The 72,089-nt window shown below is 38.2% G+C and overlaps 5 protein-coding genes across 5 annotated transcripts in view; 2 read left to right on the top strand and 3 right to left on the bottom strand.

Moving 5' to 3' along the window:
- Window positions 1-7,878: 7,878 nt before the first annotated feature.
- LOC134534582 (uncharacterized) lies at window positions 7,879-9,896 on the top strand. The gene is made up of 2 exons (XM_063373064.1): window positions 7,879-8,407; window positions 9,454-9,896. Exons 1-2 carry the CDS (start codon window positions 7,879-7,881, stop codon window positions 9,894-9,896), a joined length of 972 nt encoding a protein of 323 aa, XP_063229134.1.
- Window positions 9,897-21,517: 11,621 nt separating this feature from the next.
- Window positions 21,518-24,841, top strand: LOC134534581 (uncharacterized). The gene is made up of 2 exons (XM_063373063.1): window positions 21,518-22,127; window positions 24,429-24,841. Exons 1-2 carry the CDS (start codon window positions 21,518-21,520, stop codon window positions 24,839-24,841), a joined length of 1,023 nt encoding a protein of 340 aa, XP_063229133.1.
- Window positions 24,842-30,006: 5,165 nt separating this feature from the next.
- LOC134534580 (uncharacterized) lies at window positions 30,007-35,761 on the bottom strand. The gene is made up of 3 exons (XM_063373061.1): window positions 35,302-35,761; window positions 32,091-32,334; window positions 30,007-30,082 (listed from the first exon to the last, which is right to left on the bottom strand). The coding sequence occupies exons 1-3, from the start codon at window positions 35,759-35,761 to the stop codon at window positions 30,007-30,009; spliced, it is 780 nt and encodes a 259-aa protein (XP_063229131.1).
- A 19,266-nt stretch (window positions 35,762-55,027) lies between these two features.
- On the bottom strand, window positions 55,028-60,316 carry LOC134534464 (uncharacterized). Its single transcript, XM_063372938.1, has 3 exons — window positions 59,219-60,316; window positions 57,243-57,415; window positions 55,028-56,399 (listed from the first exon to the last, which is right to left on the bottom strand). Exons 1-3 carry the CDS (start codon window positions 59,548-59,550, stop codon window positions 56,044-56,046), a joined length of 861 nt encoding a protein of 286 aa, XP_063229008.1. The 5' UTR covers window positions 59,551-60,316; the 3' UTR covers window positions 55,028-56,043.
- A 9,292-nt stretch (window positions 60,317-69,608) lies between these two features.
- LOC134534463 (uncharacterized) overlaps window positions 69,609-72,089 on the bottom strand; it is a 9,661-nt gene continuing 7,180 nt past the window's right edge. Inside the window, exon 2 of the mRNA XM_063372937.1 lies at window positions 69,609-71,073. Within this exon, the coding sequence (XP_063229007.1) occupies window positions 70,733-71,073 (341 nt within the window). The 3' untranslated portion in view covers window positions 69,609-70,732. The remainder of the gene's footprint in view (window positions 71,074-72,089) is intronic.

The raw sequence follows: 72,089 nt of genomic DNA, 5'->3' as shown, positions 1-72,089 counted from the left end.
CGACTGCGAACTCAACTCGGACCTCGACGGCGCCGACGGAAAGCAGTAAAACCTCCGAAGCAAGTCCCAGCGACGACTCGAGCACTTGGGCGAAAGACCGGCCCCCGAACCATCTCTCGGAACCCGTAGACGACGACGCGTCCGAAATGCTCCTGGGCACACTCGTTCCAAACACGTCTAGATCCAAAAGTCGTGACCTCCAAGGAGTAAAAACTTTTACTTGATTCTCTATTTGAAACAACCAGCCGTTCTGTCCGGATGATATTCACAAGTCATCGTCAATGGTTTAGAGTCGTGATCGGGTAATTCAGCCTCTGCCTGCCTGCTGCGTCACTGTCCGCCGAAAACGTCGTGTATGCTCCCTCACGTTTGTACATTCCCTTCATACACCGAAAAATTCACTTTAATTTCTCGCTTTTCCACTCGCCCGGCGACTAAAAAATTCTGTTATGTCACGGGCGAGACTTTTGGAAAATCAGGCGCTATTTATTATACGCACCTAATGTTACCCGATTCCGACGAGCGAGTTTTGCGTTCAACTCGTTGCGCGAGTTTTTAACTTTTTGGGCGAGTTGCCTTCACCGCTGGGCTCCCGGGTTACCTCGCTCCACCGCTGCACTTAAGTCCATTATGCCTGGCACTGCTTCGTCCTCCTCGATCGGGCTAGGTCCGAAGTGAAGGATAAAAGGTTCGACTTCTTACCCGATGCAGAGGCTAAGTCCAGTTTCTTCGGGCAGCGCGTGGTCAGGCAGCGTGACGTTCAAGTATCAGGTGTCGAACAGGGTCTCTCTCTCTGCTGCTCTGTTGTTTCCTGTTGCTCTGCGTTGGTCTCTGTTGCTGTCCAACCGGGCGGTCTTCATATACTGTCCAGCCCGACCTCTCCGCCTTTCCAGAACAGTGCAGAAGGGTGGGCGGAAGGATACACCCGTTGAACTACTTTCAAGACACGTGACCTGTCACATGGTCACTCTCCCACTCCCGTCCCGGTCACGTGACTGCTTCTGAACACGCGACAAGAACCGCACAAGCTTCGAAAGGTCACGCAACCTTCCCCGCTTGGATGTCTGACGGGTCGTCTGCCTTCAGGGGGACCAAAATCACGAGGGAAAGAAGAACGTTGTTGTGAACCAAAATAAAACCACAACACAGTATTGGAAAACACTCATGTTTCGCTGGTGTTACTTTTCGTCACACTGTTGCCCTTTGACGGGCTAATCAAATTGAAATATCATTTTTATTGGCAATAATGAGAAGGAGTTGAGTCTGACTTTTCCTTGGGCAAGACGTCTCCCGTGTTTGGGGCGGTCCCGATTCAAAATAGAGACAAGAAGCTTTCTCGACAGCTGCGACATTAGTTATATTGTCTTTAATGTTTCTGATACAAGATGTCAGTTCTTTTTTTTTTTGACTTGACGTCTAATAAATCGATGAACGCCGGCTGCACGCACGAAATAGTGTCCCGTTACGCACATTGTTCCGTTACGCTATGTCCCATTACGCTCATTGTACGCTTGCGCCGCATCTATCTCTCTTCCACTCGATTGGAACAACCATCGATTTGACTTTTTCGAGGCACATTAAACTTGAAACACTCCCATTCGTTTCCTACTTTTCCTATCATCGTCCTATCCTTAACAGAATAACACAGATTGGAAGAAGTTAAATACCAAACATGTAAGTTAAAATAATCTCTTCGTTAAAGTAATAAACATATTTGAATTAATGAGTGCAAATAAAAGTAAATTTATTAATTAAATTGTAGATTTAATTTCACTACTGTGTATCCATACAAAATAGTGATAATTCAATAAAAATGATTCCATTTATTCATAAAAGTATGCAATAATTTCATCAATGTTTTGTTATGACGTTGTCACGTTAAAAAATCGTCCGTAAACCGACTTTACAGACAACAAATTTTTTTCCTAACTTCAGGCGCCCGATGTAACGACGACTCAGTATTCTTCTACCGCATCGGGGGATGAGGACTTGTAGTGTGTGAGGAATTTCGGCGATAGTCGCCGAGGTAGTCCAGCTTCGCTGTTCCAGACTGACGTCGTTGGTGAGCTCTTTCCACACACAGCAGTCCACAGACACCCGGAGGATTCGCAGCCATCAAGTTACAGTTTCCATTCCTTCAGTCGTAGTTGTTAGCTTACGACTACGCTATAGCACCACTATCCTGGAGTCGCTTGGGACACACTCAGAGGAACGAAAAACAACATTTAGAATAGTTTTCTTGTATGCTTGTAAAGTCCATTTCAAACACTTTATTAGTGACTTTTTGCAACAAAATAAGTCCACGTAACTATCAAAATGTTAAATAGTTTCACTAGTCAATGTTTTCTGAACAAGACTTCACCTCATACAGTTATTTTCAAACGCCTTGTGTTGACCAAAATAAACCAAAAGCACCGAGTGCAGCCTAACATGCAACTCAGTGGCGGGAGCGGAGTTATTCAAATTCCAAGGTTTCTTATGAGGATTTTAAAATTATTCTTAATGCAATGGAAATTAACTTCGTACATTGACTTACGACCACTGCAGGTGTAAAACATAAGTGTACGCCTTGAGCCGTGTGAGACCCGTTTAACAATTTAAATGAGTGAGGAATTACTAGATGGACGAGTCAACTATTGTCTATTGTTAGTGAATCGAACTTAGCCTGTGGGAAAATAGTTTGAAAATTCTTCACTTAAATGGATAAAAAGTGTGGGCTACATATCCCAGTTTATAATTTTTTGTAATCACCACATAGTATAAAACGAAGTCGCTTGCCGCTGTCTGTCTGTTCCTATGTATGCTTAGATCTTAAAAACTACGCAACTAATTTTGATGCAGTTTTTTTTAATAGATAGAATGATTCAAGAGGAAGGTTTATATGTATAATACATGCATAATTTAGTAGAAAAACACTGATCATTTTAGAGGTTTATAATGTGATGTCGTAAATAAACACATTTTTTTGCGCTTACATTGCAAACGCTAGCTGAACCCTACGAGATAGATCAAAATAATGTACTACAGTACTGTACACCTTAAAACGTTCTACAAAAAAACTACGGATGTCTATCTATTATGGATAACCCACAATAACCATTTTTTATCCTTTACTTTTTACGAGAAATAATGGCTTATTTCGGAAGCAATTTTAAGCAATACAGCATTAATAATATTTATCCAATTAAGTACCTTAAATACATTGTGCATTTAATATAAATCAAAATGGCCCTTACAGCATATAATTTAAATGAATATTTTCTAAGATATTACAGATTTAAAATGCAGGGACCAGGGACATAGCGTTTGCGGTGGTACCGGCCGGGGTGCCGGTATATAAAGACATTCTGTAGTATATTTAGCATCAGCATTGCACCCGTGCGAAGCCGAGGTGGGTCGCTAGTGATTTATATTTATAATTGACTGGCGCGACGGGCTTTAAATATATTCATCGAAAACTTTTAAACGTTTAACCGTTAAATATGAAGAGTTTCTAGGAAGCAGTTTTATTGTAAGAATTTCCTGATCTGAACACTTGAATGACTTAAAAAGTGTAATAATGGCAATGCATTTTTTATTTTTAATAAAGGCGTGTGAAGACGTAAGTACTATACGCATTTTTAAATCCGTACAACGTAATAACAAATATTTAGTGCAAGATTTGGTGTTTTATTTCAAAATATTTAAGATGGCAGGTTTAATCAGTAATGCTCTTTTCTGGTCATAAAAGTATTTACCTTGAACCTTATCTTTAACATTGTGGTCTGTATAATTATTAATTGTGTGTGTTTTTATATTTATTTATACAGTAAATAGTCCGCATACATACCTGGATAAGACATAAGCCAAACTAAGTATAAAGTGAAATAATTCCTAATTACTAATGGTACTTCCTAATAATATTATTTTCATTGATGATTAAGTAATGTTTCGTGCATTTAACTTTAAAACAAGGAGAACATATTGAAAATCTGTTATAGTTTTGCTCGAAAAATTACTGTAAGAAACTTACATAATTTTTTTTTGAAAATAACATCCGTGTTTTAAGTGCAAGGATTATAAAAAAACTTTCTCCAGTACACAATAATTGTATGTTAATAACTATAATTTATTTAAATTTTAGGGTTAAAATCTTATATATGTAGACTTTTTTCAATAATATTCATTGCAATATGAAATAAAGTATTTTTAATTTTGTGTCTAAAGTAGTTTGTTCCATAACTTTGTAAAAACTACAATTTATCAATTTTGTGTATATATTCAATGTATTTTCAACTAAATAAAATATATTTTTCTTTCTTCTGTGCATTGAGTGACAAAGATCTTGAGGTACTTTGGGACCTGATCAACAATCCTATTCCTTACTGGCCACTAATATAATTGTTATTTTAGTTTAAAGTACTTTTTACTGTTTAAAATGTTTCACAAACTGCAAATCAGCTTATTTCATTTAAAATAGTTTACAAAATAGGTGACCAATTGTATAATTCTGTTAATCAAACAATTTTGTAACAATTTTATGTTTATTTGTATTACACATCGTAATTTGTAACTAAACAGCGATTAAAAATACAGACCTTAAGGTAGTGAAATGTTATTAGGTTTGGCTAATTGCTGCACTGAATTTGAAATAATATTTTTAACCCTCTTAATTTCGCAACTAATTTGTGTTCCGTAAATTATGTTTAATTATAGTTATATTATTTTTTACTTAAAAATTATTAACTAGCGTAAATTTAATCAGCGCATAATTTTTCTTTCAAAAAATAAAATTTTTAAAATAAAATTCGTAATTTTTAACTGACTATTTTACTAACTGAAATAAGTCCAATTAAAATTTTCAAGTACAAAACAAAGTAAAGTAGCTGCACAGAACATTAATTATGACAGTGTAAATTATAAGCGGTATAAAATAATTAAAACAGCTTTCTCGTTACGTGTTCCATATATCTGCCGCGATCCTCAGATACAGCGTCGTCGGAGCTTGAGTTGCCGGGGCCTAATTAAATTTATCGTGGCTCCATGAACATGCTATTAGCATTCACGCAATGTTATCTCAATGTGACCCTTAAATCAACACACAAATCCTTTGTTTTTTTGGCACAATTAATGTTTTATAAACTGAACTTCCCTCATCAAGATTTTGCCTGCAGATGGATTGCCGACAGGTTACCACCAATTGCCGAATATATTTTTGAGGATATGTAGAAGAAAAACTGAAAAAAAAAATAAATAAATTTCATTCACTCAATATTTATACCGGCGAAATTTAACAATTGAAAAATGTAGTGCAAAGAAAATTAAAAAAAGTTTGATTAATTGTATCCTTAGAATAATTGTTCTAGAATAATTTTTTCCTTTAATATTTCAGCTTCGCTAGTTAGTTCCAATTTTTCTTACTACAACGTGATATCCGGAAAATTAAATCAAAAGACCTGCAGCTATATATTTACACACAAAATATTTTATGTTTAAAATCACAGCCCACGCCCAATTACTTTTACCTCGCTGAGTGCTACCATCTATAACGACCGCGTTGTGTCCAAGACGGGAAACGGAAATAAAAAATATGTAATTACACTTACTTCATTCTCATTATTTATACATTTTAGCGATAGTGAATGTGCGTGGTGATGAAGAAGTGCAGAGAAAATCAAGTGAAGCATTCGAGTGTCAAAGAAGTTACTGTAGTTTTCTCTGAGAAGAAATTCCAAATGATAGAGCATGTTTAAAGAAAGAATGCATTGATGATTGGTTACGTATGTTAAATTAAAGGACACCAGGAATGAAAAAAAAACACCTTACTTGATACTAAACAACAACATTCTCTGGAAAATGTCTACTTTTAGTCTGAATAATGAACTAATCGTCATCGATAGCACATAATATTGATTTAATAAATTATTTTTATTTTACTTAACCCACTTTTTATGGTAAAACAAAATGATGTTTTACAAAATGCATGTCTGTAAATTGATAAAAAAAAAAACAAATCGTATAAAAATGCATAAAGCTAAATACAAATAAAAAAGTAAATGAACACTTTAAAAAACAATAAAATATTAATAAAATGTATGCCATCATTATAAAAATTATAAATAAATATATATACACAATTCACAACAAGATTTAATGTAGCCCATAATATAATGATAATGTAATTTAAAATAATAATAATAATATTTACAATTATTATTAAAAGATTTTAAAAGTTAAAAAATATTAGAATCTACTTAATACTATAATTTTAATCATATTGTAACATGTTTAGTGATATATAATTTAATAAAACTAACATAACATTAACTATCCCAAAATATTAATACACTAGCTATGATACCCGGCTTCGCTCGGGAGTTGATATGAGATTACGTGGTAGTTGAAATAAAAAAATTAACTATGACGTAAAAAGTAAAAAAAAAATATTGAAAACATTTTCTCATTATTTACACTACTTGTTTATAAACAACATTTTTCATTTTATTGTCTGGTATATATATATATATATATATATATATATATATATATATATATATATATGTGTGTGTGTGTGTGTGTGTGTATGTATGTATATATATATGTATATATGTATGTATGTATGTATGTATGTATGTATATATATATAAATTTTTCGAATTTCCTACTCTTGAGCAAGCTACATATAGCTGACCGTGAGAGAAGCAGGATTCTTTGAGGTTGATGCCACAATATTTTAAAGGTTGCCCTTGCGCTTTGTTAATTGTAAAACTAAAGGCTAATTTAATTGGAAACTGCAATCTTTTAAATTGAAATGGCAATTCAGAAGAGATCAGTGGTATTCTAGGTATAAATACTGTGTGTCCTTTGTTCTTTCCAGAAATAATTTCAGCTTCAATGATATTATTCGATAGCTGTTTTACGATAATCCTTGTTCCATTACATAGTTATTTATTAATTATAAATATTATTCTAGAATGTTCTCGACATTATCGTCCGCCGTAACAATAGGTTCTGCAACTGTAGCATACGTAGTACAGGCGCGAAATTTAAAAACTTAAATTTTGGAATGTTTTCAGAACTAATTTGAATAACTAAAATTATGTCGCTTTAACTCCAAAATATAATTTAGGTACTGCTGTATAAATACACAAAATTAAATAACTTTATTATAGTAACAAATATAATTTAAGACTTTATTGAAATTTGAATTTTAAATTTCGCGCCATTACTACACACGCTGCAATTGCGCGCAGCGCCTTTCGAAATGCAACCCAAATAATATTTGTTCTGAATGAAGTTCAAATACTCGACAACAGATGGCGTCACTACACTTAATTTCCAAGTTGAAGGGTTGTAAAAGACCTTATATCTTTAAAAACACGCCCTTTAGGTTAAAACGGGAACTTTCTTGTTCGAGGGGGGATAAAGGGCTATCACACTAAATACATAAGTCCCTTTATCGTGCTGGGACTCCTTTTTAAGTTTTATCGGCACGCATATTTTATCAACTTATTTTTATTATATATAATGATTTTTTTAAATAATCTACACGTATCCACACATGTTCAGTCACTCACATCACTGATTAGCTAAACCTGAGCATGGGAAATTCGTAAGTTCCTGACTAACGTTTACTTAAAATGTTGTCTCGGCTAGCCTGTGAATTTCGTAAGAATGTTCAGAAACACCCATGTGTCATGGATGAGATGAACCATGCAGTCCTCGTCTGTGTCAACGAAGCGGTAAAAGATTTCACTGCAGTCGACTCTCACGCAGATTGTTTTACGGCCCGCGAGCACTACTCCCACTTACTCGTTCTCATTTTCGTTTTCTCCACCGCGCTTCGTGGGTGCGATAATTGACGCGCCGCTGCACCGAGCGAGCCGCGGGGCTATAAAGATGCCCGGTTGCGTGGCGAGCCCCAACAGTCTTCTCCCCTGTCCACACACGCGGCAGTCCAGCGGCGTGCGAGTGTCTGAAATGAGCGCGTTGGTTGCGGTGGCGGTGGCGGCTATGGCGGTGTGCTGGCTGGCGGCGGGGGCGAGCTGCGAGCAGGCGGGCGGGGCGGGCGAGGTGGGCGACTCGCCGCTGGCCGCGGGCCTGAGGGTGGCCGCGGCCGCCTACCGCCAGTGCCGCAGCGGCGGCCACCTGCTCGCCTGCCTGCAGCTCAAGGCGCTCAAGGCCGCCGACCGGGCGCTCGCGGCGGACCGGGTGCCGCTGCTGGAAGGGGTGGAGCTGGTGAGGACGGGCGCCGGCAGGGGGCTGCAGGGCGAGGGGGCGACCCCGCTGGACGAGGAGCGGCTGTGGGGGCAGCCGGGCCCGCTGGGGGCGCTGCTGGTCGACCGCGCCGCCAGTCTCCTCGACTCGCACGCGCTCAGGATCAGCCCTCGCAAGCTCTTCGCCGAGGAAGACGTCACCGAAGAAGAAGGTACTACCTACAAAATAATAAAACGACTCAATATCGCATAATGATAATATTTATTTAATTACTATCAAAGCACCATAATAAAGTGTGGAAGGGGGAAATACATATTCTGATTCTAATCAAATAATAAAACAAAACATTTTACCGACTTTTTATGCATAAGTACTCATTCCAATACATATTTACAAATTTTTGGAAGATACTACATAAAAATTGAATAAATTATTTTTAATGTTTGGCAAGTGTTGAACAGTGGTCATATTATTATATTTATAACTGTACAAAAATGTTAAATCATTTATTGGCAATTTATTTTAAATCTATTTAATTAAGCTGCATTAAGGAAAATTTAAACCTTACATCTTTTAAGCTTAGTATAAATTCAATAGCTTTATTGATACTCATAATTATATCTTGATTGTGACCATTTTTCGATTGATGCTTAGATAATTTTCAAACTTATTAAATTAAATAATTTAAACTATTATTTTCTTTGTTCTTATTGTGAAACATTATGTCTGATATGATTGCAGTGAATTATGGACCCATAATCATAGCAAGGTAGAGTCAGTTTGAATATGTTCAGTAATGAGCATCCTAAATGTACTGAAAAAGAAAACATATCGTCCTTTTTAATTAATTATAAGGAAACAATGAAAAGACAAAAAATAAATTAAATGTTTTGTTCTTTCAGAAAACTGGGTAATAAACTATAATTATTTCCACCAGCCGTTGGTTCCTGACAGTAACTTATCCGGATTCATTATTGACAAAACAACTGATATGGTCTAAATAAGTTTAAATACCACTTGCAAGGTGTCGTTGTAATAGTCACGACACTAGGCCTTATTTACTTTGTGCAAAAGCATGCCGAAGTTTTTTTAGACATCACAGTGCATCACTAGACGAAAGATGTATGGATCATGAAAAATTAAAACTTGTACAGAGTTTAAAGAAAAATTATTTTAGAACTTATAGATAGTGAGCTTTCTTTCCAGAATATTGTCAGGGAGTATTATAGATGCGATGGTTGTGTTGCTTGTCTCCAGGCCGCAAAGGCTCCAAGAAGCTGAAGAAGTATGGCGGCATACTGCTCCTGGCGGGCATCATGAAGGCGGGCATGCTGGCGCTCGCCACCAAGGCCGTGGCGGCCCTGGCGGTGGCGGCGCTGGTGGCCGGCACCATCGCGCTCGTGCTGGCCGCCATCATAGGCTTCGGCACGCTGCTGAGCCACCAGGGCGGCGGCTCCACTACCTACGAGATCGTCAAGCACCCGCACGTCAAGCACGTCAAGACGCACTCGTCGAGCCACGAGTACGTGGGCGGCCACGAGGACCACGAGGAGGACTGGGGCGGCGGCGACCACTACGAGTCCAGGGTGGGCGGCTCGGACGGCTACCCCTACTACGGGGGTCGCGCGCCGAACCTGCGCGCCCACCCGCTGGCGTACCGCTGGCACGCCGCCGCCCTCAAGGCCGCTGCCAAGTCCTAGCGTTTAAGCCTGTGAGACTTCCTCCTCTTCATCCTTCATCGGCCCAAATAAGCCTTTGGCAGTGACTACTACAAGTCCTTGGGCGGGCTACACCAACTACGACAGCCATGTGCCGGACTTGAGCGCCCACCCGCTGGCGTACCGCTGGCACGCCGCCGCCCTCAAGGCCGCTGCCAAGTCCTAGCGTTGAAGCCTGCGAGACTTCCTCCTCTTCATCCTTCATCGGCCCAAATAAGCCTTTGGCAGTGACTACTACAAGTGCCGGACTTGAGCGCCCACCCACTGGCGTACCGCTGGCAGGCCGCTGCCCTCAAGGTCGCTGCCAAGTCCTAGCGTTGAAGCCTGTGAGACTTCCTCCTCTTCATCCTTCATCGGCCCAAATAAGCCTTTGGCAGTGACTACTACAAGTGCCGGACTTGAGCGCCCACCCACTGGCGTACCGCTGGCAGGCCGCCGCCCTCAAGGCCGCTGCCAAGTCCTAGCGTTTAAGCCTGTGAGACTTCCTCCTCTTCATCCTTCATCGGCCCAAATAAGCCTTTGGCAGTGACTACTACAAGTGCCGGACTTGAGCGCCCACCCACTGGCGTACCGCTGGCAGGCCGCCGCCCTCAAGGCCGCTGCCAAGTCCTAGCGTTGAAGCCTGCGAGACTTCCTCCTCTTCATCCTTCATCGGCCCAAATAAGCCTTTGGCAGTGACTACTACAAGTGCCGGACTTGAGCGCCCACCCACTGGCGTACCGCTGGCAGGCCGCTGCCCTCAAGGTCGCTGCCAAGTCCTAGCGTTGAAGCCTGTGAGACTTCCTCCTCTTCATCCTTCATCGGCCCAAATAAGCCTTTGGCAGTGACTACTACAAGTGCCGGACTTGAGCGCCCACCCACTGGCGTACCGCTGGCAGGCCGCTGCCCTCAAGGTCGCTGCCAAGTCCTAGCGTTGAAGCCTGTGAGACTTCCTCCTCTTCATCCGTCATCAGCCCAAATAAGCCTTTGGCAGTGACTACTACAAGTGCCGGACTTGAGCGCCCACCCACTGGCGTACCGCTGGCAGGCCGCTGCCCTCAAGGTCGCTGCCAAGTCCTAGCGTTGAAGCCTGTGAGACTTCCTCCTCTTCATCCGTCATCAGCCCAAATAAGCCTTTGGCAGTGACTACTACAAGTGCCGGACTTGAGCGCCCACCCACTGGCGTACCGCTGGCAGGCCGCCGCCCTCAAGGCCGCTGCCAAGTCCTAGCGTTGAAGCCTGTGAGACTTCCTCCTCTTCATCCGTCATCAGCCCAATTAAGCCTTTGGCAGTGACTACTACAAGTCCTTGGGTGGGCTATGCTAACTACGGCGGCCATGTGCCGGAATTGAGCGTTCACCCTCTGGCGTACCGCTGGCAGGCCGCCTCCCTCAAGGCGCTGCCAAGTCCTAGCGAGGTGGTCCATAACACTTCATTCTCCTCATCTTTCTTTGGCAAGAATAACCCTTCTGCAGTGACTACTACAAGTCGTGGTTAGTCTATGCCAACTACGACCGCCGCTCGTCAAACCTGGCAGCCCACCGGCTGGCAGCCGGAAGGCATCGAAAAGAACATTTTCCAATCTCTGGACAAATGAAGTTCTTCTGAGGTTGTGAATGTTAACATATATAGCACCCGTGCGCCATTTAGTCCTGAGCAGTGACGATCGACTTCAGGCCTCAGATACGACTCGGCATTTGTGAGCACAGAATCATTGCCGAATAAATGTTGTGTCCTTACAAAATATTTTTTTATCAAATACCAAAATGTTTTTTTAACTATGTTCATCAATCGTTAATTATTGATACATGTTTGTTAATATGCGATAAATGAAATTAGATAATATATAAAACAATTTTTTTTTTCAGTGCAAAATTGATGCCACGAAGAAGATCTGGGTGGCTATGTAAGGATACATTTGCGCTGAGGTTGTCTACAGTGATATCTAACAATTTTTAGAAGTGTATTTTTATGTTTTCTTTGAGAACTTTTTTGCTAGATCGTAGACGAATCGAATTTTAAAGAGTTTTGTCGAGGTATATAAAGTTTCGCGAGGAAATATTTATTTATTAATTTGTATTTGTTTATATAGTATTTATTAAGAGACATTAGAAAATAATTTATTGCAGAAAATGCTAACAGACCAAATATTCTTTTGCAATTGTTTTCAATTATGATGATGGAGAACATTGTAACAAAAACAATTAATACATTTATATTAAAAAAGGTAACTTTACCAATGTTTTATTGTTGTAATTTACATTTTTAAAACTAGTATTATGTCATGAGTAAATATGAACGAAACAAAATAATTACTGCAGTCAATAAGGAAAGTAATATGTTATTTTAATCCATTAATTATTAATTATACTTTGGTATTTAATTATATTTCAAAAAAAGTAAGTCCCATTTTTTAAGTTTTTTTCCTTCAGAATAATCTTAATTGTACTTGTTGCAAATTGAGATAACGTTATTTGTAACTAGTCTGTAACTGCTCAAATATTAGGTTATTATTTATTTTCTGTAATTTGTTTTATTTCCACCTATGAAGTGTACTTATGTTATACAAAAAATGTTTTTAATTTTTAAAGTTGTAATGTACAATTTTATTTCGCAAAATAAATTGTTGTATGTTGGGAAAAAAACCTAATGTTTTATTTTCTAACTGTCTAATTTTGTTTTTGTGTTGATATTTTTTTTCTAACCATGTTTTGCACTACAAAAAGGAAACGGTACATTTTCTAAAAAATTTTATAACTATAACAGGATATTTTACCAGAGTATCGGCTTATGGGAAATAAAGCGAATAGTATAATGTTAATGGTTTTAATAGACAGTTAAATGTATTTATACAAGAATTTAAATATTATAACAAGTATTTAACGTATTAAAAAATGTGTTTTTATTTTAGTTATTATTCTTTATTTTCATGCGAATGTTATTTCTAAGAAGTATAAAATAAAAACTTATCTTCATTTTCTTATCCAAAGAATATATCAATAGTAGTGGTCAGACATCAAAGATAGTTGGAACTTTATCACTCGTTTCACGCAAAAAAAAGTTACTACATGTAAGTGAACATTCGTACGCTTTCTGTGAAAACAAAACTAATGAGAGCAAAGCTAGCTGTCGACTCAAGGGCCACAGGGTTATAGCATGTACACAGCCATAGCCTTTTCAAAACTAAATAAACAATTACTACACCCAGAAAAAATGCAGCTTGTTGAATTATGAATTAAAAAAAAAACATCGTCCACGATGTCAAAATACTTATGACTAACCTATGAACTGAGCATATATGCTAGTGTTTATTTTCAAATTGATAAATTTTTCTTAAATTTTGCGTTGCAAAATATTTTTGGTTTTCCCAAACATGGAACAAATATATTTAATCTCTCCTTACCCCTAATTAATTATGCCAGTTAACACACGCAAAATGGGTTTTGATTTAATCAGGTGGAAAATAAGAGAGCGACAACCAAAAATGCTGTACATCAAAACCATAAAGGTGATTATTTTAAGAAAAACCTCGTTGTTTTACACTAGAAAATTCACTGACGAAGGATGAATGTCTTATGTAAACTACCTAACGGGGTTATTGTTTCGTTTCAAAATAAATCGTGAACCAGTGTACGACTGATCTGAAACTTCAGTGGCTGGACAGAGTAACAAAATAATATTTTGCTCGCGTGTATTGGTGGATGCTATCGATTGTGACAAAGGTTGTTTAACTAACGGACGAGACATCATATTAAAAATGCACCAGTGAGTATGTGATAATTATAAAATACGCATGTTTATCTTCAAAAAATTAGAATTTTTGGTGTTTTATTTGACCCCACATCTATCGGTTTTTGACCAGTTAATGACGTTTCATCGCGAGAGTCTCGAACACCGGGGATAGCCCCTCGCTTCGCCCAGTTAACGCAAACACGTTCCGTACTGCGCCAGCTAATTGGGGGGCGATCGCGTGTCCTCGGAGAGATTGGCTAGGAGAGGGTGCTTTCCTTTCCGCTAGAAGATCCATGACGACCCTGAAATTTCAGTTGCGAAGATGCTTTTACGTTTGAAAAAAAAAAAAAACATAACGGACAGCAGAAACTTCACAATTTAACAACACGCGATCGTTACGGCTAATGTTGGTAATTATTGGCATGGTTTCTGTACAGCTTCTTGATGAATCACGTGAATTTTTCTTGGCCAGCAGTGCACGAGTGTTTGAGAGCCACGGCTATATATATACATATATACGTATATATAGAAGAGAGAGATATATATACAGAAATTTCGGGCATTCATTTAGTCGCAAGTTAGAATGCAAAACCTTCACACACACACACACTCTCTCTCTCTCTCTCTGTGTTCATGATTGGCCCGCAATTATTTGGACACGCCCCTGTACGACCGAGAGCCAACGATGCTCATCTATGGAGAGAAGTAAGCGAATCAGGTAGTCTTAATTAACAAGGATAAAAAAAATTGTTCTCGCTAAGAAATAAAGCAACGGGAAAGCAAGCATGAGTTCAGCACACACGTGATTTTGAATATACCACCCTGAGGCCAGAAGAAACCACGAAATTTCTGGGTCTCTAGCGATATATAGTTATATGTATATTATTGCCGTTTCCTAGTGATGTTTTCTTTAAATTTAAAATAAATGAAAGAATAATATTACAAGGAAACTCCTGCTGGTTAGATAACGCCCGCTATGCTGGATGCACGGAGGCATATTCTGCCAACATGTAGGGCCTATACGTTGTATTGAAGACCCCGTTGTCCATGCAAGGCATTGGTGCATGCTACGGCATTAAGCTTATTCGTTTAATGAAAAGCCCATTGACTCAGCGTTCTAGATTAAACCAGTGATTTATAACAATTGCTCCCAATTAGCTACTTCAAAAAACAACCAAATGTCGCGTAAGTGGAAGAGATGGGAAAACAAATACCATATTAGTTTCAACAATTTATGCTATAAAAATAATTATGTTATAATATTGAAAACTTGTTTCCGTTAAATCAGAGATCATACATTAAATATCATATTTAAAAAAAAATAACAGGGCTACTGATAGAATTAGCCTATTAGAGTTTTAGACATTATAAAAAATAAATTTATTTTTTAATGCCAATGAACTCACAAAGGATAATATTTTTACAACCAGTCAGTGTAAGCTTTATTAATCTATATCCAATATTAATAAATGTATGGCCTAAAATCTGTTGAAACCAGGATGGCGTCTTTCCTTAATATATATTTTCCTTAAAAGTGAATGTTACACTTTCCGAAAGACATCGTTGCACTTAGTTCCGGTTTTGTTGTAACGTTAACCTCCACTGCCAGGCAGCTTTAGTTGAGAATTCTAATAATGTTCAGAAATTAAAGTTATTATGTGCACTCGCGTTTCAGTTACAGCTCAAATAAACAAAATGCATTTTTCTTGACTCCCTTAATTATTTCAGTAGTAATTTATTTTTTTAAAAATCTTCAGATAGTAAACTACCAACAAATTATTACAGATAATGACAGAATAAAATCGTTATTTAATGTCTGCGAACAAACTCTACAAACAAGAAATCTTTTGTGCGGTTTGTATTACTAAAATCAAAGACAAATCCAAATAATTTAACATAAACTTAAGTGACGTCCATGAACACTGGCAATGAAAAATTTCATCTAAATGCTCGAAGACAAAGTTGTAATGTAATGTAATGGAATGGAAACTCTTTTGTTACGTATATTTGTTTGTCAAACCTACTACAAAAATAAATAATGTGTACTGGTCGTGTCAGCTGTAGAGAACTTGGTAACCAGGCCAGCTCATGGTTTGCGCCATATTGGTTTGACGCCCAAAACATTGGTTGAAGAGTAGTGTCCGCGTTGTGGGAGAATTTTATGAGTAGCGACTGCGTTTTAACACCGGAGATTCTAATTCACACATCATCATATTTGGTCAAGCACCATTGTTTTGGACATGGCAACATGGCGACCGGCGTATCCTGACAATTCGTAACTCCATGGACGACCACCTGGGTTCGTCTTGCAGCTGGATGGTGAGGGGTGGAGGGGGGAGTAGAGGAGTCTTTGGAGGAAGCCTATGTATGAGGCCCTGGTTTCGCAAGCCTTAGCGGGAATGTTGCGGTCCCGAGGCTGTAGCGTGGCTCCTCCAAGCTATCTCGAGAATTCTAGGTCACCATGTTTGTCCACCAGGGTATCGGTTGGTCTGTTCCTACAATTGGTCGGGATACCGCTGGTGGAAGGAGGCTCTCTCGACCTTCTTCTCCTGTCTTATTTTCGTGATACCTCCTCCAGCTTGAGGTATAACATCGAAAAATGCTGCAAAGGCTTAACCTTCTGGATTTACTGACATGTACTCCCATGAAGGTCAGTCCACCAACACTAATTCTCTTCAGCCGGCGCAACTTGGAGATGTTTGAGGAGGCTTGGGTAACCCATCCCAGCATCACTGCAACCCAACATCTTACAACCATTCAGCTAACCTGTGGCTGACTCAGATGATACCCCATCCTGAGAGTATCACAAGGCGCTTATCCCTGGGACTCCTCAGACACCCCAGAGAGCCTGCGATGTGTCCGAGGTGCACCCACCCTCCACTAGCTGTCCAGGCCAACGGGGTGGGGACTCCTCAGGACGTGCTCCGAGCGATCAGAGCTACCAACGTCCAGTGAGAGTCCTCACAGCGTGACCCTGTGGTGGTGGATGGAACATCAGTGGGGAGTCCCAGCATCAGCAAGTGTCGCCCCCACACAGGGGGAGGCTCAGGTGATCGGCGGGTCGTCGAACAAACACCCGGGTGGAGGAGGGTTGGTGACGGGGAGAACCTCTCGGCCGAGCCGACGCGAAGAAGTGTGCCGCAGGCGCCGTCGTACACTCCAGACACGCAGGCGTCGTCGGTCCGAGACGGACTCGCCAGCATTCTCCTCCCTCGCCAAGTGGGCCTCGGTCACGGAAAACCCACCTCCGTGCTGCAGTTGGCTCCGAATACATCCAAGTTTGTCGTTCGACAGGAGCTGCGAAGGACTATGAGTAGAGACACCTGTATTTCGCGATTACATTTCATGCCAAGGTATTTCACAAAACACTGTAGCTTTTTTAAGAGTCATGGCAAATTGTGAGGGTGCAGCAGTACGGTGACCACATTCTCATTGGCCCCGTCAAGAGCGGGACGACACCTCTCACCGACCTCAGCCAATAACCACAGGAGAAAAGCTACAGTATTTTGTGAAATACCTTGACATGAAATGTTTTCGCGAAATACAGGTGTCCCTAACTATGAGTGAACTGCCCGACAGGGGAATTTTTATTCACCCGGTTTGTCACATACCCGGTTTGCCAAACAGTCAAGTGAGACTCCCACGGTTCAAAACAAATGGAAATTCCGGAAGCGTACATGGAAGAAAATAGCGGACGTCGAACCATCGACAGACCTCCATGAACGATCTCACGTTTACAAAATTGAATATGTAGACGCAGAATGTCACTGGACAATTATGATAGTTGTGAAATCCGCGATAAAGCACTTCACCGAGTCGCCAACTGTGTGTATTCTGAACCCCTTTGGGCTTGGCGTGGAAGAAAATGTTGCAAGATAACTCGCCATGGGCGTCGCAAAGGTATATTTTTTGGGGGGGACTTTAATTGATTTAGTTGTTGAGGAATATCCATCCCCTGGAAAAAAAGGCGGGGGGCCCGGGGGTCCTCTCCCGGGAAAATTTGGGGTTTGAAGGTGCAAAAAGGTGGTTTTTAGGCATTTTTCTTTCCTAAATATTTTAATTAATGTTGGTTGAAATATATAATTTATTTTTTATAAAAAATATTTTCAGAGAACAAATTTGTAAAAACACAGTTAACATATCTGCTGGTGCTATATCCACACAAAATCATTAATTTAAACATCAGGAGAAACTTGAATGTTACACTTAAATGCCGCAGAAGTATTAAGAATATTTCGCACATGTACACAAACATAAGTGATAAAGTGATTATATTCACTATTATTATAGTATCTCTCATCGGTATCGGACCTGATTTTGATTTTACACAAAGATGGAATTAAAAAGTGTTCACATTACTACGATTGGACTAAATGCACCATGCGCAACATATGGGTTGTATCACAGAAATCATATTTTTAATATAACTACGAAACTAAATATATTATTGGAGGGGACGAAATTGAAGACTTTTATTATTGGGGGGACGTGTACACCCCCGTCCCCCCCGGTTGCGACGCCCATGAACTCGCCGTCCCCATCATGACGTTGATGTAGAGAAAACACGCTTTCTTGATTTTCCCGTGTTTCCCACCATCAAAAGGAGAGCTATGGTCTGGCTAGTAATGAACTTGATTGACTTTACCGTACACACACGAACACCTTATTTATAGATACCTGTATAATTCGCGATTTTAAATCCCTATAGGATAGACTCCATGATCCTCTATGCACTCGTGCAAATTACATCTGCTGATTGGTTACCGACTCGAAACACCTGTTGACTGGAATGATCGTGATTCGCTAATTCTTCTGTTGAAGATTTTTCATTGGCCCAGAGTCCTTCAGATAAACTGTGGCCCAATCACTGAAGCAAAATAATGTCAAAAGTATTTGGACTCTATCCTATCGCGAAATGAATCCGCGAAATTTACATGTCTCTACTTATTTAGTATATTTAGTACGTGAATTTGTAGAAAATCTTCGTAGTTCACGATGGTCCATGGTCAAAAACGAAACTCTGCAACCAAAGTTTGGCTATTACCACATCTTTCAATAAAACCAAGTAATATTTATGCCCTTGTTTATGTAAAATGTAAAAAACGTGAGTTTGGGTATGCGCAACACAGGTGTCACTTTGTACATGTACCTATCATTAATAGATTTTAAAAAATCTATTAGTTATTACGTACGTAACACATTATGTTGGTTTCACGACAACTTTCTGAGCTAGGGATTCTGAGTTCGATACCCGGGCAAGGAATATGTAAACATTCCTTTTGTTTGAAACTAACATCTTTTCACACAATGCAACATTAAAAACAAATGACTATATAATTAATTGTACGTGTCCAAGACTCAACTTCGTGAAAACATTTTCTTTTTCGTTAACTCTGGCCATATTGTACTGTCGTAAATGAAGCAAAGTAAAGTAATTCTCAGTATGTCTTATATTTAACTTAGCTGTCTTTGCAAACGGCTCTTGGCATTGCCTATTCTCCCCTTTTATAAACAAAACAAAGTAATATATATATGAACGAGTCTTTCAGTACTCGCCAATGATTTTTAAAAATCTAACCTTGGTAACGAGCAAATTCATGAGTTCTCATGTTGCTAATACACATAGAGTACGAAACTCGGCACGAAATTTAACCTTGAAATGTTAAAAATAATTCCAAGAGTGATAAATATACGAAAATTATGTTTTCATTCTAGACGCGAATTACATGGAGAATCCGCACTCACCGCTTGAATTCGCTGCTGGAGCAGCTACTTTGACTGGTGAATCATTAGCAGACCGAAATTCTAAACTATGTAACTAAACAGCTCCGATAAAAGTGGAAAAGTCTTCAAAAAACACTAAACCTCGGCTTTGGGCCAGATTTTCGACACGGAATTTTATATAAATAAATGTAGAAATGATTTAATATCAGACTTACAAATTAACCGTCACTTGATTTATATATGTAAACATAAGTCATTTTTACATTATATTGTTGATTAGGAGTAATAATAATTGCTATTGTATTTTCAAACACAATTAAAATTATGTATTCAGAACTACTTAAGATATCACAATAAAATAAAACCATACTTTACATTAGAAGATATTGATATAATTTTTTTTCCGTGTAGACAGAAAAGTTATTCAAACTTACATTTGGTTTAAATAGTAATTTTCCAACAGGAAAAAAAGTTTGATATGAAATCATTTGAAAAGCACATACACAGGTTTCAATTTTATAAGCTATTCAGGGGGTGGTTTAAACATTACTTTAACTATTAGTAGTAGGTACCCGGACAAAAAAAAACGTAAATTCACGGGTAAGAATCCGAACCCATTATAAGTGCGAACACTATTTTGTAATGATACAATAGTTTTTCGTGACAATTTACAAATGTACAAATTATCTGTAATTTTACATGAATAGTTTTGTTCCATTATTACAAAAAAAACTACATGTGTCACTCGCCTACCGCCAAGATAATTCGGGTTCGATTCCCGGTGCTGGGATTAATTATGGACTTTTCGCAATTGCAAAATGTGGCGTACTCATGTACACGCGTTAGAAGTTTTACTTACCTGGCATAATAAAAGTACTAACTTTAATTTATTATTATAAATATGGTTAGTAAAGTATAAATTTTGGCAAATTCAAATATTTAAATAAATACTCAGTATTAAATATTTGTATAAATATATTAAAATAATATTAATTTGGAAAAATATTAAAGTTAAATTTTAATTATTAATGAAAATCAATAAAAATTCTGAATGTTTATTCTATTTGATTAATTTTATCTATTTTGTAAATAATAATGTCATCAGTCATAATTAAAAATGCAAATAAATTACATGCGGGAACATAACATCACTTATATAAATACATTTGAAAATACATTTGAAATATTTTAAACACAATTTATATATAATATTCATAACAAAAAAAATTGTTTTAAATAAATGGACATGTAGTCGATATCAATCACTAACGTATAAGATTAAAAAACGCATATAAATGTGTTATTTGTATGTAGACTTTTATTCATCCTGTGAAAATGGCGTTGCATGTTGCGCGCACCTCCTAAAAATTCTCTTTTAGATATTTTTTTTTTTCATAATGTGCACGAAGATGTATAACTTCAAAAATATTTTAAGAAGTTAACTTGAATGTATACACCTATAAAGTGTTAGCCATCAGCACTGGCAACCAGTTATCTGGTGTACAGCATACTTCTTAGTATGCAATTCCCAGTTTAAGATGCAGTCGTTTTTAAGCCTTAGAACATCTTCCTAATAGGTACATGTGTGTTGAGAAAGCGTCGTTGGTAAATGTGCACTGAGTCTGTTTCAGTTCATCTCACCTCACCGTACACCATGTGCGTATATACCATCTCTGCGTATGTAAATTCTACCTTGCCGTTGACGCTAGATGCTGAAATCGCAGCGCCGTACTCACTAACAATAAAAACTGTACTAATCGACCAAAGACACAGAATTTTATACGTTTGTCAGACATGTGGAGAAATTATAAAAATTTTATTTGGTAAATTAGGAACTAAATTATTTATAATCATTATCTTTACTGCGGCTTGATTAGGGATGGAATTTCGTAATGTTGAATAGCTATGTGTTAATCGCGTTCCAAATTCCATCGAAATTGGTTTAGCATAAAAGATGTAATAGAAAAGCAATTATCAAAACATATGAATTTTTACATTTAAACCTTATTAAGTTTATGTTTGTTTATATATATATATCTGTTGTTCCTTCAGTAATTATCAGTTGTTCGTACATTGTACAAGAAGTCCTTTAAAAATATCTACTGCAGTTCCTCAAAATGTGAAAGTCCTGTGGGTCATGGCTTCATGGACATGTGTAGCACTGCAGCATGTCAACAAACCATAAAATCTCTTCTACACTTCAAACAGTTACAAGGCCAGACGGAGGCGACCCAATTAAGGCTTCATACTTTCTGAGCGCGGCAGGCGAGACCAGCGCACCTCCAATTATAAAGTCGGCGCGCGCCACGGAGGAGGCATCATTCCCCGGCAACTCTCGTCCAGCCATGAAGGTCCTGGTAGCAGCGGTGTGCTGGCTGGCGGCGGGGGCGAGCTGCGAGCAGGCGGGCGGGGCGGGCGAGGTGGGCGACTCGCCGCTGGCCGCGGGCCTGAGGGTGGCCGCGGCCGCCTACCGCCAGTGCCGCAGCGGCGGCCACCTGCTCGCCTGCCTGCAGCTCAAGGCGCTCAAGGCCGCCGACCGGGCGCTCGCGGCGGACCGGGTGCCGCTGCTGGAAGGGGTGGAGCTGGTGAGGACGGGCGCCGGCAGGGGGCTGCAGGGCGAGGGGGCGACCCCGCTGGACGAGGAGCGGCTGTGGGGGCAGCCGGGCCGGCTGGGGGCGCTGCTGGTCGACCGCGCCGCCCGTCTCCTCGACTCGCACGCCCTCAGGATCAGCCCTCGCAAGCTCTTCGGCAGCGACGACGAGACCACTGTCGACAGTGGTATGTTACCCGCAAACAGCTCAAATTAATAATTATTTTTTAATACAATATAGCATTACACCAGCAGCTGACCTATGTTAACATAGTTCGTTAAAGCAATACCCTAAGTTTGGTACAAATTATCATGAATATGCCTTAAATAAGTAGGCTCTATTTCCTTACGCTATTAGTTTGAATTTCATTAATAAATTATCGGTTTCTATACAATCTTCCTCCTCCACCAATTTTCATTTGAACTTTTTCATAATGAGAAAAAAGATTAATTTTTTGAAAGATATATATTTCGTAAATTTGATTTCAATTTTTTTCTCGTGGATTTATTAATACTTATTATTTTTATTTGTTATTATATATTTTTCTTTACATACCCATACACTCAGTACCACAATAAAAAAATGTTTTAAAATTTTGGGTAGTATGTTTTGAATAAATCTTTTAAATTATCTTAAATACAATAATTTCCCATAATTCTATTCTTCCTATTGTACTAAGTTCGTAACTTCTATGTGTAGAATTGTCTGCAGCAACAGAAAGGAATTTTTTTTGACACTAGAAACAAACTAACAATAAGTATTTTAGCATTAAATAAAACTCGTTTAATACCTGGTAATTATGATATTTTTCCCAACCAAATATGCTTATATTTTTGAAACCCATTTTATCGTTTGTTAATGCCTTCTTATCTTACATATTACATTATTTAACACTGTTTACAGTAATTTTTTATAGTGAAGTCAATACAGATGGAAATAAAGACAACAGAATACAGGTGAACCGGGGAAAAATCTGTAGTAAGTCTACTTAAGGAACGATCCCAAAATTTCCTGAAGCTATCTCAGAAAATCACGGGACATCGATACCAGAATGGCTGGACATGATTAATAGTTGTATTTCTTGCCAAATGATTTTGTTGTAGTTGTAAAAATGCTAATTGTAGGCTATAATTGGCATTTTATCGTTAAATTACTTCATTTTTCTCTCAGAAATTGTTTACTTTTTTCCATTGTTTCGCAGCATTATTTTCTTTTTCTGATTGGTTAAAATTGGTTTAAGGTCTCAGTCAAAGTTATAACCAATTACTCACCTCTATTAAGAGATTCCTTCTACCCTTATGTAGATGGTTCTTATATGTTTTTTTACTATTTCCCATCAGATGAAATTTCTGTTCGCGACTTCCAGCACCTAAACTGGTCGCACTGTTTAATATCGGCAATCATATAAAAATTCATTTTAGAGTTCCCTCGGTGGATGATAATATATATTTTATAACAGCTTTAGATTATACCTTTACTTGGTGAATTTTTTAGTGGCGAACATTACCACAGCCTACACTTTCTGCTGCGCCATGCCTCCAAGCTACTTGTTAATGTGAATTTTTATAAATATGTGTTAAGGTTACATCAGTGTATGATGGAAATGTAAGTATGGCTCTGTAAAGCCCGATGTCTGTAATTTGTCTCTTAAATTTCTTGTTCATTACATCAGGTAATTCTAGCACTCATTGTGTTAAAATATGTTTTCTCCATGCCATAAACATACTGCCACAAAACAAAGCAGTATTGGGCTCGGATTTTAGAGGACACAGGCATGAAATTTAGTCCATCTTGACTTCAGTTTTCAATAGATTCTCGGCCAAAAATCCATACATATCCTTATATTAGGAAATACCGCTTACTTTCCCAGTTTCCTTTATTGTGCCCATAGTATAATGTTCGCAGTAGGAAAACCCCACTATGACTGATGGACTTTAGTCAGTAGTGTATATTTCGCACTACAATGACTTTAACTGATAATGAAGTAGATCATGTATGCAAAGTTGCGTTCCTTTGAGATAGAAATGATTGGTTGTCAATACAACAGTCTTAAATATTTCCCACATTGCCTTCAGTCAGCATATTGTTGCAGTATTTAAATCTCAGAGCTCTATCTATGTCTAAATTTCAGTGGATCATAAATGTTCACTTATTAATATAATTATTCATGGCACAAAAAAAAACATTACATTTGAACAATTTTGGGGCATCAAATTATGTTCTGCAAACAGGCGTGCTACTTGCAAAAGAAGTCTCTGGTGTCTGAGTGATGTTCCTGACATTGTTTCAGACGGGTGTGGGACTCACGTGATTTTCCATAGTCGCAAGCCAGCGGTGTTGCTAGGTCTACAATATTAGAAGTCTCTGATGTCTTGATGTTGTTGCAGACGGGTGTGGGACTCACACAAGCCAGCGGTGTTGCTAGGTCTACAGTGCCAGTATTCTGATATTCTGAGTTGTATGAGTGATGTTCCTGATGTTGTTGCAGATGGGCGCAGAAGGAAGGACAAGGGCGGCTACGGCGGCATCATGCTGATGGGCGGGCTGCTGAAGGCCAAGCTGCTGGCGCTGAGCATGGCCGGGCTGGCGGGTCTGGCCGGCACCGCCCTGCTCGTCGCGAAGGTGGCCCTCGTGCTCGCCACCGTCATCGGCCTCAGCAAGCTGCTGGGAGGCGGCGGGGGCGGCGAGAAGGTCACCACCTACGAGGTGGTGAAGCACCCGGTGCACGTGAGCGGCGGCGGGCACGAGTACGGCGGGCACGAGTACGGGGGGTACTACGGCGCCAGCGGCGGCGGCGGCGGGGGCGGCGGGCACATCGGCAGGAGCCTGGGGGACGCGCACGAGATGGCCTACAAGAAGCAGGCCCCGGTCGACGCTGCCTCTCGACCCAAGTCAGCCTAGCAAACTACCAGCACGGTAGTTCAAAATTGGACGATTCCCTGAAAAACCCTCTTGGAAGTCCCATCAAGACAATTCTCTGCCTAATGGGGCACCAGTGGTGTTCTATAAGGATGTCAAACTAGCTGAGCAGTGCTTCTAGAATATCATTCCTAGGTTGGTACTCGGAGTCGGAGGATCATTCTCCTAGACTTCACTAGACTTCAACGCCAAGATCCCATCTTCTCTTCACGGGTTCTTCGCATAATCTGGAGAAGAGCAAATCCTGAGCATCACTTCACCGTTTATTTATTTCAATAGATATATTGTTACATATTATTTAATTATCAAGCTGTATTTGTTCGACTGATACATAACTTATTTATTTATTTTATTGGTTTGTGACGATTTTATATATTTCTTGTAAGTTGACATTGTTATATGATGAAGATCTTGTCACCAGCTAATGAATCTCTGAACTTAAAAGTACTGTTTTATGTACTGGTGTAACTTATATTTTGGAATCAAAAGAAATAAACACATGTATAAAAATTAATAGAATGTATATATTTTTTTCTTTTTCCTTACTACAAATCTAGAAAAAATTACAATATTAAGATTTAACATGGATAGTTTTCGAATAAACACATTATCATAATAAAATATGCCTTCTGTTAAAAATTTTCAAAATATATCTCTTACTACTGAAATTAACTTTATTTAAAAAGCTAGAGGGACTTAAATGAATTGGATTGAGGTATCGTTGCTTCTTTGCCAGCTGTTTTAACGATTTGTGTATAAACGCAGTGAAATTCTTATTGTGTGTAGTGTATTTAACTAATAATACTAATTCATAAGCACCATTTTTGTCACTGAGAAATGCAATTTAGGGATGGTTAGCAAATTTATTCAGTATTAGCATCGAAGTTATTGTCTGAAACATTTTATACAACTTCAATCGTTGTGCCCAAATCATATCATCTAGCACATGCTGCCTACTTTATTACTTGCTTCACGAGTTTTATCATTTATCTTTTTTTCGTATTTATCTTTACTCTTCCACGTGTGCTATATTATTAACAGTAACCAAACACAACTTTGTTACTAAATATGTCTAACTCCTAGTTTTTTTTAAAACATGGAAATAGTTTAGTACATTTAATTTTGTTACTTTTTCATCCACTGAATAGCAATAACGCGTCGATAATACCTCATTTCAAGAGATTATATAGTTTTATGTAGCTAAACAAAAGTTGTTAAGTACCACTTTTCCTCTTGACAACCATGCAACCATTGCCTCTTAAGATTTGATTTTTGGTCGTGTGTGTTAAAATGGTAATTTGCCTGACGTTGCAGCCATCTTCATGATTAAGATCTGGACAAAGCTTTCGTACTAATTCTTACATTCACCAACCTTTTCGTAATGTAATCAATTTCAGCTGCCTGCGACATTTACTGGAAATTTAGTTCAAGAAACCATGATAAAAATGTGCATGGATGACTTCTATAGTATGTGTCGTGTGAATTTTCGCGAATTTTACAGTTATAAAAAGTAGTACCAGTGGTACCCGTTCCCCGACTGACCCTTGCAATGCATCACATGAAGTTTGCTTTACGAACACTGACAATTACATGAAGATGTCTACAAACACCGTTGACAGAACCACAGTGGCGGAGTGATAGGACAACTTCGTGCTGTCAAACCAAAGGATGTAGGCTATGTCCCGTTCCATACCATTATTTTATATTTACGTTCCACGCGGTAAAACTTGCTGACTTTAAGAGAGTGGCTGAACTTTCACAAAATGAAATATATATATATATTTAATCGCTTAATTTTATTTGCATAATTAGCTGGCAAAGTTGTTTTTTTGTCGTTTTTGTTTAGTATGGAACTGTTTAGGTTTAAAGTTAATTTTACTGGCTGTTATGTGATATTGTTTGATTTATTTCGGAAAAAGTAGTTAATATTATCTATCTTTTTTAATTCATAAGAATTGTAATGATTTTAAAAATTGAATAAAATTAGATAAATTGTTATGAAATAATTATGAAACCATACCAAGAAGTAGCTACCAACATTGCCTTTAAACATGACAATTTTAATTTATTTATTCCATTTGGTTATCATTATCCATACTTCAGTATAATGTTAAAAGTTACAGTTTACCAGCTAAGTATGGATTCTATATATCATTTTTCATTATGTTGTAGTTCGAGCATACAAAATGTTTAACAGTGTTAAACGTAAATACAAACGGGACATACACTTTTGAGACGATTTACATGACATAGACGATATTTAGTTAATTTGTGAAGGAGAGAATCCCGATTTTGTCTATATTTGTATTATTTGATAATTACATTTTAAATCAAATTATAAAAACCATGGATTTGTAGCATACGGAGCCCCCCAATGGATTTCTTGGTATTGTTTAGTAACATCCATGAACGTTCTTATAACCTAAAAATTTTTAGTTAATACTGCAAATGGATCTCAATCATCTGTCGTGCAACCACCATACGATAAGAGAGAGTCTTGATTGATTGTGATTTTGTGAACAAGAAGACAATGATCCCTACGTTTATGAATATTTTTGTAACAAACGTATCTTATTTTCTCATGAGAGTTAAAGAACTATGATGATTGCCTTTCGAAAACTACATCTGTCTAAGCCTTTAGTTTTAAATGGTTGAATACGCTGCCCAACAAGAAAAAATTTTTATTTTTAAATAATCACATACTTTTTCAGAGGTTTAGTTAAGAAAAGCTCTTTTTATTTCCAAAAAAAATGTACCTTTCAACACTGCGGACATTATTCTTGATATTACAAAACCGACTTTAAAAAACGGCAAGAATATTAATGTGAACGTATTTAATGTATGTAGTTAAAATATAAATTCTATTATTTTAAAATTCCGTTTTGTTTTTAAATATATTCAAACGATTTTTATAATTTATTTTCCGTAGAGCGGAAAAAAAAGACGTTTTCACTCAAAAAAATAATGTATGAAAATTGTTAAACAATAAAGGTGGATTCATACAAATTTCAACTAAGCCAAACAATTTATTTTGTTACAATAAATACAATTATTTTGCCATAAACAAAATACATTTACTTTGTTCAATCATAACAGAATTTTATCTCGACAAAATCGATCACGATATATAGATTTTTAAAACAACTTTATTCCTTAAATAACAAGTATGTACTTGTTTAGTAAAAACTCATTCCATAAAAATTTTTATAGCTTTCACCAGGTAAACAAAAAATGTAAATTTTCTAAAATTCAAAATCTTATATATAAAATTCTCGTGTCACAGTTTTCGTTGCCATACTCCTCCGAAACGGCTTGACCGATTTTGATGAAATTTTTTGTGCTTATCCGGTATCTATGAGAATCGGCCAACATCTATTTTTCATCCCCCTAAATTTTAGGGGTAGTCCACCCCTAAATTTTTTTTTTTTTAATTTTTGGAGAAAATTTTTTATTTTATTTTTTTTATAATGTGGCATTAAAAAATACACACAACCCTAAATTTTCACCCTTCTACCCCCAACCCCTAATTTTTAATAGAATTTTATATTTTTCAACCCCGGTCGATAGCTGATCAATTAACACTTGATCAACCTTCCCCGCCTACAGCGAGCTCATTACCTGGATTAACACATAGACCACATATTAATATGAAATTCCATCCCTAAGGGAGTGAAAAAGTGATAATTTCATTTTATAACAGAAAAAATCATAGGTCATAGACATACAAATAGTGAGGGAGTGTCATTTCTTTATGTCTGCCACACGATCATACACATAGTAAGGTCTGGCAAATTCATATTTTTCTCCTTGGTGAGACCAGCCCGCTTAGTGGAGCTCGCAGCGGCTAGCTAAATAAAGGCGCTCATAACCGTTTTGTTCTTAACTTCGTCAATAGATAGAGTTAGTTGCTTTGAATTTTAAACACACCATCGTTTGATGCGTTTGTCATGTCTTTAATTTTCGTTTGTTTGTGCCGTATGCGTTACTATACCATTCATCCAATTGCGATGCAATTTTGGTGAGTTGTAATGCGCATGCCCGTGAAGGTTTCTGAGACGGTATAACTATTTTGCAATAGTTGGAGCACAAATCGTTTCAAAAATGTGTTTATTTCATATTATATAGCGGTAATTCGTCTGTTTTTGTTGTATAAGTGCACACTAATGACATAATTTATTTAAATATAAAAGAGAGTCAGAGATAGAGTGATATATATAGAGTGAGATAGAGAGAGACAGAGAGATAAGTTGAGATAGAGCGAGGTGTAGAGAATGAAATGGGTTAGATAAAGAGATATATAGATGTATATAGCTATATAGAGATTTATATATAGAAGAGATAGAGATAGTGTGAGGTATATATGTAAATATGTATATATAATGAGATAAATAGCGATAGAAAGATGCATAGATATATAAAGATCTGATTTCGAAAAAGGTACCCTTCATCATGTATTCAGCCCGGGCAACGCCGGGTACTGCAGCTATAAATTCCCTAGAAATAATTTATATGGCAAAACAACGTTTGCCGGGTCAGCTAGTTTAATATATTTTTTTGTTCTTAAAAAGCAATGAATGTAAACTTTAAAAAAAAATTCTTTTTGACATAATATTTTAATAAAATTCAAAACTGAATCTAATGGATTTATATATGTAGCGTTGATCAACTGTGTTTTGCGTTAAAAAAAAAAAGTCTGCCTAAAGATCACAATCAAACGCTTGCTCGTTAAAAATTGTTGGCTCCTATGTGATGATGAAAGTAAGCAGCTAAAATTTATATTCGAGCTACGTGGTAAATAATTTTTACACTAATGCATTTGCATTGCAAATAGGATAGGCCATGTTTTGCGTTAGAACTATCTGGACCTTCCGTAACTCAACCCAACCAAAAATAATTCAGCAAGAAGTCTAACGAACGCGCCGGAATATGTGAGTGTGTGCCAGTGTTGTATACAATGTACTTCGCAATAATCCCGGCTGGCAGTGGCGTGTACAGGAATGTTTTGATGCAATTTAAAAAAAAAAAAAAGAAACAAATTAAAGTTTGAGCATGTGTTTAAAAAAAAATAACTTACACCGCCTGACCGATCAGGAAACACTCCTCCCATCAGGGGAGAGTATTTAATGGCAGGAGAATTTCCAAGAACCTCAGTAGGTATCTGCTACCCTGATGACGACTGCAAGGTCGACCGAAACTTCGGTGAAATCTTTTCCTTCGATGCGGCTACAAACCAGAAGCCAAGCAACTCCTTTTATAGCCTGCTTTAGAAGATTATCAAGAATATTTTTGTTTAAACATTTGAAGTACTTCTTGAGGAATTATGTCTCAACATTCTAACAAAGACACTTGTTTCGTTCTAAAATACAATTTAATTTCGACTCACTTGTTTAACTTACCCATCAAAAATAGTTACACACTTTACACAATTCTTGTTACAACATTTGTATGTCAACAAAAAGACATAAATGTAAAACTATTAGTAAAATAATTACTGAAACCTGGTTACGTAAAAAAATCTAACGCTTGGAACCCGAATAGTAATTACAATATAAATTTCATCTAAGTGATGTAAAAATCTTGGTAAACACTTCCGTGTATTCTATTTGTATATGCTACGTATATATTTTTTAGTTTGAGTTTAACGCTGTGTGAAAGCTAATGTTTTTTTGTATAGTTATAGCTCCAAGATAATTATCCGTATGATATATTATTTTATTTAACTAACAAAATAATAACCAAATATTGTTTACGAAACAAAAAAGGGTTCTCAAAAATTCTAACAATGATTTCAATAAACAAATTATTTCTTACAATATAAATTTTTTAGGTACATAATTTGAAAGATAATATTTAAATTTTATAATAACACATAATTAGCTCAAGTAGATTACAGTGATTTAGTAAGTATTTATTTATTGTTACGAGATAACTTGCTTGAGATATAAAATACTTAAAATCACATACAAACACCTATTTTTTGTTCTAAACTAATTAAAATGATGTCATGAAATTGTTTGCTTTCCAAAACAAATTTAACTATTTTCTTAAACTTCTAAGATTGTTTTTAAATGCTATGTCAACAGATAATTTAGTGTAGTTTATAAGTAATAATTTTAATTTTACAGCGAAAAAAGTATAAGTTTATTGTTACTTGCCATAAACTGAGATAAGGCCCGCATAATTTACACGAGAAATACACACAAAGAAGAAATATTAAACATTTTAAATCTTCAAAATTCTTTAAGGTAATTATTTGTGGTTATTTAAGGATGTCTAAGAAAAGAGGCATGAATATGGTTTGTTTAACAATTCAATTTATTCTTACAATTTACACACCATCAATTTGTTTTCAACTTAGAAGAATACAATAATTTTAATATTAGTACATTTTAAATTAAATAAATTAACATTAAATCAGTGTGGAAGTCACGTGACGATACCGATGTATTAATACATCCCAGTATTTCTTTGGTCAGTTAAGTATTTTTATTCTTATTTCGTAGTCAGTTCTTGTTAAAAAGTGTATCATTGTCATTTTGAACTGTGTGGTTCTAAGTCACGAACACTATGTTTAAGTGGTATTGTTTGTTTTGTTAGAGCTTTTGTTTTAAGTCTTCAGTGATTGCACATTAAGTTCAGTTTTAATTTCGCGTGCCGACAGTAGGATACACAAAAAAAGGTAGCGCCTACGCTGATTTTCACTTTCTTTGTTATGTAGGTACCCAACACTTTTTATGACTGTCAAAATACCGTTTGGGGGGAGGGGGGAGCTAGAGATGGAACGCAAAAGTTTGCATTAGTTTAGAAATATTAAATATAGGTAGTGGTTTTGTATTTTTTTGTTTTATATCTCAGTGAAGTGGTTGTAACTAAATGGTATGTACAAAGAAAAAAAAGGCACGTAATGTTTATGTGTTACGTGTAGTTTCATATTCAGATTCAGTATTTGACGTGGGGAATTTTTTTATGCAGTATTTACGATAGTTTGGAATAAATTTCATGCAAAGCGTTAAAAGTTTGGTTTTGACCGTTATACTGACAGCAAGCCTTTCAGTGTTGGGACCAATCAATAACTGTTTCCATCGCAGTTGTAACTCAGTCCTCTACCCAGATTCGCTTCCATGGTCGGTCGGTCGGGCGGGCTCAGTTGGACCTGGGTGCGTGGGCGTTGTAGGCGAGCTCGTGGGCCGCCCCCGCCGCCGCCGCCGCCGCGCCGCCGAGGCTGCGCCGCCCCCAGCCGCCGCCGTGGTCGCCCGAGGCGTACACCACCTGGTGGCCCTCGCCGCCGCCGCCGCCGCCGCCGCCGCCCACCAGCTTCTTGAGCCCGATGACGGCGGACAGCACGAGCGCTATCTTGGCGACGAGCAGCGCCTTGCCGGCGATGAGCGCGATCTTGCCGAGGAAGACGTGCGCCAGGAAGCCCGCCATCATGGCGCCCGCCGCCAGGATCATGCCGCCGCCCTTCTTCTTGCGACCTGCGGACAGCCGCGCCTCAGGTTAGCCGCGGCCCTTCGTCCCTTCTCGCACGATCCCGCGGCTCTGCAGTTCTCTGACCGTCGTGAGACAGGTTAGTTGGTCGTTGCCCCAGTATTCCTGCTCAGTACGAGGGGAACCGCAGGTCAGACCCCCCACATCATTCTGTGGGCCCCGTTGCTAGAAGTCATGTCCCCCCCCCCCCCCCCCCTTTTCCAATTTTTTTTCTAACAGAGATAAAAAAAATATTTTTTTTTTTCCTTTCAGTACATTGTTTTAGTTATTTTTTTTTTTTTAACCTTTTCACTATTATTTTTAAAACACATTAAAACTAGTTCTAAGTCAGTGTTTCGATTGTCAACTTAAAATTTATTTTCAATAATGGCAAATAAATGAGTGTAAGTGTTCTGCACTGTCAACATGGTGTCACGTCAATTGGTGGTGGTTTTGTTACTCACAGTTGTAGATTCAGACAATTTCATCGGTAACTGAATTTAGGCCTTACTGTTTAATTGTTTTCTATGATTTATTTAAAATTGTCTACTTTTTTGTTTTAAGTTTTTTTTTTCTTTGCTTCGCTGGACCCACGGGCCCCGTTGCCATAGCAACGGTAGCACCGGCCATGTGGGGGCCCTGCCGCAGGTACGGGCCACTGGCTCGCGCACTCGGTCGAACGACCGGTGGTGCGAAGCTACCATCCGTATGGGATTACGCCCGAACGCCTCTAAGGCCCAGTATCCCCTCTGAGAGAAAACTATGATTAAGAGTTCCTGAGCCGTAAAGCTATAATTATGACTTTACCGGTCGGTTCCGTAATGTGTTGCGGCCGCTCACTATGCCCTTGTGAGCCACCAGAGGATTCGTTCGGCACAGCGTCCCTTTGTTTCCGGTGGTCAAACCATGGGTATGAGATCTGGTGTAGGAACTCGAATCGTCTGCTGAACGGGAGTAACTACGACTATCTAAATTTGACTACTGTGCAACAGTGGTCCGTTTAGAGAGATGGGATGCAGTCAAGATGAAACGGTCCAATCACAGCGCATGTCCTCAACCTGCGCGCCGCACTCGCCTTCGTACTTTTCTGATTTTAATAAACAATTTTTACACTTATGTGTTTATTTTTCCTAAGCAGCCTTTATTTTTTAAGAATCTATGTTGAAGTTGTGAATAAAATGTATTGGTTTTATCTTTTTTTATAATTTTTAAAATTCTCGTGTAGATACAGAGAAAATACACGTTGCTGCCATCTAGGGAATTGGAGAATCTGTTTAACTCAATATTTGGCTCATCTCACTGGCTTCGACCTTTCTCAACTCCCGCTGCCTGCCCGGACGAGTCCGGCTCTCTTAATTGCTTCAGTCACGTTCGTTGTTCTAGCCGCGTGATTCGAAAGATCTGAGTGACTGGACAAAAGGACTGGATGGTGAACTTGACTCAACATAGAAGCTCAAAGGGTTTGTATAATTTTTCCAGTTACAGGTCAACCACTATTAGAATAATGAATATATTTTTTAAAGCTTAACGTTAACAGACTGAAAAAAATACTGCACACTTTTTTTGTGTAATTAGCTGCCAAAATTACATCAATTGATGTTTAACGATAAGGCGAATTACGTGGATTACCGAAATTTAAACTTTTAAGGTTTAAATTAAAATCTTCTGAATACCTCTTGATAAGATTTGAATTTCTTTCAGAAGGTGACATTTAACTTTACCAAAGTTTTTAATATTCTCAAAATTGTGAGATAACCACAAAAAACTGGAAACATTTTTCAGGAATAACTGTTGTTACAGCTCTGTAAAATTCAGTATATTCTAGAATGTATTAGAAAATTTTGGAAAAATATAGTTTTGTTTAGAATATATTTCCAAGACTTTGTGATTGTAAATATAAGATTTTTATTATTTAGACCGTTAAAATTGTTTTGAAAATTTTATACAGAGTGATTCACGATGAGTAACTTCCACTCAAATTGGCTATTCTTCACATATATAACGGTTAAATATGTTGTTTAGGATGTAATAACCTCAAAATTTACAGAGTAATTCCAAACATTAAAAAATTATGAAAACAATAAAAATATATTTAGATTAAATTTTGATATTGTATTCCATTCGAGCATCATAATTGCGCGTAACAAGCTTACAAATACGACTACTTCCATAAACTTGGCTGCGCGCTAATGTAACGCTCATATTGCTCTACGTGACAGCACAAAGCTGTCTTATAATTATTGCTGTCGCTAAATGCATGATACGTGTTTGTACAGTCCTTTGATTAAAAATATTCCCTTCGAGGTATTTCCCTTTTTCTCAAACTACTCCGCCAATATTATCAACTGAATACTCATATATTTCGCCATAATTAGTACCAAATAATGTCGGGAATAAACCCTGTGAGTGGTGGTAGCTCCTCGTGAACCGTTCTGTCAGGGCCGGATTTAGGGGAGGGCAACCGGGGCGAAAGCCCCGGGGCCTCCACAAACGGAGGGCCCCCACAAATCCTTTGATATTCTTATTTCGCTGTTTTACCTTTACCTACAGTACTTTGTACATACATGATTATATTATTGTTAAATGTTAACAGAAATATTCATTAACACTAAAATTTAATTTCATATAATTCTTCCCTCCGAATATATTTATGTATGTTTTTTTAAATACTAAGAGAATCTACTTGATTTCACAATAAATTATTTATTGAAAAACTGGACTGAAAAAAAAATTGTTCATTTTATTTGTAAAATAATTTGGGGCCAGGGGGCCTCCGCTCCTCTGTTGCCCCGAGGCCTCCAGACCTCTAAATCCAGCCCTGCGTTTCTGTATGTGGTAGGCAGAACCTTGTTTACTTCACACTGGTTCAGTTACCTATAGTTGACAAAACCTTGAAAGAATCATTTTTTTGGCTACAATAATTCAAATTCATCGTTTGACGGTAAAATAAACATAGTGGATTCCCGTCCACGTACCTTCGATCACGTCCGCGGGGACCGTGAGCTGTATGGTCCTCGTGTCGAGGAACTGGTTGACCCGCTGCTCCAGCATCCTGTCCAGGCTGCTGCTCCTCTCGCCCAGGGACCTGGGCAGGGACGCCTCCAGCTCGGCCTCCGTCGGCGCCTCCGCCGTCGTCGTCCCGTTCAGAGCTCCCTGCTCCTCGGCCTGGCGGTCCACGCCCAGCGACAGGTAGTCGGTGACCTTGAGCGGCGACCTCGCGGCCAGCGCCTTGTTCAGGAAGCCCACCGCCTTCATCTTGAGGCACAGCAGCACCTCCTGCCGGTCGCTGCAGTCCGAGATGACCTTGTAGGCCACCCGCCAGTTGCCTCCGTCGTCTGCCACCTCGTTCAGGCGCTCGTCCGCCGGCGAGTCCTGGCCCGTCGCGTCCAGCGGCAGTGAACACACCAGCAGGAAGATGCACGCCAGCGTCTTCATCTCACTTGGCTTGCAAGCGCCGCAGATTTCAATTCACCAGCACGAACGTATCCCCTGAACCGTGGAGACTTCAATTCCAGTAGGAACGTAACACGAACAGCGGAGACTTCGATTATATGTAAAGGAACGTATCCCTGAACCGTGGAGACTTCAATTCCAATAGGAACGTAACACGAAGAGCGGAGACTTCGATGAATGTGAAAGAACGTATCCCTGAACCGTGGAGACTTCAATTCCAATCGGAACGTAACACGAACAGCGGAGACTTCGATGATTTTAAAAGAACGTAACACAAATTGTGGAGATTTCAGTGTCTGTAATAAAGTATCCTCAGACGAGGAGACTTCGATATTCAGCTGCGAGGTAGCCCCCTGCGCTGCTCCCAAGCAACTGGCGCCTTTTTGCTGCGGGAGAACGTCTTTTATACAGGCGTTATACCCATGCCAACAGAAGCATAACCGCTGAGCAGGGTTTCGTGGTGAGGAAAGTGATGTAGAGCGTAGTAAGGTTTTGGAATATGGGTTAACAAGCACTGGGGGTGGAGCTGCTAAAGGCTTTTCGCTGGCCGCCGGGGAAAATAATTGTAGCCCGGCAGGAGGGGAAGGGGGAGGGGGGATAACCCTGTTAACAGCGCGGACCCCCCTTCACGCCGGAGCTTGAAAGTCTTTGTTCCGTGCCGTGAGCAAGTGTGCGTCGGGTGAGACGTTGTCACCTCGCCGGCGGCTGGGACGGACAATACCAAGAAGGTAATTAGGCTATGCAAACACTGTCGTACAGTGCGAAAACACACTGCGACACGTGAATTTCAGCAGCTCTTCAAATTATGAATATATAATATGTATAAGAATTCAACTTAGTACACGTGATAGAAATGAAACTTCTTTGGCAATGATGGATGCATTGAGTTTAAAAAACATTCAAAGTATTTTCGCTGCATGAGATATATGAGAAAAAGGTTTGATTGATCCATTTTGAATATTGGCGAACGTATTGATGTCATGTTAGGTTACATTAGGTTTTTCAAATGTTCCAGGAGTTTACAAAACAGAAGAAATAGATACTTCAAATTCTACCTACGTCTGTAGGCTGTGCCGAAAAGGGGTTTATTTTTTTCATTTTGTTATAATTCTTTACATTTAAAAAAAAAACAATCTAATTAACTTATATAATGGTTGCTATTTTAATATACGTAGAATTTAAGAATTTAATTTTTATGGTAAATAAGTTCGTGTATCATAAAGTAGTCGAGTAGCACTCACACAAGCTTGCATTTGTGACGTTTAAATGTTATGAAGAAGAAAGAGGGATTATGTGAACGGTATTCAAAAAATAGTGCATATATATAAATATAATAACAATATATATAGTTATTATATTTCTATAGGCGCATTATGTAAATATTTTGGGAGCGAATTTTTACGATAATTGCGCCCATGCCACGAAAATTTCACAGGATGTGTTAATTACTGGCATGAAAAATTAAAGTTAGTTTTTTATTACGCCAAATAAGTATATACGTGCTTTAAAAAACTTATACTTTAGTAAATTATGTTAAATACTGCTTGACATAAAAACATTTTTATTGTGTATATAAGTGATATAGATTGTGTTCATAAACTTTTATCGAGTGTATTTTCAAGTGTATTTATATACGTGATATTATGTTTCCGTATGTATCTATTTATTTATTTTCTTATTAAATTATTACCGTATTTTAATGAATAGTTTAAAATTATAAATTAGGTTATACTTTCGACACATTTATTGATTTTATTGTTAATTAAAATTTATCTTCATTATTTTACTAAATTAAATAATTAACTTTGACACATGTAGAATTTGTTTTAAATTTAATTGAATTTATGCTTTACAATCGTATTTATAATATCGCACTAGTCCTTTTATTATTATTTTTGTGTTAGTTATTTGCATGCAATATTCAAGTTAGTTTTTTTATTACGCCAAATAAGTATAGTCACATAACAATGTAAAGTACATTAACAACGCAAACTTGCCATGGGAAGTTTGTGTGTAGTAGTTGGCGGTCTGCGATGCTGGGCTGGTGTTGATCGTCGCGCGTAAGAAGCCGCAGGAGAGAGCAGCGCGGTCAGAACTGGACCGCGGCGAACAGTATCTGGAGCAGGTGCGTGTCTTATGCTCGCAACTGTACTTCCATTCGCGGGGCAACACATTACTTTATCAGCATTACATTTTGACGTGACAACGTCTAATAAATCGATGAACGCCGGCTACACGCACGAAAAATGATGACTCATTGTCCCGTTACGCTCATTGTTCCGTTACGCTTTGTCCCGTTACGCTCATTGTACGCTTGCGCCGCGTCTATCTCTCTTCCACTCGATTGGAACAACCATCGATTTGACTTTTTCTAGGCACATTAAACTGGAAACACTCCCATTCGTTTCCTACTTTTCCTAACATCGTCCTATCCTTGACAGAATAACACAGATTGGAAGAAGTTAAATAGCAAACATGTATAAATGTTATAGTTAAAATAATCTGTTAGTTTAAGTAATAAACATATTTGAATTAATGAGTGCAAATAAAAGTAAATTCATCAATAAATTGTAGATTTCATTTTACTCCTTCTTTGTATCCATACCAAATAGTGATAATTCAATAAAATTGATTCAATTTTATTCATAAAAGTATGCAATCATTTCATCAATGTTTTGTTACGACGTTGTCACGTTAAACTATCATCCGTAAACCGACTTTACAGACAACCAATTTTTTTTCTAACGAATTCGTAGTGCAAGAAATATTTTTTAAATAAATTATATATTATGAATAAAAATACATTATCAAATATATTTAAATATATTTTGTAAATTTTTACAGCGGTCCTTGAGTGGCCTGAGACATCCGGACCATGCTTGGTATTGTCCATTAAGCACGGAACGGGAGTGAGCCTTTCCCGTCCTCTATCGGCACCAGGATGCAGCCTACTATTTCAGGAAAAGTCACTTCATTAATTTTCTTTCGACTTCAAGCATCTTTTTGGCCCGAATCCTACATTTAGGACTTAAGCAAATCTATCATCGCGGCGGAAATTTAATCCATATATTTTTAATATTTTATAATACTCAAATATATTTTAATTAATTAATATTATAAATATGAATTTATTTTAATATTAATTATTTTTTCACAGAATAATTTAAAAAGTGTTAGTTTTCCAGTATTTGCCAGATGTGACCGTGTATGGTTACGAGACGTTAATTTAAGATTATATTCACAAACATTTAAGGACATGAAGAAGCTTACCTTTCATGTTAGCGGGTAGGAATAAACTGATAACTTGTGACATCACGACTCATAGATAGGCTACTGCTGTGTGCGGCAAAGACAGTGAGTGCACTTTCACCCAAAAACCATAGACTTCATTCCAACACAACATCGAATTCAGTGTTTCCAACTCCGGATTTAAGAAGAAGAAGAAAAAATCCTGGAAATTGGTTATATATATCGATTATGTGAACTGGTATGAAGATCCTTCTAGAACATTCTAGAATTTATTTACAGTGATTTATTCACAGTGATGTGTAACGTCTAACCTCGGTAACGAGCAAATTCATTTCTCATGCTAGAAATATTGTATTAATACGATACTCGGACACGAAATTGAACTTAGAATTATTATTTTTTAAACATGTAGCAACATAAATCCGTAAATAGTTCCTTTAGTAAACATCAGAAGACCTAACAATTGTAATGGTACGTATGCCAAATGAAAATTTATAATAGTAAAACTTCCCTAAAATATGCTTTGTAAACTAAAATAGTTATAGAACGAAGTATTCTCAAGTTTAAAAACGCGTAATAAAACTGCATTGCATTATTAATAACTATTAGTTCCCATTATAAAGGTCAATAGTCTTGGTATCATAGCGATTAAGCGAGCGATTGTGGAGTTCAAGTCGGCAATAATTGACTGGTTTTAAACCTCGTCACTGGTAAAACAATTTTTACTTTTTTTCTAAAATAACCTATCACTAGAGACCGGAAAAATTCGCGGATTCATTTCGTGATAGGCTGAAATTCAAACATGTGTACAATTCTGCTGGTTCTGCTATTGGCTCGCAGTTTAACTGGAGCTCTCTGGGCCAATGAGAGACTATCGACCAAAGAAACGTCGAATCACAAGCTACCCAGTGGAGACGCCTCACAATTTAGTACCCAATGAACACGCGTGTTTACTTGAGAAATGCAGAGGTCATTGAATCCGTGAATTTTTCCGGTCCCTACCTATTACTGGATTTTACACATTATGCTTCAAGCAAGTATGTATTTATTCATTTTGTCTGTCTTACTGATATAATATTTTAAATATATAGGTTATTCGAATTGTTTTATTTTTCATACTAGGTAGGTTTATATATTTTCTTTTTACTTAAAATTAAATGAAATTATATGTTCGCAAGAAATTTAAACCAAAAATTCTGTCCCCAAATAAAACACCTAAGTTTATTAGGAATCTAATATCCATTAATTATTAATTAATAAACTAAAACTTCATGAAAACCCACACCTGTTTGTCTAAATGAAAATGAGTGACACTTCCTTTACTTTAGATTTAATATTAAAGTTTATTGTACGAATCATGCGTGTTTCTTTTTCTCACTAGGTAACAAAAATTATTATATAATTTCTCAAAGTAAGTAGTAAAATAAGTTAGTAATCAAGTAACACATATAAAAGATGTGAATCCAGTGGCGGATTTACACATAGGCTATTCAAATTTTGCCGCCCTTACCAAACTCTACAATTTGATACCTTAGTTCACAATCATTTTAATTACAATTTTTTTGTCAATGAAATAGCAAATTTATGATTTGTACACTATCGTCCTAATTACACCACTTTTTCCCCGTAATTAGTATGATTGTGAACTAGGGGATCGATGTGTCAGTTCCTATATTATTTTTACAACCCAACGATTTAATTAAGATTGCACAAGAAAACGTTTTTAGGTATATTTCTGAGCTAATAAAAATTTGGTCATGGACTACTAATAAGGCGGGGTAAGATATGCCGTAATACTACTTACACAATAATAAAAATTCGTCAACATAATTAAATAATTTTTATTGAGCTTGCTTACAGTTATAAAAAAATATTGAATTATTTTGCAACAATCCGGCTGATACAATGACAAGGGAGAGTGGAAAGTCATCGGCAAAATTTGTTGCAGACTTCTATATATAAAACATCAGAAAACAGAAAACCGTCATGCATAAATCTTTTTGATTTCTATGAGGTGGAAAAAAATTGGTCCCCAAATTTTCCGCCCCAAAAATCTGCCGCCCTAGGGTAAAGCCTACTCAGTCTGCTGGTAAATTAGCCACTATGTGAATCTGTAGTATTTTTTTACTATTAAAATGAAATTACCACAATTAATACTGTGAATTAGTTAGATGAACTGTCAGATTTATGTAATATTATAAATATATCCTAAATAAACTACATTAAAGCAAACCCAATATCCCTTGTATCCTTAAAAATTGTTATTACTATATTTTGAAACTAACCTAACAATCAAAAATACAATCTCGTTTATTTCAAAATTGCTCTGTATTTGTTTTTGAATACTAAACCAACTTTGTTATGTTTTAACAAATGATATGTAAAAGATAAAATATCAAAAAATCATTCACCAGTTTACATAATTTTTCAAATAAACAGCTGCAATTTTCATATTTTTTTCCCCTTCAATATTTGGTTAAATTGACAGCAACATGTTTATCCTACCTTGATATGATTGCTATTGTCAGCAACTGCGTTGGCTGGTTTTCTGTCAGCATTGTAGGTGTCGTGTGAATGGAGCGAATTATTTATTCTCTTCGGCTGTACAAACATTTATGCCCACTTGTATAACAGAAAATGGGAACATCTTGTGGTGTGAACTTGGCAGAAAATTTGTATATAAAAAACTACTGAGAAAACTTGTATTTTGTGGGACTGGCTTTTAGCGGCCTGGGAATCCCCGCGTGGAGTGGCGCGAACGACGCGCCGCGGTTCTGGATGCTTCGAGCGTCGGGTCGGCCCGGGACGACGACGCGTCACGCCAAAACCCCTCCAGACTGTTCCAGAAAGACGGCCAGCGGGGTATAAAAGCGTTGACGCCGGTCTCCGCGGGAGTTCCAACAGGCGAGTTGGGTGAAGTGCGAGATAGGCGGGCGACGGGACCTTGAGACTGTGTGTGTGTGTGTAGGTGTGTGTGTGTGTGTGTGGACAGGTAAGGCGAGGTAAGGGACGAACCACTGTCGAGCCTGGCTCCATCGGGTAGCACGAACTGTTGACTGGGCAGATACTCTAGTGGTTTTTTGAACATGCATTAATTGTAGTGATTTAATTGGTAATGCATATATTAGTATCAAACAAAGCTGTATAAAAAAAATTGGTTGTCTGTAAAGTCGGTTTACGGACGATAGTTTAACGTGACAACGTCATAACAAAACATTTATGAAATTATTGCATACTTTTATGAATAAAATTGAATCATTTTTATTTTAATAATAAAAGAATAAATACTTGAAATTATGCTAGTAATCAGATTTTTAAAATGCAAGAATAATTAACCTTTATTGCCGAAATTGTTGTTGTAATAAGCAAATGAAAACCACATTAACTTTTCACTTCACTTTATAACCAGTCGACGAAACAGTTCACGTGTAGATGTAAGTTGTGTGCTGCCGCTGTCTTTCTTCTCCTCGGACGCATAGGCCAATCGAGTGGAAGAGAGATAGATGCGGCGCAAGCGTACAACGAGCGTAACGGGACACCACGTAACCAAACAATGTGCGTAACGGGACACTTTTTCGTGCGCGCAGCCGGCGTTCATCGATTTATTAGACTTTGTCACGTCAAAAAAATAATAATTGGGCTCTCATTACGAACCCGTTTTTTTCCCCACCCGTTACAATATGTTTGCTGGTGCATGTTGCGTGGTCTCGGGCCCACGCGGCCTGCTGCACCGTTATGTCCGAGGCGTGCCGGCCAGCCCCTGCCGAGTGGACCGCGGCGCGCTAGCTCCGCTGCAGCAGAGCGCATGCGCGGGGTCAGCGAACCACAACTCACGTGGCTGCCGGGGAAAGGCGTCAGCCGAATATTCGTGTGATTTTCCTTCTTTCAAAATGTTGCAATTGGCTTGTACAAAAAAAAACATGTCTATGCAATGCATTGTTTTTTTTTCTCGTACAAGTTAAGTGTATGGGAATGGGTATTTGCAAATAATTTTTTGCACTTAAAAATAATTTACGGTAAATTTTTATTTATTTTTTTCCTTAAATTAAAGCAAGTAAATTTTCTTGAGATTTTATAAACATTTTTTTTTTTTAACTATCTGAGAATACACAATTAGGTGATTTTATCCAGAACCAATGGTTTTTTTTCCCCTTCCAGTTTTAACTTAGTTTTGTCCGATATCATTTAATATTAATTTTTAGTGATCACCTTTTAAAGGATTATTTTTAAATGTGTAACAAAATCTTTTTCAGTTATGCAGATATATACCCTTCAAAAATTATTTATTTAAAGAAGCATTTATTCGTGTTAGTTGCGGATTTTGTCATTTCATTTATTGCAGTAAAATTAATTTAGCCGCAGGTCATATAACCACAATGGTTGAAGTCAGTACTAATATATATATATATATATATATATATATATATATATATATATATATATATACATACATACATATTACTGCACAAGAATTTTGTTTGGTCCGCATAAACAAATTTTTTTGTAGTCTCTGCAGAATATATTTTGTTTCAGTTTTATCACGCAAGGACGAAGCCTAGGGGGGGGGGGGGGGGGGGGAGGTCTCTGGACCGGCCTCCTCTATTCCAGGATTAAAAAAAATAGTGATGACAGGATAAGAAATTTAAAGCAACGTAGCTGCATAAGGTTACAGAGAGATTAATTTGGAGGGATAATTGCAATCCTTAGTGAACTGCAATAATGTGTTTCTTCCTTATACAGCCCAGCATGCCTCATCCACCGAAGCTGCAGGAATTGTGTTTCCGATCATGCCCTTTTGCATACGTGTTACTTGTGAGCATGTATTTTCATACCAACTTAACATTTGTGCTTCATGTAAAAATTAACATTAATATACGTATACATGTGTGAATTCATGACTTGTTAACTAAATAATCGAGCAATTGACTTCTGAAAAATTTATTTAAAATAATTAAAGAAAAAAATTAAAATATAAAAGTGACCTGCAGCCGATCAGATGTCCCAGAAAATTTCACCCGTCCTTCCGTCCGTCAAAACTTTGACCAGCTTTAACTTTCGACGGACGGATGAAATCATATCCACAAAAATGTCTGATAAAAAAATGCCTTTATTTTAAAAGGCTTCTTAGGTTGGTTATTTGTTTAGTTTCTTCCATATTATGTATATCTACATTGTGAAACAATGATAAAATTCCTGAAAATAAGATGAAATTATGTGAAAATATTTTCCATGAATCCATGAAATCTCTCCTATATTTGGCATACGTAAAGGTTATATGCAAAGTCATTTTACCATGTTTGCGTGTTAGACATCTCATTAAATATATAGTTTGGCAACTATAGAACATTTTTATAATGTTTTCAAAAAATATTAATTGTTTTGTCAATACATGAAGTCTAATGTAGAGATTATACTAAAAAAATCCAAAATAAGAAGGATAAATCCATATTTTTAGATTGTTAGGTGATTCATCAGTAATTGCTGTAGTTTGTAATTCGTTAGTATTTAATTTTATGTTTTAATTAAAGCTATAACTTATTACTAGAGACCTGTAAAATTCGCGGATTCATTTCGCGATAGGATAGAGTCCAAATACTTTTGACATTATTTTGCTTCAGTGATTGGGCCACAGTTTATCTGAAGGACTCCGGGCCAATGGAAAAATCTTCAACAGAAGAATTAGCGAATCACGCGATCATTCCAGTCAACAGGTGTTACGAGTCGGTAACCAATCTGCAGATGTAATTTGCACGAGTGCGTGGAGGATCACGGAGTCTATCCTTTAGGGGATTTGAAATCGCGAGTTTTACAGGTCTCTACTTATTACACGTTGTTCATGTGTCATGGTTCAGTTTATTTGTTTTTTGCAGAAGGTTTACACGCCTTGACTGCGTCGAACTGAGGTTTAAATAAATAATAAAAAATTATAATAAAATGGAAGGAACATAAATAAATAAATAACGGGATACGTGTCCACAGGAGGCGGTCCGTCACATGAAGAGAGACGGCGCGGTCCTTCCTCCGTCCAGGATATGCTCGTCCTTCCGCCTGAAGGGGAGGTCCTGCGAGGCTGCCGCGGGACCTCTGAGGGCCGCGACCAGGGACAGCGTGAAGGACACGACGGCCAGGATCAAGGACTTGCCCGCCAGCAGCACGATGGCGCCCACGGCGAAGGACACGAGCAGGACGGCCTTGAACTTGATGAAGAAGAGGAAGGGCAGCCCCAGCATCAGCAGCTTGGCCATCGCGTGCATCATCTTCATGAAGTGCTTCATGTGGCGGTGGGACTTCTTGCGGGCCGACGACCCTGCCCGAGGAAACCAAAATTAGCACCAAAACCAAAAAACCGATTCTACGTAATTTTATTTCAAAAAAATTAGTTAATTATTTCATTTTTTGGGAATATTAGGTTTTCGCACGTCTTGATGATAAAAAAGGGGGGGGGGGGTTGTCTTTAAAGTCGGTTTACGGACGATAATTTTACGTGATAACATCATAAGTAGGGACACCTGTATTTCGCGAATACATTTCGTATCAAGGTATTTCACAAAATACTGTAGCTTTTCTCCTGTGGTTATTAGCTGAGGTCGGTGAGAGGTGTCGCCCCGCTCTTGACGGGGCCAATGAGAATGTGGTCACCGTACTGCTGCACCCTCACAATTTGCTATGACTCTTAGAAAAACCTACAGTGTTTTGTGAAATACCTTGACATGAAATGAAATCGCGAAATACAGGTGTCCCTTGTCATAAGGAAAAATTGATAAAAAAAATTGCATACCTTAACCTGTTTGATATTATAGAAGATTTTCTCGCACGGTGGTCGAGCCGGTTATTGCACGCTCGGCTCAGGCGGAACGTGACAACGAGTCATGCTTTTTCCGTGCGTGCAGCCAGCGTTCATCGATTTATAAGACGTTATCACGTCAAAAATAAAAAATTGCAAGACTTCTAGATTTTCTGGGCGGAAGATTAACAGGTTCCGCGAAATGACACCATGTCAAGTTAGGGCACAACCAGTAGCGTAATAATTTTGATTTGAAATTTTTTTAAAAAATACTTATATATACGGAAATATTACGCAATCTTTCAATCGCAAGTTAGAATGCAAACCTTCACACTCTCACTATTTGTTCATGATTGGACAGCAGTTATTTGGACACGCCCCTTTACGACCGTGAGCCAACGATGCCCAGCTAGGATAGAAGTAAGCGAATCAGGTAGTGTCAGCTAACAAGGATAAAAAAATCAACCAGTGGGAAAAGCAAACATGGGTTGAGCAAACTTTATGAACTTCGAATTCTACCCTGGGGCTGGACGAACCCGCGAAATTTCCGTGTCTCCGGACATACGGTATTGCTTGTTCTACAGCAAGTCGTAAGAAAACCTCAATCACGGACAAAAAGTAAAAAACGTAAATATGCACTGTAAAATTTTTCTGACTGATTCCTTCCGCGTGATTTTAATGTGCTTATATTGCCTATGGAAACATGTTTGTTGTAAGATCTCACATGATTAAATGGAGGCTGTAACAATTGCTAGCATTTGCCAAATTTACATACCATAACAAAAAGTTGTCAACAATTCTTCATTTAGAATAATAAATCATTCTTAACTTTATTACATGTTAAAGGAAAGATGGTTCATTGAAATCAAATATCTCATGTCTTTTTTTATCCTTTCTGACGAAAAACGTGTAGTAGGTATATATACCGATCCATACAACATGGAATTTAGAAATCGTACATTCTTTCAGCATTATTTTTTATTCCAGAATAACTGTCGCAATATTTTTAAAACTATGCTGACATTTTGTAGCCACCATGATTTTTTTTCTTCAAAATATACCTACGAATAATAATGTTGTAATCTCATCGAAAACATAGTCACAGAAACGTTTTGTGTAATTCATAAGCCCCAACGTAAACACAAAATAATTATTTGGTTGCCAACCCAAAACCTGAAGTAGAGTCTATTTTGAAAGAAAATAATGATATAATAATTAATAATATTAAAAAAAACATTTTTGGAAAGGACTACAAATGATATAATAATCTCTCCTAGCACTATAAAGATTTATAACCCCTTACAGATTCCTAACACCATACAGACTGTCGTAAAAATATGTACTAAAATATTAAAAAAGGGTTTAGTAAAAATATTCTCGAACAGTTTTCTTACAATGGTAAAATATCAGCGAGCGAAGCCACGTAATGTAAGTGTCAGACCATCGTATCATAGAAGATAGATGTTAATTTTTTTTAAAATAATCTATGGGTATGTTCCCGTAACAATATAGTCGACACTGGTTAGGGCAAGGAAATAAATTATAGTAGAATTAAAATTTATATGTCTAGTGGGTTGACAATGTGTGTGCAATCCAATGAACAAATTGTAATAATGAATCAATTCAGAGAGAAGGATTAACAGAAAAAAAACGTAATTAATAATTACGACCACAGTGAGCACAAGTAGAGAGGTACACCTTTCACGTCCACGAAAGTTCGCGGTATAAATCCAATGGAAATCAAACCCGGGTTGCCGTAGAGCTTTTCAGCTAGCCATCACGCCCACGAAGAAAGCGGAGAGTAACCCAAGAAAAATCATGACGTTGGAAACATATGCATGCAGGCAGTGGGGCACCCAGGAGGGGGGGAGGTTTGGGGGTTTAAACCCCCTCCGAAAATGTGAGGAAAAAATCTATAATGGAAAAAGTAAAAACATTCCCAGTCCCAGCAAAATAGGTACGATGGTCTATGGGCAGCGCTCAATCTACCAAACTTTGTGAGATGTTTTCACGTCAGTGTATACATTATGGTGTTAGTATTACAATAATTGTAGTCTGCTACCGTGAATTACTTTAATTTTTTTACAAATTAGGTTGTGTTATATAAAAACTAAGAATTGTTTGTGCGCTACGTTTATCTCAATTTTTGCATAATTTTGGACTGTATTTTTTTGCAGTTTTAACTAGACATTATACATGTGAATTTTATACCCTTTTTTTTTTACTCGTAAACTTAATTTGTGTGTGTGAATGCAGTAAAAAGCAGACCATCATTGTCAGTGATTTAAGTTGCACAGAATGTGGACGTTAAATGCATGCTAATGATTCTCATGGTATTAAAAATAATACCGATTTTGAGCGGACGAGACCCTGGGTTTGATAAAGGTATATTTGTTTGATTCTTGTCTAAAACCAAAATTTAGTACCGTACTAAAAAATTATATTCAATAATTAGATACAAAAACTTCTTAAATATAGCACTAATTTATCACCTAGAAATCCAAATTTTCCCGGGAGAGGACCCCCGGAACCCCCCTCTTTATTTTTGAAACAGGTGTTCCTTCATTAAAAAAAACGTCAAAACCTCCTCCCCCCCCCCCAAAAAAAATCCTGGGTGCGCCTCTGCATGCAGGGCAGGGTGTGTACCAGTGTCGTGGAGGTCGCCGACGCGTCCCAGGCCGTGGGCCTCAGCGGGCGGCGGCGGCGGGCTGTCCCTCGCCGAGACGCAGTCGGCGACGCCGCCGCCCCAGAGACCCCGCAGACGGTCCATCGTCCACGCGACGCCGTCCCACGCGCCTTCTCCTTCCGGCCGCCTGTCGTCCGGCAGCTGGTCTCCTCCTCCTCGGTCCATCTCCGCGACGTCGAAGAGGTGATTCCCGTCCGGGGACTCCTCCAGAGCCTCCGAGGCGTCGACTCCGCCTGCAGGAACCTTCTGCGACCCGCGGTGCGTGTTATTCCCGTCCGGCTCGACCGCGGATCCCGTCGTAGTCGCTCCTCCGGGTGTCTTCGATGTGTCTCCCGCGGAAAATTCCTTGTCGTCCGGAAGCACAAATTTGTACCCGGATTTGGTCACGGTCCCTCCGGAAGCGTTCTTCGACTTGAAGCCCATTTTTGCGCCTCCTGGTGTGAATCCAGGCTCGAACCCCGTCGTTTTCGAAAGCAAGGTGATAACAGGTCTGTTGGGCGAGGACGCGATCGCCGCCGCATCTTCGGGAGACGTCGCGACGGTTCGGGATCCGTCTGCGGACGCGTTCTTCGACCCGACACCCGGCGTTCCCGGTGTCTTGGAGAGGAAGGTTGTCTTGGTTCCTCCGGGCGCCGAGTTCGGCCGCGGGTGCGAGGGGGCGTCGACTTGCCCCCCAGGAGGCCACTCGCCGGCCGGCCACCTGGGTAGGGTCTCCGTCGAGCACGAGGCGAGCACCAGCGCCAGCACCGTCGCGGCGGAGGATAGCCCCATCGTTCCCGTCGACGCCTCGTCTAGTATCTGAGCCCTGGGCCCCGTGGCTTCCTCGTTCCCCGGGGGAGGGGGGTTGGGGCCGGGGGGTGGTACCTCCCGGTCACGGTCGCTGCCGGGGACCTCGGTGGGGTCAGCCACGGATGGTTGTCGAGGAAGATTGCCCCCCCCCCCCCCCACAACCCCCCGTGCCGGGGCCGAGACCACGACGGCCTCCTGCCGAAACGGAAGCGCTGCCCGCTACACTAACCCCGTGTTTGCCCCCGGGCATTCTTCAATTCGACGTTGTTATTTCAGTCTGCCGACTCTAAATACCTAGCTTTGGTCTTTGCAGTCTTGCGGCAGAATTTGTTCGACCTGTTGCGTTCATTAAGTTGCGGTACAGTTACAAAAAAAAAAGTATATTCTGTACCTTGGGGGGCATAAGACACTTACGTCACAAAAAGCATATTTTTTCATGAGTGCAGATTAAACAAATTTAAAAAGAATACCTCACTTATTTACTCAACTATTTTCTAACAAAAAAATTGTGAATTTTTTTTAAATTATCGTAGATATTAATGTTGTATGCAAATAGCAAGAACGTCAAACGATAGTTACGTTTTCTGTTAAAAGTGCATTTTGCACAGAAGTGGACATAGTGCCTTATGTCTCCGAGGTTAAGATATAATTTAGCGGAATCTGTATTTTAGTTATTTTTAAGTGAGTTGCATTCAAGAGATCTCTAAGCCTACTATCATAACCAAACCAGAAATTATTAAATGTTATAATTTTTTTATGAATTAGATTAAATGCTGAAATCTGTATGGACCAAGCAAATATTACAATATTTATATTGAAAAAAAAAAATATATATATATACCACCTGCAGTACCCAGCGTTTCCCGGGCTGAACACAGGGTAAAGGGGACCTTTTTCGAAATCAGATGTAGTTAGTAATTATCTTCTTAATTTGAATGTCAAGTGTGCAAAATAATTTATATCACTTTCAGATCCCGACAGACGTACTGCCAGTGTATAGTTATTTACCTGTATACATCTAAAAATTGGTGGTCGGTATGTAGTCTAGACTCTATAAAGCACTATAGAAAAAAGCTTAAAAATAAGAAATATTAATATTAAAAACATTCCATTATCTAGCTAATGCTCGGCATGCATTGCAATGCCTCATTCAGTTTTGTTTTGTAATATATTATGTTTGAAGTAGTTACACATATACAAATCATCTATATATAGGCCTATCTATGTATCTCTCTATCTCTATTTATCTCTTTATATCTACATATATACATATATAACTCCCACTATCGGTAAATATGTAGAGTAGCGGTATATGCGAAATAAAATGCTAAAAATCCGAAAATACTTTTATTCTATGCTCTTTCACTTTCTCTTTTCAAATCAACCGGCGGAGGTAAGAAATTCCCAATACTTTAGGAGATATCGAATTTTTTAATTTTGCAATACAACACCTGTACAACCATTCGACCGCCGTAATTTTGCCGTGTGTTCGTGAATGCGTAATAAATAAAATGGTCTATTAGGTCAGGTCAGTTACATTATTAATACTTTCAAACTAAGCGGACATAAAAAATAATGTGAATTAATTTTAATGGCTGTTTAGTTTTAAAATATTTATAATGTAACTGACCTGACCAAACAAACCGGGACAAAGGATGAACAGTAGGAACTAAAATGGTCGATAAGGTCAGGTCAGTTACATTATGAATACTTTCAAACTAAGCGTACATTAAAAATAATATGATTTAATTTCAATGGTTCTTTAGTTTTAAAGTATTTATAATGTAACTGACCTGACCTAACAAACCCGGACAAATGATGAACATTAACAACTCACGTAAAAATTTTTTGTTACTTATTACTTGCGCAACAATATCCAAATAAAAAATAAGACTTTAAAATTAGAAACGTTAAAAACTCACCTAAGTTGGAGGCGGGTACATTTCCTTTGCCATTAGAAGGAAATGATGTAGTCGTTCACCTACGTCGCGATAGCTCCGACGGAACACTAATAAATAAATAAATAATCACGTATTGGTTCATTTGAATACTGGCCAATCACGGAACTGTCACGTGACAAAATTGTCCAATAAGAAACATAATAGATACTCGTAAACAAGAAACAATTTCTATCGCCGCATGAATACACAGGTATTGTGATGAAAATTTAAAAAAATTTCTATATCTCCTAAAGTATTTGGAATTTCTTATCTCCGCCAGTTGATTTGAAAAGAGGAAGTGAAATAGAAAGTATTTTAGGATTTTTATCATTTTTTTTTCGCATATACCGCGACTCTACATATTTACCCCACTATCTCTCTCTTCTATATATAAAAATCTATATAGCTCTATACATCTATATATCTCTTTATATAACCCATTTCATTCTCTATACCTCGCTCTATCTCAACTTATCTCTCTGTCTCTCTCTATCTCACTCTATATATATCACTCTATCTCTGACTCTCTTTTATATTTAAATAAATTATGTCATTAGTGTGCACTTATACAACAAAAACAGACGAATTACCGCTATATAATATGAAATAAACACATTTTTTGAAACGAATTCTGCTCCAACTATTGCAAAATAGTTATACCGTCACATAAACCTTCACGGGCATGCGCATAACAACTCACCAAAATTTCATCGCAATCGGATGAATGGTATAGGAACGCATACGGCACAAACAAACGAAAATTAAAGACATGACAAACGCATCAAACGATGGTGCGTTTAAAATTCAAAGCAACTAACTCTATCTATTGACGAAGTTAAGAACAAAACTGTTATGAGCGCCTTTATTTTGCTAGCCGCTGCGAGCTCCACTAAGCGGGCTGGTCTCACCAAGGAGAAAAATATGAATTTGCCAGACCTTACTATGTGTATGATCGTGTGGCAGACATAGAGAAATGACACTCACTCACGATTTGTATGTCTATGACCTATGATTTTTTCTGTTATAAAATGAAATTATCACTTTTTCACTCCCTTAGGGATGGAATTTCATATTAATATGTGGTCTATGTGTTAATCCAGGTAATGAGCTCGTTGTAGGCGGGGAAGGTTGATCAAGTGTTAATTGATCAGCTTTCGACCGGGGTTGAATAATATAAAATTATATTAAAAATTAGGGGTTGATGATAGAAAGGTGAAAATTTAGGGTTTATGTATTTTTAATGCCACATTATAAAAAAAATTGTCCAAAAATTAAAAAAAAATGTTAGGGGTGGACAACCCTTATCACTAAGGGGTATGAAAAATAGATAGTAGCCGATTCTCCGACCTACTGAATATGCATACAAAATTTGATAAAAACCGGTCAAGCCGTTTCGGAGGAGTATGGTAACTAACACTGTGACACGAGCATTATATACATAAGATTTTTAGCGCAGCCGACAGTTGAAGGTAGATTTCAAGTAACTATTTCTTCTGAAACGTTGGGCAAACTTTTGGAACATATTTATAACTTAATTTACATAACAGCATTTATGTTTTTCAATATATCAAAATGATCGATCGAACATTTTCTCATATTCCATACAGTAGATATGTGTCGAATGTTTTTAATTCAATTCGTTCAGCATTAAATAACTTATAACGAATTTCATAATATGCCTACTAAGGTAGTTATGAATGGTCGTATAGAAAATTTGTTTTGGACCAAGGTTTAAAATATTGTTTCGAATGTTTATAATAAGTTTGCACGAATTTGTAAGTGTACGTAATAAGGAAGTTAGAAGTGTTTTTATTCAACGCCTGGTTTTTTCAACATAGTATAGTAGATAATAGTTTGGCTTATCAAAAACTAACTCAGAGAAACATTTTAGATAATATTTGTAAGATTTACAATAAATTATATACATTTGATTTTGTAGCTAATATGTGAGTTTTTTTGTCCTTAAACCTTTGCAGTAATTATTAGGTATCAAACAAATGTTCACACAAAAATATTATATAATATTCATAAGGTTTGCAAACAATTTCAATGGGTATGATAATGTCCTACTAGGAGAGGTTTTTTTGTCTTACATGATTGTTCGTATAAAAATTATTCAGACAAAAATTGTATATAATATTTAGAAGTTTTAAAATAAAAAAAAATCGTATTCGATTTTATGCAAAGTACGAAAATTAAATAGATAAACTTCGTTCAAAAGGAGCCAAAGGCAATCCGGACAATCAAAAATCTGGATAATCTGGGTAATATGGAAAATAACCAAAACACAATCCCTAAATAAGCAGACAACATTTTTAACGATAAAAACTAAGGTTATTTTATAACAAAAATACATTGTAAACATGCCCTATTTGTTTACAAGACATTGAAAAAATATAAAAATAACTTTTCACATAATTTGTTAACAAATAATTGTCTACTTTATTCCGTTTCAAACACGTACGGCGCTCGAATGAATCACGGCGAAGCAAACGCTTCATCATCAACAGCTCAGCTGGAGAGACGTCGGGCTGTCGCTCCAAGTACGCCATGATGTTTGTCAGCTGTGTGCTTTCTTGAACTCAACAAAAACTATTTTAATACCGTAATTCCACCATCCATGCAGTAACTATACATTGAATCAAACTAAAAAGTTAATATTGGGCGTACTTATAGTTACGTTTTGCTAACGTAGTTTAATTTTATATGTCAACATTAAATAAAAAGGTTACAAATCTTATCCGGATTATCTTGAGATCCGGGTCAACAACGGCCACAAAAACAAAGGTTTACATTTTTTTTAATGTATTCCAACCCCTGCTCCCACCTTACTATTACAACAATGGTTCGTCTTATCAAAAATGGTTTCAGCCATATGTTTAAGGTAAAATTTAAAATGTTTACAAAAAGGTTTGAAAGGATTTTATGGTACTAAGGGACTCATAAATTGTTTTGTCCTTCCAACTCCTGATATTTCCAACCATACCAGATATAATTTGGCCACATTAAAATTTAATTTTGAAAACGAGATACAAAATCTTTACAAGGGTGGGATATTTAATATAGTATGGGATTTGTAGCGATTTTTCAGTTTTTCAAAAATCCTAATAGTCGGAATTTTCCCATTAACGAACTTGACCAAGATTTCCCACTAGTTTATTTTATGTATCGATTTGAAAGTTATTCATGTAGTAATATTACGGCAGTTGGGTGTGTATATACTTAAATATTTTTGGGTTGATGATGACGTTGGGGTTAATGGGCCAGGAAACAAACAACTAGTTATGTAAAAAAATTTCAGAATCTACAGCGTGGTAACTGTTACAATAAGTAGTATTTCCAAGAAACTCTACCAAAATTGTTCCATAAGAGTACTGAGATTACCAATGGTCTTTAGCAACGATTTATTTAACCATTAGAGAGTAATTATTCCTTTCGTATAATCTCTTCCTTAAAAGAATAAGTTATTCCAGTGTTGACATCCTTATTTTTAGTAATATAAAGATTTTGCAATATTCATCCACAGGTGTTGTTCTGTTTGTGGTTACAGTAAGGTTTAAAGTCAGGCTCGTGGTCAAAGTAGAGGGAGTAAACGCTTACTGACACATCGCCGTTAAAGAAAATTATCAATTTCATACTATTTTCAAATGTGCCGAGTATTAGATTTCGTATTTGTATTTTAAGCATAGTGTTGCACAAAAATATTTGTTTTTATTTTATTCAAATATTTATTAATTTAATAATTATTATGAAATTACATTACATTCATGCATTTTTCTATGCTATTGTATTTCACAGCTTTAGATATGTTTGCTTGAGATGAATAACAATGAAAGTCCGGGCACCACATGACTAAAAAAAACACATGTTTACCGACTTGAGGCTCGCAACTGAGTCATACACTATCTATCTCTCTAAAGAGCGGGAATGGCAATCGAGTGTCACGGGTCTTTTTTTTTTTTAATAATTTCTGTGTATTTCCACTCTTCTCAACAATAGGTGTCGACACTAGATATAACAAAGAAGGAGACTCAACACAAGTATTATATTGGGGGAGGGGGGAGGGAACACACAAGAGAAAATTCTTTAGGACAATCAAATGAAATTCAACGGCGTATCCTGAATTTCAAGCTTTTTCACGCGATTACTTGAAGACATGCTTTCTATTCTGTTTTTAATGAACTTCCCCCGAATACCTGTATGTGATAAGTGGGGTTGCACTAGTTTTTTTTAAAGTAAACTGTTTAAATTTTTTAAAACTTTATTTTTAGTTGTAAACATACCAATCCAAGGTGTTCTTAGCAAAATTCAACTTTCACACTTCCCCCCCCCCCCTTCTTGAACTTCAAACAGATCTACGCCTCGGTTCTCCATCTCCTCCACAGCACTCATATGTTATATTGTGCCAGCCAATGAGTGACTCGACGTATCGTCTGAGAAATTGCTCAAGGAAGAGGATATCTATCATGCCCTAGAGTCCCCCCACCACTTCTCCCCGAACATGAGATATGATTCGGTATCCTGCAATGATTGTCTCGATACATCGACAAGGAAAGTTACAAGGAAGAAGAGTTGTTCCTTGGAATCTAACCTAAATCTTCTTCTTAGGAAGCGAGCTGCTGTGGACTTTTTCAACATCGAGGCAATTAGAAATGGACGAGTGTATAGACAATAAAATGGAGCAATTGATTATTTCCTATTACAGATCTTTTTTTTTGTCTCCTGCGTTGGAGACTGCTGCCCTGAAGAAGGAGACTGCAATGTTGGTGAGCTCTTCGTCTTTTCACAATTCTATACCCAACGAAGCCAATCAGCATCAGTCCCTGCCCGACGTCAGAGAGCCCTCCCAGACGAAGTTCCTGCCCCTGGAAGACCTCCCCGCGTCCTCGCGGGCGACGTCGGCGAAGGGGTCGTCGCGCACGGGAGGCGGCCGGCGGTCCCAGTGGAGCGGCAGCTCTGGTTGGAACTGCGGCTGGAACTGCGGCGGCTGCTGCAGCAGGAACAGCGAGTTGAAGCCGAGGAAGCCCGAGGCGAGCACGGCTAGCTTGCCCAGCAGCACCGCCTTCTTGGCGATCAGCGCCAGCGCCAGGAAGAAGAGTGGCACCAGGGTGGCCAGGCTGATCTTGGCGCCGACGAGGAACGGCAGCACCAGGCGCCGCACCAACAGTCGACCTGCCGAGGGGATCAAGCGTTCAACTTCTCAGTCAGGCATAGTCTTCATGCCACGAAAGGAAAAACAGAACATCCTGGTTGAATGCACTAAGTTGGACGATATAAAAACCACCCCAAGCAAGTGGTACGTCATTTGGAATTCAGTCAGATTTTGGTTCTCACCCGCCTGCAGCCTCCAAGATATACTTCCCTTTCAATAAGAAAGGTGATCAGAGTTATCATTACAATAATCTCTCATGTGGATGATTTATTACACGCCCAAATTTTCCTTGGGGGACCAGAATGCACACTCTGAGATAGGAAGGACAGACTTGGCGTGACCATATTGGCGAGAGAAGTGGATATGCCACTTCAGCGTGGTTCGGAGGTGTTTGGGTAGAAGCTATGAGGAAAGACACGAATGTTGACTTCAACAATTGCCCAAAGCTAGCTGCAATGCCATTTAGAGCCCCAAAATAATTAATATGGAACCTCAATTGCAAGAAGTAGCAAAATATTTCAAAATCCAAAATGGCAGGTACTAGTGCCCCTCAACATCTCTTTGCCATTGTAGCCTTTGAAGACGATGGCAGGTGGTCAGTGGAGAATAGAGAGTTGACGGGATGAATGAAAGGGGTGGACGAAAGTGAACTGGGAAATCCCATCAACTCACTGCAATATCCACTATGTTTCCCGTTTGTGGAATGTCCTAGGAATCATCCATAGAGGGCCGCTCCACCTCACCAGACTCTCTCTTTTCGGTACATCCGAGGGTGTTGGAGGACGATTACTCTAGAGCAGACCTCACTTCGGTGAACACCTCTGGTGCCGGATCAGCGTGAGAGGGGGGTTGGAGGGGCGTACCTGTGCCCAGCCGGCGCTCCTCGAAGGCGGGCAGCCGCCGGTCCAGGCGAAACTCCATGACGCCACCGACGGGCGTCGAACCGACCTTGAGGTGCAGGCCCGGGTAGATGACCCCCAGGTCCCAGCGCAACGAGCGCCGCGACAGAAACGTTGACAGCACGCCCATTGCCGTCCTGAGGACACATTCAGCTCGTGAAGTACCATCAGCTTCGAAGCAACAATAGACTTAAGGGGAAGAGACGGGAACCAAAGATGTCATGGTCTTTGTTTGAAAAGATTGCATAACATTGAATTTAGTTTCCTTATGAAGGCTTTAGCATTTAGTAGTAAATCAAATATTTATTGTGCAAACGTCTTAGTTAATGGTATACGGCATTTGGTAGGAACAATATCGTAAATGCAACAGAAGTCGAATGGTGGCGAAGTCGTCAAGATGGCGGACCTACGTGTAGCAACATGAACCCGTATATTGACACTTTCGTTAACATTATGGGACATTCCCAACGTATTGGTGTGCCAAATGAAACTTTATGATGGTGAAACGACCCTGGAATATAATTGGTAATCTAAAATTGTTTATTAGAAAGTGTTAAAAGGTTTTAAAATATTTAACTAAACTGGAATTAAAATATTTATAATAAAGGCTCTCCTTTCAAAGTTATAATGTTTTCGGTAGCGTGGTGGCAGAGCAAAAGGATCAGAAGCTCAAGGGTAATTTTTCACATAGTTCAAACCTCGTCACTGGAAAAACTTTTTGTTACTATTTTAATTAATATAAAATAATATAGTTTAATAATGTTGACTCATCTCAATAAGGTTAAGGTTTGTTTATAGGGTCTATTTTGCAGACAGATTTCAGTCGTTTAAGCAAAAACAAATATACAAACATATATTTAGTGTTATATTATGCGTTTTTAAATGTTTAATATTAGTATTTTGGTTATGCCATATATGTATAACTTCTAATTTGAGTGGAATCTTTAATGTAATAAATGGTTGGTGGATTTTAAAAAGATGGACAGTATTTTAATAAAATCCTTGTTAAAAATCAGGTCCAAAGCTGGGGTATAGGATTTTTTTCAAGAATTTTTTGCATTTATCGGAGCCGTTTATAATATTTAAAAATTAGCGTCGGTTTCGTGCTGCTATCTGCGCGTGGTGGTGACAAGCAACTTGTACGATTCAGACAGCGAAGTACGTCTGTAATTCGTGTCCAGAAATTTTGATACTTGAAAAAGCGAATATTATTTGTACCAGTATATTTATTCCGCTCGGCATTATTTTAAATAATTCTACATAAATGCAATGTCTGGGTTTATTATTATAAGTGTTTGCGACTTGAGAACACATGAATTTGATTGTTACCGAGTTTAGACATTTACACATCACTGGCGAGTACTGAAAGACTCACTAACATATATTATATTTGTAATGTTTGCAAATGTAGGAATACTGTCAATTTACACAATATTACAGTCTTTGTTAACAACTTAATGCATGATCTTTGTCTTATTGTTGACAAATTTCTAGTATTCAACAATAAAAAATTAATACGGCATAAAAACTTGAAATCGGTATGACTTTTCTCGGTTCTTATCTCTCTCTTAAACCAATTGCTGGATGTGTGAATCACATCGGGGACATTAAAAAACTGTAAGAGATGGTGAGGTGAAAAGGAGCGTTGGCGGAATTCACTAATGGTGAAATTGGGATTAACTCATGAAAAACTCTACCTGCTTACGACAATGTCCAACACATTTCGCACGTTGGATACGTTTATTCCGGATTTTATGCCGTTGGTGGGAAACGAACCCGGAATTGGTGATAAGACCAAAGAGCCAACCATCCACCCTTTATAACATTTTTTTGCCAGGTTGGCACAGTTCTTTTCAACTTTGACAATTTATTGACTGCGCGACAATAAATGTGACTTATTTAGACAAATTTAAACCCATACCTCTAAAACAAATTCTGACCTGTAGTGGGTGGGGTCCTTGTCGAGGGACAGCACGGTCCTGGTGCTCTTCTCGTCACCGTCGTCCTCCAGGTCGAGCGAGACTCCGTCGGCGACGCGCACCACGTCCTCGGAGTCGGCGCGCGCCAGGCCCGACACCGCCCCTTCGTTGAGGCACGGCAGCAGGGACGCTGCCGCGCCATCGCCCTCCCGCGCGTCCAGGCACCGTCTCAGCGACGAGGCGAAGCTGTAGGTGTAGTCGTTACCGAGGTCCAGGTCGTCGTCGGGCATGATCACGCAGCGCGACGCCTGCAGAACGCAAGCCGACACCACGAGGAAGGCGTTCCCGAGCATTACTCTTGACCGTTGATGGTTAACACGCTGGGAAGATCACTGATGCAGCTGAGTACATCTTACAACTATACGTACAAAGCACTTAGTAGATCTTTTGATACGACAAGAACTCTTACCGTGCGCTGAATGATCAAAAAAGACGAATGGGAGATCAAGCTATTGATGAAGTCCAACCATCTCCCAGCTTAACACCCCCAAAACATCAAAGGAACATAATCACAGCACAAATGACGCTCAACCCACGCAGCACTTCATACAAAGAGCATTAACACTGCATGGGATTCTTCTGAAGAACTTCCTCTGTGAGCTGTATGACCCAAAAGACGTATGGGAGATCAGGCTATTGATGAAGTCCAACCATCTCCCAACTTAACGTCCCAAGAATATCATCGATACATCATCAGAGCAGTAATGATGCTCAGCTTCCTGCATCACTTCATCCAAAGATCATCACCACTGCATGGGATTCTTCTGACAGAAGGGCGGAGACGAAACGTGGTTTCGCTTTCAAACAACGCATCCGAAGAGTCCAGCCAGTTGTTTACAACTACCGTGCCCAGAAGAAAGCCAACCGGTATATATTACCTCCTGCACAATGTCTGCCAGTTTTCGAGAGGACCAGCGAGCAGATTTCTCTCCGGCGGGACTCCTCCTGATTGGCCGTCCGAGTTGGGCGGTGCGTGGGAACGCGCCGATGCAGTGGTCATTGTCTCGATGTGTGAGATCTCTCCGGGCGCCCGGCGTCGCTCGGGCGAGCAGCGAGTGCTGTTCCGCGCCCGTCACGGCCAGCGGGATACCAGCTAGTTGCCTGTCTGCAGAGGTGCTGCCGGCCGGATGGCAGTCATTACACGCAGCGTGGCAGCTGAAAGTGAAGAACTCTCCATCTGCATACAATGGCTGTTGACCACTGTGATGTGAACAGCTGGACTTTCTCTGTGAACAAAAGTTTCTCGTTTTCCACCTTGGCTTTGCTGCGTTTCCAAGGTTGGGAAAAGCACAATCTGAACTAAATATATAACTGGAGAAGATTAATTGTTCAAACATTTTTTGACCAAAAATAGTCTGCAATCCGCTATAGGTAAGTTATTTTTGCTCTTAAAGTTAGACGGAATATATATTTTTTAAATGGCATTTATTAACTTACATAAGATAATAAAAATAACAAATATGGACAAGGTTTAATGAAGCCTATCAAACAGTCACATTTGTCCGATTTAAATTATAATCTCTAATCTCAACCAATATAAACTTCATATTATGATCACCATATGCATGTCCGCTAGCTATGTGAATGTAAATCATTCCATTTGGTGTACTATAGTGTGTCTCACGCCTTTTTTGTTAGATTATTGCTTATTAATGTAAAAGACATTATTTTGTACACAATCGAAAATTATTTAAATGGCTTTTATTATTTTTTCTTAAATTATGTTTAGTATATATCTATGTGTCCATAAATTAGTGTTTTTTTATAATATTATCAATGTTAAAACTCATTATTATTTCCCAGGGGAAACCATTTGTAGATGTTGGACACTATTTATAAAAAGGCATCTCTTTAATATGTGCTTAGCTCAAACACAACCCAAAAATTTTAATATTAAACGATAAAATTAATTGTTGAAACCAATATGGCGTTATGGCGTCTTTCAGTTACACCTCCTTAGAATATTTTCATATGAGTATCCTTTTAAAAATGAAAAGATTCAGACACCTAAAAAAAAGTTCATTATGTCATAAAGAATTGTCTAAAACTGTTGTGCTCTATTGGGTACATCTTCGATATAGCACTCCGAATAAAGAACAAACTTAAGTCCTGTCAGTGGGCTTGGATGAACCAGGGGGCGGTCTGAAGCAACTTGCAGGGCCTGAAGCACCTGGGAAGTGAAGTGCGACTGCCCGCAGAGTCGAGGCAGTCCTCCCGGGTGGGCTGAGACCCGCACGACGGGAACGGGTCGTTACCACAACGCCGAAATACAGTAACGCCGAAAAAGTACCACAACCTAACCTAACCTTACCTTACCTTACCTAACCTAACCTTTGTGGCAGTCCTGCAATGACATTTTTCGGCGTTAATGTATTTCGGCGTTGTGGTAATTCGGCGTTGTGGTGCACAGCAGTTTTATAGCTGTCGGCGTTGTAGTAAATTTGGCATTCGGCGTTATGGTTTTCGGCGTTATTGTATGTTCGGCGTTGTGAACACACGACGCTTTGTAAACTGAAGGAGCGATGGTCGGCAGAAAATTGAATGAATTGATAACACTTTATTAAAATAAGCTTTTCAGTAATCAAAAATGGAATTGATTACAACTCACAGAAATATAGTGTAAAAAATTATTAATATGTTAAAATAAATATAATAAAAAATTCTAAAATAAATGTTTTCGTTATACATGTGCACAAGAATATAATTTTAAATAATCAGGAAAATTTTAAATAAGTAACCAGTGCATGACATAGCAGTAAGCACTGCATGTTTTTTTTAGATGGTTTTCACTCATACTAAATATCGTGCGTAGGTAGACCTTATTTCCTAGTACACAAAATATTCACTCATTACTTGGCCAACTGAGCACGTTATACAAAATCCTACTTAAGTACACAGAATCTCTAAGCTAGCCAAGTGTACGCGGTTTCTTGATTGCTAGAATCACACACGCATACTTGCTGTCTGTGATAACTATGGCATTTAGGTGATACATTTGGGGTATGACCAGAGGTGGACTAGCAGTGTTGGCCGCTCTAGACCGTTTAGTACGAGCCGTCCCTTATCGCTTAGTACTCACTGTTGCCTGGGCATGGTCGGCCTTGCGGCAAGTCCGCCACTGGGTATGTCCATGGCTGTGTCCGAATTTAAGTGTACAGATATGCACTTTTGACCCCACATACTTAAAGTGTACTCGTGGCAATATTAAATGATTTGACAGTTTGTTTATATTTAAGATTTATCTAAAAATATACGTATTATTAATAAAAATTTTAGATTTATTTTTCGTTTAGTTGTGTTTCTAAACAAAAAATTAACTATTGATAAAAATAATTTCAACCAAAAATTATAATTTTATATTTTTGCAAAACTCCGCGACCCCGGAGAAACCCCCGGAATGGCCTCCGCATGGGGAGCCCAAGAAAAGAAACGGGTTCTCAATTTGGAAGCCACCTGGAAGGTGTTTTGTTACCACCCACCGTCTCTTTGGTAGCCTGACTTGTTGCAAGGGATTGTATTCATACCAGAAAAATGCCACCATATTGTCTGGAGAAGCCGGGGCGCGAACCCGGGTCTTACAAGTCACAAGGCAGGCGCTCTACCCCAGAACCAGAGTAGTACAGCGGATACTTGCAGTATTCTTAACACTGACAAGGTGTTTACTGCAGTTTGGCATTTAGCAGTTACTAATACTTACTTTAGGTAGTTGATATGGGAAGCAATCGTGGACAAATGAACCATGTCTGTAAATATCAGTATCAATAAAGTGTGAAATTACGAATGAATTATTAAATCAATAAAATACTATTTTATTAAAACTTTATTATTGTCATTTAATGTTATTTATTATTAGTGAAAAAATATTAATAAAAACATTGAGGGGTGCTTGATATCAGTTGTCTCAAATTTTTCAACAATAATGTCTACTTTAATATAAAGATTTGTTTTCTTTTTATTTTAGACCTTTGTACCGACGTTTTCTCGGTGATTTACCTAAACCTTTTTGGTTTTTGTGCAGCGATGTTAATCTCCTTAAGTGACTACTTGAGTGTGTGTTTCATGACTGCAGCCCGCTTCATGATTTTATTTCCCTCCTCCCCCCTCCTCCTTGTTCCTTTTCGGTTTATGATACCACCATTAATTCTATGTTGGTATGGGGAAGTTCTTCAGTGTCGGACACCTAAGATTTTTAGAAAGTAAAATCTATTTCGAGAAATGTAACTTTAATTATGAAATAGATAAATCAACAAATTTTTTAATCACTTTGAATGACCAAAATTGTAACATCCGTACAAAAAAAATATCAACTTAAATTAAACATTCAGGAATGATTGCACATGCTTCATGAGTCTTCCCATGGTAGCTGGAGCATTGTATTCAGTATTCGTCGTGGTCCTCTGAGCACGCTACGCAAGTAGTTCTTCCTATCTCAGATATTTGAATTAATGCTTCCGTTTCCTTAGCCTGAGCTCCACTTTTTCCTTTGGCCTTCATGCCTTTGGTTTGTTTCCCCTTATTTTCTATTGCTGTTTTTAACTTAGTCCTAATTATTTTCTTTTTCTCCTTTAAGTTATTTTCATTCTCATTTACTTCAACATAAATTTTGTTTGGAAATGATGTTAGAATTTCGCTTATTTCATCAGCGGCAGACATGTATTTGAAAAATATTTTACGTACCACTAAAACTTGTTCGTTCTCAGGTGAGAAGGAGTTAGTAAATCTACTGATCTTTGGTTGGAAAGTCACTTCTTCTCTAAGGTTCAATTCCGATATCTTATCATATAGAGAGCTTTTGGGGATGTTATAGCGCGATGAAGCTTCTCTTGAACTCAATTTTTTTTTTGACAAATCATTATCTATTGCAGTTTTTAAACTTTGTTGATCCAATTTATTTTTTTATTTTTAGTCTCTACCATTTAGATATCTCTCCGTTCTTCTATTCTATATTATATTATAATATTAAGTATAAATATGCTATTTACGAGAATAAACAACTTGTTCACTGTCCGGTGTTAAGGGACACTTTTTCCCGGTACTACGGGACGAGAATTCACCAAAATTACGTGTTACATACCAAAACTGTTTTATGAATCAACAATAAAATAATAATTGAACGTGCCTTTATCAGCAATTACCATAAACACTTAAACACAAAAAACTTAGCAGTAACACTCACCTGGATCTATGTGACGCAGTGTTTTACTGCCAAAAACTGCAATCGAACGCTCCTGCCGAGGCCTTTTGCGTCACTGGCAAACTGCGTCACGTGACACTGCATCGCTATACTCCTCCGTGCCCCTCTTAACCGTTTTTGAATCGAAGGCGTTGCGACTTGCCGAGATAGTACGAGTGTACGACGCTGTAACCATCAAATTTTACACCCTTCAGGCTGTTGAATATTAAATATTCCTGCCAGTTGAATAATTATTGATGTCCTAAAAATTAAGTAAACTTAATTTTTATATGTGATCTAATACATAAACTAAAGTAAAAAAAAACATATTTTTCCCACTTATTGTTAAACTGCCGTCCATGAACTAAGCAGGCTTATAAATTTGCTAAGATCTACAATTTAATTCTATGATTCGTTACTCCTATAGTCATACTTTGTTTTGAGCTATTAACTTGGATTTGAGCTCATTTTTACATGTTATTTTATGGTTTTTAGTACCTTGTAACAGCTATAATAATTACATTTGTTCACTTATGGCTGTATAAGGAGCCAATGAGCTTGTAAAATGTAAAAACACTGTCTATAAGTAAGTAAAAAATTTTAATTACCATATTTGTCAATACCTATTTATAAAATTCCATGTGATATTTTAAGGGATGAAGTCTTTGCAAGGAGCGAATTTTCCTCAGGGTAAGTTTGGGGTGGAATTTTAAGGCGAAACCCCCAACGCTGATAAGGAGGGGGATGTCTCTCCCAAGGGGAAGTTTTTGGGGGAATATCTCAATGCCTAGACTTTTAGTGGAAAAGTACAACCGAGGGAATATTTTGAATATTTGTCCCTAAGGATAGTGTTTGCGTGATTGTATGAATGCATGTGTGTGTTTATATAGCTACAAACATATGATTTTTTTTTTTACATTTCCTTAGTTGTTAAATTAAAATATATATACTATAGGCCCTATATATATTAAAATATCAAATTCACAAACTGCAACTCTTAATGGATGCTCATTTTCTTACTTTTCATTTAAGTAGATTTTTTGACACGAATTTTTCTTTGAAAAATCAAACACCCCCTTTTGAAACCCCTCAGGGCAGCAGTTTCGGGGAAAGATAAAATATTGTTTGTTACTTTAGTAAAAGTACTTATTATCCACAGCCTTACTTAAAAAAATTTCGAATAGCAATGGAAATTTATGTAAGTATTTTTTATTATAAAACCTTATTCAACCTCTTTTTATTATCTAATCTACTTTAATTTTCTTCGGAGATATGTATGTACGCATGATTTTATTAAATAAACTTATTAATTTTTATCCTCTTAAGGGTTGAATATCGTGATGGTATAAAGCATTTGTGTGAATGCAGTATATGTGCTACCCCTGTTTCAAGTTTATTTTAATATTGGTTCAGAAGTAAAGAATTAATGGAATAACCAGCATCCAAACGTCCAAATAAAATAATTTCACAATATGTTAGGATGTATTAATACAGATATCCAATATATTTCTTACCACACAATTAGCATCAGACACCGGGTGAATGTACTCTAAACTATGGGGATTTAAAATTTCGGTGATATTGTTCTTTTTATTTTCTGTTGTAATGAACGCGGCCCCTAGTTTTAGAGACTGCATGCAGTCATAAAACATAAACGAATGTGTTAAACAACGGCATAATATCAAAGCTTTAATAAAATTTTCAAAGTATGAAGTAATTTTTAATAATTTTCGTTTTTTAAACATTCAACAGGATTTCCATTTTAAAATCTGCTTCATTGTTAACAACAATCATTATAGAGTAAAGAAAAATTTATGGCAAATTTTATCTGGGTTCTTAAGTTTTAATGAGCGGGCATCTAAGAAAAAAATTGTCCTGTTTTTATTTTTATAGTTGATACCCATTATATTAACTTTCCATGTTTTTTTTTTTTGTTATAAAACCCAATTTACAACATATTTTTCTCTTTATTGAGTAAAATTTCGTAATAACTACGAACTAATGCAGTCAACTTTTGTTCCCAATTTCATTTAAATATTTTAAATTAATAAAGACGTGATCTAGAAAAACAACATTTTAAAATTTTATTTCTATGGCTATGATTAAAAAGTAGGAAAGAAGCAGGACTGCATGATGAATTTATAAATAAATGAAGAAATTAAGAATGAAAGAATTAGAACTTAACATTTTGTCGCCGTTGTAATCATCAGAGACTAAAAGAAACAACTACGTGAGAATGGAGTTTTGACAAAATGAATGGAATTTTGGGGAACGGTAGCACCACGAGAAATCTCACAGGCACTGGTAACGCCACTTGCGAAAAATCAGGGCTTGGCCCTTGGGCAATCTAACCCTGATTATCTTTTATCAGAGAGAAGTTATCTGACTTTTTATCATAATTTATAAGGACGATTTGATATCCGAAAATTTTTCTTTAAATATGTCTTATTTATTTCTATTTCTGTTTGTAATATAGCTAAAAATATTTTTAACAATATTCATAGATGGTCTGTAAAAATTTTAATGATCATTTGGTTAGCAAACCTTGATGACATGAGGTGAAAATACAGGTCATTACATCAGACATACTTTACTTGACAAAGTCAAGATAAGCTAGATCATTACTTTTCCCAAGTGAAACTGAATCCTGTATTTTCCCAATAGAAAAATTAGGATTTGAGTTTACTCCGTTTGTTGCAGTTATCATACGGGAAAATTCCCCGGCTTTATTTTGGTTTTCTTTCGGATTACACAACATTATACTTCCCATGTGTTTTTTTATGATGTTTTAGTTGCATTGAATGGTGGAAGCCGAAGAGTTTTTGGTGCAACAGTGTCTTACTGCTGTTTCCAAAGACCTCCTTAAAAGACCCATAAAGCCTTAAAGGACCTTAGGAAGTGCGATTCAAAGGATACCACTCATTTTTGTCGACTTTCCGAATAGCTGCAAGGATTCTTATGGCATCGTCGATGCAGCCTTTCGTGAAAGTACGAGTAGCTCACGTCATTATTCAACCTTGGGAAATTTGAGGAGTTTCTGATGTCTTTTATTAAAAACTAACCGTGTGCCCGATGGGAAAATATTTTATCCACATTTTCATTAATTACCAAAAACGGTGATACAGCTGACTTTTGTTTATAAACATTAGCCTAAACACCAATTGACATATTTCTAACTTCAAAGATGACATACTTTCATACAAATTTTCATCCCCTATTTAACACCCTTGTGAGATGAATTTTCAAACTACTCCTCTTAGTGCTCACTTACGTTATATAATCAATTATCTTACAAAATTTCATTTTTCTAGACCCAACCGTTTAAGCTGTGCGTTATCTGTTATTCAATGCCTATGATAGAGTTTTAAAAAATAGATGTAAAGATAACCCGTAGCTCAGTCGAACAGCGGCGGTTTTCATGCTTTTATGTTCATATATTATTGTCAAATGATTAACTTGAACTTGTAAAAATTGTTGATTACCTGAAAAATTTATAACCGCAAACAAAATACTGTCAAAAAAGTATGTATTTTTTTCACACGCCAGGTTGTCTTAGCGTCGAAAGAATTCTGATAGGCCTATACGTTCATGACTAGTTTCCCAAATGGAAGTAGCCTTGAGATAAAATAATCCTTTTGTCAATGCTGCATCGGTAAAGGTCAAATACTTGCTTTTCATACTGCTTGCAGTGGCAGAGGTTTCGAGTCCAAAGAAGAAAAAGAAACTGGGATGTAGGTGATTTGACGTTCTATAGTCTGGCTCATATAGCTTGTCTCAAAATTTGGTTTTTCTCCAAAATATTACTAGTAGTAGAATCTATTTTGCACTGTCACTTACAAAGCATCCTGTAATTTTTTTTTTTTTTTTAACTGGCACTCACATGGAGTTGTTTACAAACTTTAGTGACAGAAGAAGAGTGGCAGAAGGATGCTTAAATGTTTACTAAATGTCTAATTTTAGACAAGTTACTTGACACAAACCAAACGTACGGCCAACCTTAAGCATCATCAGCACGTGACCTGATGCACGAGATATTCATGCGCTAAAGTCATAAGGGGAAATCCCTTCAGGGGTGAATCGTATAAGCTAGGTTTTATTTTTACGAGTTAATAAATAGTCTAAAGGTTAAATTCACTTAAAAGTGCCTGATTGTAGCTATATGTATGGTAAGAGAGAAAAAATGTGAGTCATTCTTGTAGTAGCTACACGCCAGATATGTGAATGGCTCCGATGAAAGCGAAAAAGACTTTTAAAAAATAAAAATAAAACCCAGCGGTAGGCCTGATTTTCGGCGATGCATTTTATTAAAATACTGGCCATATTGTTCAATAAAGTACATTAAACAGTTGATACTGTAAAGTTTCCCTTTGTCTTCGTGAACTTTGGTTCGCGCCATCCGCCACAGATTACATATTTCCGTTCCATGCAACTTACGTCCCATTCACGAGAGTATTACTAGTAAATGCCGTATACCGAGTGCTAAAATTTTTACACATAAAAAAGTACTTTACGTGACTCTTAAAGAGCCAAGGGACCCTAATTGAAAGAATACTGCTGATATAACATATTATGAAATATTCGAACCCTTTGAAAGATACTTCAAGTTTAGAAGGGAAAAAAACGCCAAACGAAAGTAAAATAATCATCTCGTTGCATTTTAGAAAACAAACTCACGGAGTTACGGCACGACAAATCGTGAAAATGCCCGCCCGTGTCTTTCTGTGGGTAACAGAACGCGGCTACTCCAAGCATTCGCACTGAAAGCTTCACGATGTGTAGCGAACTGAAATGTCAGCAGTGTTGCCACCTTACCTATAAGTCGTGTATTTATCGTTCTAAAATCGATTGTCCTAAAAACTTATATATATATATATATATATATATATATATATAGGTATACATTCTGCCAGAAAAAAATATCAAATCTGTTTTTATCAATGTGAGAATACGCATTTCAGATAATTTTTTTTTACCAAAAACCAAATAAATATACTTACCTTGTTTTCTCATGAACTGGCTGCTGAAAATGCCATTCAGTGACATGTATGATTTGATGAAACTATGCTTTTATCACAAGTTATTTCATTATCATGTTTGAAACGGTTTGCATATGGTGCTTAAACAACTATTTTTCTAAAAGTATGTGTTGGGTTCGAATAATTAGCGGAAAAAAACACATATACAAAAAATATTTATTAATTATTTTCACATAAATAGTTAACTTATTTTTAACAACAGTTACAAACATGGTAATAACATTTTACAAAAACGTCACCAGCAGCCGCAATAAATATAAGTCTTTAACTGTTTTGATCTTGCTGACTGATGTTTCGCTGAAGTGAAGCCCAGTGAGCATGTCGTGTTTCTTTGAGTTTGGAGATGAGAGAAGGAAGATTTTTTTTAAATTGTAATCTTTGGTTTTCACGACTCGTTTAATATGTTTGATTACGTTCATCGTCAAATTTATCTGAATAGATTATCACTACGATTTCTACAAATAATCTTGGAATTACTTGTAGAAAAATTGGATCAGCAGTTAATGAAATCGAATGGCATGAGTTTCACATTATGTCGTCCGCCCCCCCCCCCTCATCTTGCGGAATGTAAGTAGAGTGGGATAAGGCAAAAATAGCAGTGGGAATGAATGCTAGCCAGGCCCCATAACCTCGCCTCACAGTAGCGACTGAATAAGACGTGATCAGAAGGACGCTGATATGGAATGCGCAGACAAAGAAAACATTAAATGATTGGTTAGCAGCTAATTAGCAAACAAGGGGTGGCAAGTAGCCTCAAAGTAGTGACAGAAGGTAAACACGCCATGGTTGATTGGCAGCTCATTAGCGGACGCAGGGTGGGGGTTGACCAGCCGCGCCCAGTAACCTCGCCTGGAAAGAAGCGACAGCAGGGAAACACGCCATGGTTGATTGACAGGTCATTAGCAGACGCAGGGTGGGGGGTTTATCCCGCCGGAAAGTAGCGACGACAGGTAAACACGCCATGGTTGATTGGCAGCTCATTAGCGGACGCAGGGTGGGGGTTGACCAGCCGCGCCCAGTAACCATGCCTGGAAAGAAGCGACAGCAGGGAAACACGCCATGGTTGATTGACAGGTCATTAGCAGACGCAGGGTGGGGGGTTTATCCCGCCGGAAAGTAGCGACGACAGGTAAACACGCCATGGTTGATTGGCAGCTCATTAGCGGTCGCAGGGTGGGGGGTGACCAGCCCCGCCCAGTAACCTCGCCCGGAAAGAAGCGACGGTCTGTGGGCGCAGCGGCGCGGCGGCTAGGGGCCTCGGCGCCGTCACTCGGGCCTGTGCGCGGCGTAGGCCAGCTGCTGGGGGTCGGAGCCGAGCGCGCGGCCGTAGTGGCCGTGCTCGTCGCCGTACGAGCTGACGTGCGAGTGCGAGTAGGTGGGGTGGGCGACCACCTCGTAGGTCTGCGAGCTCTGCTTGTTGCCGGCGAGCAGCTTCTGCAGGCCGATGATGCCGGCCAGCAGCAGGGCGAGCTTGCCCACGACCAGCGCCTTGAGCGCCAGCAGGGCGAGGCCTCCGAGCGCCAGCGGGATCAGCGCCATCGCCTTCATCTTCAGCAGCATCAGCAGCGGCAGCAGCATCTTCAGCTTCTTCTTCTTCTTGCCGCGGGCTGCGAACACCATCCTCAAGGTCAGGCACTTCCTCTACCGCCAACTCCACGACAGACACGAAAGTCAAGGGATTGCTCCCCATTTTGTTTGCTAACCCAGCCCTCTTAGCCTAAGCCTTGCCGAGCTGGGGCCCCCGCGGGCGTGGATATGGATACGCCGTATACGCGAGACAGGAGAGGTGTTAGAGATCCTGCTATGTCCAGAGGCTGGGGCTACCCATCCCAGTGTACCCACCACCTTCACCCCCTGCCTCCCTCAGCTAACCAGACAAGTGGCTGCGTCCCGAGCTCTATAGACGAATTCAGCACTGCTGGCGCCTACCCCGTTCTCCCACCTCACACTGGGACCCCTCAATCACCCAGTGAACCCGCAGACCACGACAGACAGCAGGCAAATGTTGAGGGCCATTGGGCAGCAGAGCACACTTCAAGGGAACCGTCAGCGAGGCGGGATGATAAGCGCGACGCTCGCTGGTGCTTCTAGCGTGTTATCTCCTCTGAACTGGCGCGCAGTCTTCACGTCGTGCATCGGAAAACAATTAATGCAAGTCCCTTTGGTGCTTTCAAATATCTATACAGCTTGTTTCATGCCTAAAAGTTACTCTGAAAACACCATTTTTAGGTACTTTAACTCTTTTCAAGATACAGTTAAAAAACTTAATCCGGAAGAAAAAAACTACTAATCAGCCCTCAGAGAATTTTTAAATGCTTTTAATTAACAGACTCCACTCTTGAATATTTTTAAAATCGCGTTGCTTTTCCTGATGTGTGCCCTTATGTGTGCCCAGGTAGGCGGTGCCCTCTCTTTCTCTTTATGCTAGGGAAAATCCAAGTTGTTAACGTTACAGTGGAATAAGTTACATTTTTTAGACATTGTAATGATTCAATTCAATTTAAGGTTCTTCTTCAAATTTTTATCCATGTGACACTCATATAAAGATATAATATTATAATGAATACATTACAACATCTGTTGTTCCTGAATTTATTACATAGGCTTAAACTGAACCAATCGT

The sequence above is a fragment of the Bacillus rossius genome, chromosome 7, assembly GCF_032445375.1.
Source record: "Bacillus rossius redtenbacheri isolate Brsri chromosome 7, Brsri_v3, whole genome shotgun sequence".
NCBI lineage: Eukaryota > Metazoa > Arthropoda > Insecta > Phasmatodea > Bacillidae > Bacillus > Bacillus rossius.
The sequence above is the reverse complement of the archived record's forward strand: the minus strand, read 5'-3'. Positions and strand labels throughout refer to the sequence as shown.

What these genes read in the sequence shown, in the direction of transcription:
- LOC134534581 (XM_063373063.1), top strand. Translation starts at nt 21,518, where the DNA reads ATGTCAACAAACCATAAAATCTCTTCTACACTTCAAACAGTTACAAGG. An exon ending in CGAGACCACTGTCGACAGTG is followed by an intron (nt 22,128 to 24,428) that starts GTATGTTACCCG and finishes ATGTTGTTGCAG; the next exon opens with ATGGGCGCAGAAGGAAGGAC.
- LOC134534582 (XM_063373064.1), top strand. Translation starts at nt 7,879, where the DNA reads ATGCCCGGTTGCGTGGCGAGCCCCAACAGTCTTCTCCCCTGTCCACAC. An exon ending in AGACGTCACCGAAGAAGAAG is followed by an intron (nt 8,408 to 9,453) that starts GTACTACCTACA and finishes GCTTGTCTCCAG; the next exon opens with GCCGCAAAGGCTCCAAGAAG.
- LOC134534580 (XM_063373061.1), bottom strand. Translation starts at nt 35,761, where the DNA reads ATGAAGACGCTGGCGTGCATCTTCCTGCTGGTGTGTTCACTGCCGCTG. An exon ending in CCCCGCGGACGTGATCGAAG is followed by an intron (nt 32,335 to 35,301) that starts GTACGTGGACGG and finishes GGCTGTCCGCAG; the next exon opens with GTCGCAAGAAGAAGGGCGGC. An exon ending in GACCACGGCGGCGGCTGGGG is followed by an intron (nt 30,083 to 32,090) that starts GCGGCGCAGCCT and finishes TCTGGTTTGTAG; the next exon opens with CCGCATCGAAGGAAAAGATT.
- LOC134534464 (XM_063372938.1), bottom strand. Translation starts at nt 59,550, where the DNA reads ATGCTCGGGAACGCCTTCCTCGTGGTGTCGGCTTGCGTTCTGCAGGCG. An exon ending in AAGGACCCCACCCACTACAG is followed by an intron (nt 57,416 to 59,218) that starts GTCAGAATTTGT and finishes ATGTGTCCTCAG; the next exon opens with GACGGCAATGGGCGTGCTGT. An exon ending in GGAGCGCCGGCTGGGCACAG is followed by an intron (nt 56,400 to 57,242) that starts GTACGCCCCTCC and finishes TCCCCTCGGCAG; the next exon opens with GTCGACTGTTGGTGCGGCGC.